General features: G+C 40.0%; 3 protein-coding genes, 2 long non-coding RNA genes and 1 pseudogene across 13 annotated transcripts in view; 4 read left to right on the forward strand and 2 right to left on the reverse strand.

The window, feature by feature from the left end:
- The window catches only part of LOC133710404 (uncharacterized), a 6,855-nt gene extending 1,471 nt beyond the window's left edge, over positions 1–5,384 (forward strand). For 4 of the 9 annotated variants that reach the window (XR_009846626.1, XR_009846625.1, XR_009846621.1 and 1 more), the window contains exons 5-13: positions 45–96; positions 214–337; positions 3,162–3,241; positions 3,465–3,557; positions 3,718–3,759; positions 3,940–3,987; positions 4,102–4,285; positions 4,709–4,920; positions 5,037–5,384. This is a non-coding gene — a long non-coding RNA (uncharacterized LOC133710404). Of the gene's footprint in view, positions 1–44; positions 135–213; positions 385–3,161; positions 3,242–3,464; positions 3,558–3,717; positions 3,760–3,939; positions 3,988–4,101; positions 4,286–4,708; positions 4,921–5,036 lie in introns of all 9 variants that reach the window. The other 5 variants (XR_009846624.1, XR_009846622.1, XR_009846627.1 and 2 more) reach the window with 5 other exon arrangements.
- A 26,055-nt stretch (positions 5,385–31,439) lies between these two features.
- LOC133708643 (uncharacterized) lies at positions 31,440–32,480 on the forward strand. Its single transcript, XR_009845934.1, has 3 exons — positions 31,440–31,887; positions 31,997–32,108; positions 32,191–32,480. It is a non-coding gene; the product is annotated as an uncharacterized LOC133708643 (long non-coding RNA).
- A 6,527-nt stretch (positions 32,481–39,007) lies between these two features.
- On the forward strand, positions 39,008–40,551 carry LOC133708056 (jacalin-related lectin 3-like). The gene is made up of 3 exons (XM_062133503.1): positions 39,008–39,142; positions 39,369–39,587; positions 39,673–40,551. The coding sequence occupies exons 1-3, from the start codon at positions 39,140–39,142 to the stop codon at positions 39,859–39,861; spliced, it is 411 nt and encodes a 136-aa protein (XP_061989487.1). The 5' UTR covers positions 39,008–39,139; the 3' UTR covers positions 39,862–40,551.
- A 4,931-nt stretch (positions 40,552–45,482) lies between these two features.
- LOC133710500 (ABC transporter C family member 8-like) lies at positions 45,483–49,756 on the reverse strand (annotated as a pseudogene).
- Positions 49,757–55,910: 6,154 nt separating this feature from the next.
- LOC133712503 (jacalin-related lectin 3-like) lies at positions 55,911–57,524 on the forward strand. The gene is made up of 4 exons (XM_062138613.1): positions 55,911–56,007; positions 56,238–56,465; positions 56,572–56,611; positions 56,838–57,524. Exons 1-4 carry the CDS (start codon positions 55,987–55,989, stop codon positions 57,341–57,343), a joined length of 795 nt encoding a protein of 264 aa, XP_061994597.1. The 5' UTR covers positions 55,911–55,986; the 3' UTR covers positions 57,344–57,524.
- A 13,819-nt stretch (positions 57,525–71,343) lies between these two features.
- Positions 71,344–72,089, reverse strand: part of LOC133713027 (late embryogenesis abundant protein D-34-like) — a 1,345-nt gene continuing 599 nt past the window's right edge. The window contains exon 2 of the mRNA XM_062139150.1: positions 71,344–71,908. Coding sequence (XP_061995134.1) covers positions 71,447–71,908 — 462 coding nt within the window. The 3' untranslated portion in view covers positions 71,344–71,446. The remainder of the gene's footprint in view (positions 71,909–72,089) is intronic.

Raw genomic sequence — 72,089 nt, forward strand, 5'->3', positions numbered from 1 at the left:
TATTCTCTTCTTGATGTATTTGTACTGTTTGTCTTTAATTTCAGGTACAAAATTATGGAGTCCAAGTTTCGTCACCATTACGAAGTCATTCAGGAGGTGACAATTTTTCTTTCTTTTCATTGATAAAAGAAAGTGTGAGTACCATATATAGTCATCAACATTAGATGCTTTTTTAGGCTGTGGTTCCTAAAATTTTGTATGCATTGTTGTCAGGATTTACCATGCCACCTTTATTTTGACCTGGAGTTCAATAAGAAAGACAATGGAAACAGAAAGGTGGATTCGGCTGTAGTGCTGCCAGTTTTTCTGCCAGCAAGGTGGATTCGGCTCTTTTTAGGTAGGGGGTTCATGATAGGAGTGAACAGTTGCCATAAAGGCGACAAAGTAAGCTACTGGTGTCGTATTGAAATCAAATAATTAAATTCTGAAGCTACTCTCAACTCAGACACAGGTTATATCTACCTTTGTAATACCCCGGAAAATCCAAATTAAATTCCGTGGATTTTTAGAAATGATTTCACGATAGTAGGAGCGAGTACGAAGCTTGGAGAAGTGTGGAATTAGTTCGAACGATTTTATTTTCGAAAACGAACGTTTTTAGGGGGTCAACAAAGTTGACTTTTTATACGTTCAAAATTTGGGAATACTTCCTTCATGAAAGTTGTAGAGCTCGTCGATACGAGTTCGTGGACATGTGGAACGCAATATTCGGAGTTCGTATGAATAAGTTATGAACTTTTGAAATTTGGGAATTTTCTATAAATATCGAAAAAAAATCAGAAATTTCATTTAAGGACGAAACAATTTCTTTTTGCGGAACAGTCCCCCATTTTCTCCGTTCTCTCTCCTCTCCCACGCGGCCGACCCGACTGACCCGACCCGGACCCATCTTCGTCCTCCGGCGTCTTCCGGCCACGACCCGGCCCTCCTTGTGATCGCCGCAAGCCGCCCAGTCGCCTGGTGCCGCTGCCTTGCACCGCCGTTGCCCCCAGAGCTGGATCGAAGCGACCCCAGGCGGAGTAACCGACCCGACCGGATCTCAGCCGTGCCGGCGTTGCACGGGCCGATCCTCCCCATTTTCGTGATCTCCTCTTCCCCCTGATCATCCCCATATAGGCCTTGCTTGACGATTTGGAGTGTGGAGTGAAAGATCACGAGTTGAAGATTTCGACGTCCCTGATTCAATCTGGAATCTGATCAGACGCACGAGATTAATCCAACTTCAACGCTTGATCTAGGACGATCTAGGCCGAACCAGGCTTAGCTCCAGGTATGAAAGTCGACCACCCTTTCATTTTGAACCAGTTTGTAGTTGGTCACTTTGCCATCTGAGGTGGTTGACCTGCGTTGACCGCCGCGTTGACCGCCCACTGACCACCGCTTGTGGCGGCGCATCAGACCATATTTCGAGTTTTCATTATCTAGGCGATGATCTATGCATCCATACGAGCGTTTTGATATATAACATGGTCATGTTAGAAAAAGTTGATAAATAGTGGATTTACGTTTTGACGTTACTATTTAACGTTTTTACGTTTATCTTCGGTTTACGATCTGTGAAGATCTGACCATCGGTTTTGCTTCAATTTTGGATATGTTGATCGTATGACTGTCCCGGTGACCTTGTGAGGTCACGGGCGAAGATCCGACCGTTGGATCTTCGTATAATTGAGAAATAGTGATTCGGAAGGCGATTCGTGAGAATCTGACCGTCGGATTTTCATATAATTTTGTGGAGATGTTAGTAAAAGCGATTCAGGAAGATCTGACCGTTGGATCTTCGTGATAATTTTGGAGGATGATCCTAAAGGCGATCCGTGAGGATCCGACCGTTGGATCATCATTAAATTCAGATCCGACCGTTGGATCATCGTTTAATTTGAATCTGAGCGTTGGATCGTCGTTTATTTACATATTTGAGTTGTTGGCTAAGTCAAGATCATTATTGGACTAGGTGATTGACGGTTTGAGTTGGTGGACGATTGTGGATCGTATTTTGAGCTGAATTGAAGACGCAGCGGGATTATCGAGGTGAGTAAACCTCACGTGGTTCATATTACGAACCCAATACAATTAATTGCTTATTTTGTTGCAATCATATGAACTATTGTTGGTATTACTAGACATTCCTGTGTGAATGTCTGTATATATATTATTACGTGAAATAATATGTATTGTTGGAGTTGTGTTGAGTTTATTGTTGAGAAACAATATATTGTGAGAGGTATTGAGTTTATTGTTGAGAAACAATATATTGTGAGAGGTGTTGAGTTTTATTGTTGAGGAACAATAAATTGTTGTGATCTGTGGAGATCACTAGGTCACGAGGTGACCATGGCATCTATTAGTGAATCACGCTCTCGTACCGGGCTGGTGGTTATTAATAGTATTAAATCGTAATCACGTCTGTGGCCGGACGAGTGGTTACGTTCAGTTAGAGCTCTAGTCTGTCTGCCAAATGTGGAGTGACCTTATGAGTGAAATTGAGAGTAACTCATAAGTGTCAATATATATATGGTAACCTTATGAGGGAAATTGAGAGTAACTCATAAGGGTCTATATATATATATGAGTCTGTCTACCAAATGTTGGGAAATCTTATGAGCGAATTTGAGAGTAACTCATAAGTGTCTATATATATATATGAGAGTGAGGGATCTTATGAGCTAAATTGAGAGTAACTCATAAGTGTCTACATATATATATGAGAGTGAGTGATCTTATGAGCTAAATTGAGAGTAACTCATAAGTGTCTATATATATATATGAGAGTGAGAAAGTAACGTGGGTTTGTGGTAGTCTTGAAATCTAATAAATCAACAGTTCTTTCTTGTTTACTCATACTGGCTGTAAAAAGCTTACCGGGTTTTGTGTTGTTGCAACTCCCGGTACACTATTCAAATTGTGTAGCGGGTAATCCTACAGGACAGGAGAACCAGGACGGTGATCGTGCGGTTAGAACAATTGTTAGAGTTTTACAACAATTGTAAGTTGTGAGGTGTGTTATGCTCATTTGAGCTTTATAATATATTGTGAGAGTGAATTGTAATAATGAACTCGAAGTTTCGAGATTTGGTTTTTTTGTAATTGTAATTATTCAGGTTTCGGATTTTGAATTCATCATTCAAAATCCGGGGCGTGACAACCTTTTCTCTGATTAGGTTGAAGAGATACTTGGAAATGAGGCGTGTTGATGGAGGGCTGACCTTGGACAAGCTTATATGCTTTGCTTGCATTTCCGGTAATAAGCTAAGCTACCTAATTCATTTGTTTATCAATTGCACTTGCTTTCAATGTATTTTTCTAATACAGAGAGACATGAAACAAATATTCAAAATGATATGAATCAAAACTACTAATCCTGGATGACAAATGAATCAATAACTCTGGCAACATAGGTACTAATTGTGTCTTCCTTTGAAATTTGAAATTCATTTATTGTATGTTTCTTCATACATATACAGACATGTTGGAGGTTTGGAACAATTCAGCTAAGAGTAATGGGTGACTTTCTGTAATTGAGGCTTGCATGAGCAAAGCTTTCTGCTCTAAAAAAGGTCTTTCACATTAACTAAACCTTCAAACTTTCCATCATTCATTCTCTATCATGTTTCCTTTCGTGACTTTCCTCTTTGAACTATTCTATTTCCATGACTAATAAAAGTTAATCTCTAATATAATAATGCTATTTTTACTAATTCTTGAAATATTTTGCAGGACTGCACACAGGACTCCATCCACTCCAAACAAAAAAGCTTAGTTAAGCAATTGTTCATCTTTGTTTACACTCTATCCTCATTTCCTCAAAGTCTAAGTCTGTATCTGATATAAGTTGTTTCCCTCAATAATATAACTTGCTAATTTGATTACAAAATTAAAAAGGCTACTCTAAATGTGTTTTCTGTTTATTCATCATTCTATGATACTCCGGTTTTGCAGCGTCTCATATTTGATCTTAATGAAGCTTGGAAAAGGGATATATACGTGGTAAAGTCCAATCACTGGTTGCATGTTTCTGTTCTTCTTTTGGTTTTCATTTTTTGTCTGTACTGTGTTATCTGTTGGCTGATCAGATTGTTGGTTTGATATGCTGCTGATTAGGTATCAAGTGGTCAACAAACCAAGAGAGGCCAACACCTTATGAAAAGAATATCTAAAAGCATCAAAAGAGCATTTTACCTACAACCGGTTTTTATAAAATTCTTCAATGTAGACCCTCTTTGAGTCTCTGTAGCTGGAGACCCAAATGCAAGACACACCTAAAGAATAGTTTATTTATTGCTTGGTAAGTTTTCTTTGCGAGCTATTTTATCACTATGATTGATAAAAATGTACTCTACTATTTTCAGCACTGTCACTGTCTTTATATTGATTCTTTATCATTTCCTATTTTCAGCATGACATTGTTTACTCTAAAATTACTTTTGATTAAAAGTAAATTGTACCAACTTTATATGAAGTTGGTACAATTTACTTTTAAACTTATTTTTTCTCCCAACATTTGCTTTCTGCATTCATTACAGTTATCCTTTCTCCTTACTATTTCTTTATAACTTCATCTAGCTTTAGCCACTGAAAATCTGATCCATTGTAAATATTAGCACTTAATTGATTCAGTGGCATCTGTTTTTGATTAATGTTGACACTATTTTTTCAAGTTTGTTAGACTACTCAACATTTGATGACCATGGTTTCTACTGTTTGTTAGAGTAAAAAAGTGAGAGTGCATTGGTCTAAGCAGAACAGTTCTGTTGCAATCAGAAAAACTTTTGGAAAGTTTGATGATGTACTTGAATCTGGTTGTCATTGTTTGCCTTTGTTGTTGAGGTAGTGCAGTAGCAGCTCATGTCTTTCTACAACTACAGCAATTCAATGTTCAGTGATACACAGACTTGGAAGCTTAAGAGATTGTGCTCCAAGGTTAGCATAATCACTAACTACACAAATGAAATCAGCACATTCCCCAAACAATGCTGACTTTCTGAAATCAGCAATAGCCCTTGATTCTTAATATTTTTATCAAATGCACATTGCAGGGGCCAAACCATAATCTGCATCAATGTTCAATCAGATTGGTCGAACTTCAGAATAACAACGGCACAAGACCACTAATTTTCAAGCAAGCCAACATCCATCAAATAGTTCTCATTATTGTCTTTCATCTATTGCTTTTATTAAACAATACATACAACTTTTGATTTGAAGTTATTGATTCCGGTCGGAAATTCGTGTAACATGTTTTAATCTGTAAATTTCAACAAAAATATTCTGCTTTGTAATGTTATCACAGTAACATATAACAGTATTTCCCGCAGCTAAGCGCGGGCACTCTTCCTAGTGTATGAAACAGATGGCAGTAATCTATGACAATGTGGTATTTTGGATATGTTTTGGACATGAAATTTCATATTTGCAATATGAATTGAGCAAAGCCAATTAGGTCAAATTTCTATCATCTGATATTCACTCAGACAACACATACTTAACGCAGCAAATAAGTCATGTTGTCTGAACATGCATTGAAACAACAGATATAACAAAACCCATGTTGTCTGAACTTCCACTCACACAACAGATACAACAAAACCCATGTTGTCTGAACTTCACTCACACGACAGATACAACAAAACTCATCTTGTCTGAACTTCCATTCACACAACAGATATAACAAAATCAATGTCGTTTGAGATTCATTTCACTCATCAGATATAACAATAAACTGTTGAATGAGATTCATAACATGCAACTCAAAACAATAAAATATGTCGTCTGAGTATTGAGTTAGATGACATATTCCATTTTCGCACTGTTATGGTTAATGCATCTGGTACAACTGAGAAAAATGAGGCATTGTCGTCTGAGATTCATTTTAGACAACAGAGGTATCCCAACAGTGTCGTCTGAGATTCATTTCAGACAACAGAGGTATCCCAACAGTGTCGTCTGAGATTCATTTCAGACAACATCGTTCTTTTAAAAGTGTTGAGGTAATATAATGTTTCTCAACATAAAATAAATGAACTGTTGTCTGAATGTCTAATAGACAATAGTTTATCCAAATTAAAATAGTATGGTAATTTTCAGACGACAGTTATGAGCTTATATGTGTCGTCTGAATGTAACACAGACAATAGTTTTGAACTGTCGTCTGAGCGAAGTCAATCAGACCACAGGCTACTAGACGACAGCACATTTTTTACTCAGACGACAGTTCAGGAACTGTCGTCTGATTAACTTTGTGGTGTAGTGTTAAGTAAACTTTAAATGCATGTGCTTGATGAATTCTGTGTTATATGCAAGTCCAAATAAAAGCTTACATTCTCCCACTTGGACTTTCATATTGGTTCATCAACTGCAATGACAAGAACCTCTTTTGTGATCACTGATATTGTACATTTCTACAATCTAATTTCAAGGTTAATATGATCACAACCACTGTAGCAGAATTAAAGAAAAACTTGCATCTAAATTAGCAATGCCAGTTTTCCATAATCACTAGAAACAGAGTTGTAATCAGATAAACTACCAACAACATAATACAATCATGTGGAATACTGCATTGTGAATGAAAGTACCTGAATTTCCACATAAGGTCCTCCTTTATTCTGCACTTGCAGAATCATCCTTTATACTTCGTGAGAAGTATGCTATTTCTCATAGAGAGAACCAAGATCTTCTGCAACTGTCAAAAGATATCAAACAGCCAAATAGATCTAATATCATGGATGCATTAATCAAACATCCGAAAACTAGTACATGTACATACTTATCAAACAATCATATGCTGCAGAAATCAACATAAGAATCTGAGACGTCATTAATTCATGTATACTGACTTTAATAAATCTGGAAATATTGTCTACTATAGCATTCAAGAGGTTACAAATAGAAACCAAAAGAAAAATACAAAACTGAGCTTCTCTCATGCTCCCACTGATTCAAGCCATGTCAAATGACTGAATCAATCCCATATTCATAACATGTTCCTTAAAAACCCCAATTGCTAATGGTTTTGTAAAAGGGTCTGCTAACATGTTATCTCCACTAATATGATCAACTACAATTTCATCATGCTTCACTTTCTCTCGAACCAGAAGATGCTTAGGATCTACAAACTTAGTTTTTGAGGTTCTCTTATTGTTCTTTGAAAAGAACACTGCTGCACTATTATCACAGTAAATCTGCAAGGGTCTGTGAATGGAATCCACTACTCTAATGGCTTTGATAAAGTTTCTAAGCCACACAGCATGTATAGTGGCTTCATATAATGCAATGAGCTCAGCATGCATCGTAGATGTAGTTACACAAGTCTGTTTTACAGATTTCCAAGAAATTGCGCCACCTGCAAGCATAAACACAAAACCAGATGTGGACTTTTTCTGAGTTTTGGACTTATTTTTCCCTATATAGTCAGCATCTGAATATCCTATCACTTCCAGTCCTTGATTTTCAATTCTTTTATACACTAAAAGATGGTCTCTAGTGCCCTGCAGCCTGCAGGTATCTTAAGACTTTCTTTCCAGCCACCCAATGTGCATGACCTGGGTTTGTTTGAAATCTACCCAACATTCCAACAGAATAAGCAATATCAGGCCTAGTACAGACCTGATCATACATCAGGCTCCCAACAAGTGAGGCATAGGGTTTATCTTTCATGGATTCTTGTTCTAAATTATTCCTGGGACACTGATCTTTATGCAGCAAATCACCCTTAGTCATAGGAGCATCCCCCGGAGCACACTTATCCATTTTAAATCTTTTAAGAACTTTGTCTATGTAATTTTTCTGAGACAAACCTAAAAGACCCTTCTTTCTATCTCTGCAGATTTCGATACCAAGTACATAAGAGGCTTCACCTAAATCCTTCATCTCAAAGTTTCTAGATAAAAAGTCTTTTGTTTGATGTAAAAGAGATAAGTCACTGCTGGCAAAAAGAATGTCATCGACATATAGAACCAATAAAATAAACTTGCTCCCACTAATTTTTAGGTATACACACTCATCTAGTGGATTTTCGACAAAACCATGTGACACCATTACTGAATCAAACTTGAGATACCATTGTCTAGATGCTTGCTTTAAACCATAGATAGATTTCTTAAGTTTACACACTAAGTGCTCACTGCCTTCACCAATAAAACCCTCAGGCTTCCTCATATAAATATCTTCATACAATTCACCATTCAAGAAAGCAGTTTTAACATCCATCTGATGTAGTTCCATATTAAAATGTGCAACTAAGGCCATAATTATTCTAAAAGAGTCTTTAGTTGAAACAGGTGAGAAGGTCTCATTATAATCTATTCCCTCTCTATGCGTAAACCCCTTAGCTACAAGTCTAGCTTTATGTCTTTCTATGCTCCCATCCGAATTTTTCTTTGTTTTATATACCCACTTGCAGCCTATTGTTTTGATACTAGGAGGAGGCTCAACTAATTCCCATACTTTATTCTCATACATTGACTGTAACTCTGCTTCCGTTGCTTCCTGCCACTTCTTGGCATGCACACTTTCAACAGCTTGCTTAAAACTTAGTGGATCATCTTCCTCTCCTATGTCAAAATCTATTTCTTGAAGGTAAAAGACATAATCACTCGAGATTACTGGTCTCCTAACTCTCTGCGATTGTCTCAAGGGTTGAATTGGCATTTGTGGCTGAATAGGTGGTTGAGGATGCTCTGGAGGTTGCTGATTTGGTGGAGGATTCGGTGGAATTATTGGTTCTGGTATCTGAACTTGAGGTGGATTTTCAGCATGTTCAGGGATCTCTTCAAAGTTATCAATTCTTGTTATATTAGGGAAAGGTGCAGGCAACACAAAATTTTGCTGATTGTTTTTTGATAAGGTTCTAGCAACAGCTTCCTCTTCTTCCAAAAGAAAATCACTCATATCTTCTCTCTGTGTAGCTTCAGTGTCTTCAATAAATCTTGCATTCCTCGTTTCTATTATTCTGAGATGGTAGTTAGGACAATAAAATCTAGGGCTAAATACTAGTTAGTACCCTATGGTTTAGGTCCAAAATCAATTCAGTCCCTGGACTTCTAATTTCATCAAAAACACCCCTGCACTTTCAATTTTGATCTAATAGGTCCAATTCGTTAATATTCTGTTATGGATTCAAGTTATAGTTGGATTATTTGTTGAAAAACTATTTATTTTTAATAGTATGACTCACTCCTAAATTGACTATGCAGACCATCTCGACACCACATCATAAAACATAGGCCATATATGAGCCACATTAACAAGTTAAATAACTCAATTGTCGGAAAACTAACAAATTGGACCTATTAGATCAAAATTGAAAGTGTAGGGGTGTTTTTGATGAAATTGAAAGTTCAGGGACTGAATTGATTTTGGACCTAAACCACAGGGTAGTAATTTTTATTTAGCCCTAAAATCTAAAACCTTTTGATTTGTCTGGATATCCTATAAAGTAGCCACTGACAGTTCTAGAATCTAGCTTTTTCAATTGAGGATCATACGGTTTTGCTTGAGCTTTACACCCCCAGACATGCAAATTCATTAAACTAGGCTTTCTCCCTGTCCATAACTCAAAAGGAGTTTTATCTATAGCTTTACTAGGGACTCTATTCAAAATATAATTTGCTGTTTTTAAATCATCTCCCCATAAAAATCTCGGCAACCCTGTAGTGCACATCATACTCCTCACCATGTTTACTAGTGTTCTATTTCTTCTCTCTGCTACCCCATTTTGCTGTGGTGTCCCTGGTGTTGTATATTGAGCTACGATGCCACACTCTTCTAAATAAAGTGCAAAAGGTCCCTTATGTTGTCCTGTTTCATCGTATTTTCCATAGTAATCACCTCCTCTATCAGATCTCACTATCTTCATTTCTTTTCCAACTGATTCTCAACCTCATTCTTAAAAATTTTAAATACTTCAAGTGCTTGACTCTTTTCGGAAATTAGGTAGACATAACAAAACGTAGAAAAATCATCTATAATGGTTATAAAATACTGGTTTCGACATATGGTTTGGGGGGAGTAGGGCCCTGAGATGTCTGTGTGTATTATTTCTAACAAATTCTGACTTCTAGTTGAACCCTTCTTACTGCTATTTGTTAGTTTTCCCTTAATGCAGTCTACACACACATTTAAATCTGCAAAATTTAGATCAGGCAAAATGTTTTCTTTGACTAACTTCTGAATTCTTTCTTTAGATATGTGACCAAGTCTTTTATGCCAAAGGTTTGAAGATTTTTCATTCACAAAATTCCTTTTAACTCCTGAGTTTTCAACAAGAAAAGTTTCAGAGACATAAGAACAAGTCAATTGCCATAAACCATGCACAATAAAAGCTTTACCAACAGGAGCATTGTTATAAAACAAAATCCACTCAATTTTATTAACGAAATAGCTGAAATCAGCTTCAACAAGTTGTGAACAAGAAATCAAATACCTTCTCATGGAAGGTACATAAAAAACATTGTTTAATTCTAAAACAAAATCAGGTCCTAATCTAAGTCTGACATCTCCTATGGCTTCTACTGCGACTCTCATCCCATTGCCTACGAACAGGTTCTTTTCAGCCCTACTTGGTGCCCTCCTTCATATGAATCCCTGCAAAGAATTAGCTATGTGAATAGGGGACCCTGAATCTAGCCACCAAGAATCTAATGGAACATTAACTAAGTTAGACTCAAAACAAGCAAAAACAGATTTTATTACCTTTTTTAGACAACCATCCCTTATACTTGTGATAGTTCCTTTTCAGATGCCCTACTTTATCACAAAAATAGCACTTGAAGACTGTTGGATTCTTATTTACTTTTAGTGAGTGAGATCCTCCAGCGGAAGTAGAGCCCTTATGGAATTTCTTTGATGAATTAGAAGACTTCTTTTGGTGAACAGTTTTGGTTTCCTCTTTATTCACTAGGTTTACAGTAGCCATACATTTTCCCTTTTCTTTCTTGATCCTACTCTCTTCTTGCGCACAAATCAAAATCAACTCATTTATACTTCATTTTTCCCTCTGAGTGTTGTAAGTTGTGATAAGCTGACTATACTGAGGAGGCAGAGACATCAGGATCAGCTGTAGGGGACTCTAATGCTTTCAGTTTGTTGGCTACATCTATCATCTTCAAGCAGTGCTCCCTAACACTACTAACTCCATCAAATTTCAAGGTCATTAGAGAATTCAAATGGTTTGTTGTTTCGGCTTTATTACTCTCTTTATATTTCTCCTCTATAGCCTCAAGATATTCTGTAGCTGTATTACACACTGGAATCCCTCCCCTTGTTGTTTCTGTCATAGCTTTCTGCATAATTTTTAAGCTCAATCTATTATCTCTGTCCCATTTTCTGCTTTGTCTTTTTCAGCTCTAGTACTGGTGGTCACAATAACTGGTCTAGGTTCTCTGAGAGCTAAGTCTAAATCCCACACACCTAGATAAATTTCTAGGTCATTCTTCCACTTCTTAAAATTATTTCCAGTCAAGGTCTCAATGGTGAGATTCATGGTAGCAGGGTTGATGGCTGAAAATAGAAATAAACTAGCATAAGTACCTATTTTAGCCTAACAATTATGCATGTTTCTTTAGATTTTACATACATACGTCAATAACACAGAAGCATGGAAAACAATCATACAAGCAATCAATCTTTATAACAACCCCATTCTGCAATTTTTGTTAGCTGCACAACACATTTGAGCAAGAAGTACAACCAACCCTTATGTTCTTTATCACACCACCAGAGGTCTTAAAACACCAATTTTTCACAAATAACTTCCTAGCTTTGGCCTTAAGAAATTATTCTTTCCTTATGTGTTTTAAAGTTTCTGCAATGTGCCAGTTATGTACAACATCTATTAAGAATTTTAGAACCTTCTTTGGAAGAACATGTAATAGCTTTGTACATCCCTGCAACCTTGATCCTTATATCTGTAGTTTTTGAGAAATCTTAAAAAAACTAACTGCTTTGGCTGAAAATTTTATCAAAACTTCTCAATTGGATCAAGAATGTTTCATTGTTTTGTTCATACAAGCATAAAATTGATTTTGAAAAACTGTATTGCAGCGGAAAACTTGATTTTAGAAAGATGTTTTGACAAATTTTTTGGCTCGATCATATGAATAAAAAACATATGTATCTGCTCCTTTAAGGGATAAGAACTTCAATTGTTGGAAAAAAAAAGTTTTCATAGGATTCTACGGTTCCTGCAATCCTAAGCTTCTATACGTGATTATATTTAAAGCTGTTGTAGAGAATTGGAATGATTGTATTGTATTGTATTCATCTCACCATGAGGTTTATATAGGGTTACATCATGTATACAAAAGGCAATACATAATAGCTATACTAATCAATCGCACATTACAAGTATGTCAATCGCATACATTACGAGTCTGTCAATCGCATACATTAAGCAATACCTATTGCATGAATATTCATTATCATTTACAACACTCCCCCTTGGATATTCCATGTCAATAGTGTTGCCTCTGCTATGCGCTTCTAAGTTGCCTCGTCAAAAACCTTGCCAAGTAATAAAAACCCTGTGGGAAAAAACAACCTTGGTCGAAAGAGAAAAAGAGCACAACGCGCGTGAATGTGGAGTAGTCTACATCCTTCAACACTCCCCCTTGTGCCGCTCAAACTCGGCGATGACGCTTTGATCGTTGCCTCACTAAAAACCTTGCCAGGTAACAAAAACCCTGTGGGACAAAAATAACCCTGGTCGAAGGGAAAAAAGAGCACAACACGTCCTTCACTCTTCGAGATCGAACATGTAGACATCATACCTCCCCCTGATGTCAAGGTCTCCCCCTGATTTCTACAATTATGGGAGTTCGGATAACTTTCTTAATCCGATGCTCTTCACATGTTTCTCGAAGGTGGATTTAGGTAACGACTTGGTAAACAAGTCCGCTACATTATCCTCTGAACGGATTTGATTCACTTCAATATTTAGAAGTGTTTGTTGTTGCTGATTGTAAAAGAACTTAGGCGATATATGCTTGGTGTTGTCGCCCTTGATGAAACCTAACTTCATTTGCTCAATACAAGCTCCATTATCTTCATAAATGCATGTAGGTTCATCTGTGGTAGACTTCAAACCACAAGTTCCTCGAATGTGTCTAACTACAGACCTTAGTCATATGCATTCTCGCACGGCTTCATGTAGAGCGATAATCTCTGCAAGATTTGAGGAAGTAGCAACAAGGGTCTGCTTTGTAGACCTCCAAGATATCGCAATGCTTCCCATGGTAAAGACATAACCCGTTTGGGAGCGACCTTTGTGAGGGTAAGAGAGATACCCTGCATCAGCAAAACCCATCAAGACATCGTTGTCATTTTGATGGAGGGGAGGAGGAGCACGGAAGGTGGCGTTTTGCCTTGTGGAGTCCGATCCCACACTTTCATTATTTCTTTTCTCTCTGTAGGGATAGAACAAGCCCATATCAATCGTACCTCTCAAGTATCGAAAGATTGTCTTTATGCCAATCCAATGGCGGCGTGTTGGCGCAGAACTGTGTCGAGCTAACAAGTTTACTGCGAATGAGATGTCCGGTCTTGTGCATTGAGCTAAGTACAATAATGAGCCTATTGCACTTAGACAGGGCACTTCAGCCTCTAATAAGTCTTCGTCCTCATCCCTGTGATGAAACGGATCTTTTTCAGGCTCAAGACTACGACCAATCATGGGAGTACTCACAGGCTTTACTTTATCTTCATTAAAGCGCCTTAGTAATTTTTGAGTATATGCTGACTGATGGATCATAATCCCATCGCTATGGTGCTCGAGTTCTAGTTCGAGACAAAACCGTGTTTTCCCAAGATCTTTCATCTCAAATTCGGATTTCAAGTACTTAGCAGTTTCCTTTAACTCATCTAGAGTTCCAATTAGGTTCATGTCATCGACATAAACTGCTACAATTGCAAATCCGAAACTTGTCCTTTTTATAAACACGCATAGGCATATTTCATTGTTCTCATATCCTTTCCCAATCAAGTAGTCACTTAGACGGTTATACCACATCCGTCCAGATTGTTTCAATCCATATAGTGAGCGTCTCAATCTTATTGAAAACGCGCTCCGTGGTTTAGAGCCACTTGACTTGGGTAATTGAAGTCCATCTGGAACCTTCATATATATCTCGAAATCTAGATCCCCATATAGATATGCTGTAACCACATCCATAAGCTGCATGTCAAGTTTTTCGAAAACTACCAAACTGACAAGGTAGCGGAACGTTATAACGTCCATTACTGAAGAACATGTCTCCTCGTAGTCGATTCCAGGGCGTTGTGAGAAACATTGCTCCACAAGGCGGGTTTTGTATCTAACAACCTCATTTTTCTCATTACGCTTTCTAACAAAGACCCAATTATGGCCAACATGCTTTATACTTGGGGGTGTCAGCGTTATAGGCCCAAATACCTGTCTCTTTGTTAGTGAATCAAATTCAACCTGGATCGCATCTTTTCATTTAGGCCAGTCTGCTCTTCGTTGACATTCTTCAAAGGAACGAGGTTCGATATCAACGTGTTCTATAATTCCTTGAGCAATAGAATATGCGAACACATCATCAAGGATAATAGAATCTCGATTCAACGTCTTATGTACACTAGTGTAATTCATGGAGATCTCCCTATTCCCTGGAATTGGTTCTAACATTGGAGCGTCCCCAATGATGTCTCTTGGACATAACCATAATCCGGAATATCTTCATGAGACGGGCTATTTATGTCGATGATTAATGGATCTTTCTGTGTCAAACTCGCTTTCTTTCTCGGGCGAGAATCCATCAAACCTTTGGGCCTCCCACGTTTCCTTGCTGGGAGCCCGGCCTGAGCCACATTACCATCACTATTAGTGGTGGCGGCGCCATGCCCAATACCCCTAGGGGTGGCGCTATGTCCATGATTTTTAGGGACATCAATCATTGCAGGCACGTTTGCCGCAGGTATATGTGATTTTGTCACTTTAGCGATATCAGAAAACGCATCAGGCATAGAGTCTGCTACGTTCTGAAGATCGAGAATTCTCCGCACTTCAATTTCGGACTGTGCGGTTCGGGGATCAAGATGAGACAAAGTGGGGACAGACCACGACAATTCCTGTCGTTCCTATTGAACATTATTGTTCCTATCTCCCCCTAACGACTGGAAGACTGTCTCATCAAAGTGACAATCCGCAAATCTAGCGGTAAATAGATCGCCTGTCAAGGGTTCTAAGTAGCGGATAATGGTTAGAGAGTCATATCCAACATAAATGCCTAATCGTCTTTGAGGACCCATTTTGGTGCGATGTGGCGGTGCAATTGGCACATAAATTGCACACCCAAATATGCGTAAGTGTGAGACATCAGGTTCATATCCAGTAACCATCTGGGACGAAGAAAAGGGTTGAGTGACAGTAGGCCTCAGACGAATGAGCACAGCTGCATGCAATATTGCATAGCCCCAAGCAGAAACAGGGAGATTGGTGCGCATAACCAATGCTCTAGCGACCATTTGAAGTCGTTTAATGACAGCTTTTGTGAGACCATTTTGGGTGTGAACATGAGGAACAGGGTGTTCAACCTCAATCCCAATGGACATGCAATAGTCATCAAATGTTTTTGATGTAAACTCTCCAGCATTGTCAAGACGAATTGACTTAATGGGATGATCAGGGTGGTGAGCCCTTAATTTAATGATTTGTGCTAGGAGTTTAGCAAATGCAGCATTTCTTGTGGACAATAGCATGACATGTGACCATCGTGTCGATGCATCAACCAACACCATAAAATATCTAAATAGTCCGCAAGTTGGTTGAATAGGCCCACAAATATCACCTTGGATTCTTTGTAAGAATGGAATATTTTCCTTAGTGTCCTTTGCATAGGATGGTCTCGATCCTAATTTTTCTAAAGAGCAGGCTTTGCAAAACGAAAGAGGGGCTTTAGAAGCAACCAGGGAAGTATCCGGTTGAGCCACGAAGTCACAATTGACTTTAGAAGTAGAAAAAGGAACCAAGGAGGTATTGGTGGCGTCAATACCACTTTTGGGCCGCAGGGGGTAGGCGACACTAGCCCTTCCTTGGACCGAATTTCGGTTCTGACTTCTTTTCGTTTTGAAAAATGGATGTCCGTGTGAAGTCTTTAACATACGGATCATCATATCACGACCTGGGTGTCCCAAACAGTCATGCCAAAGCCTATATGTGTAAGAATCCCATAAGTCATCTCTCATGATATGGTTGGATTCAATAATTCGAATAGTGGTTGCATACAACCCACTAGAGCGACACATAAGTTTCTCTAATACTCGTTTATGTCCGTAGTCATTAGAGGTGATGCAAAGGAACTCTTGTCCATTCTCACAATGTGTTTCCACATGAAAACCATTGGCTCTTATATCTTTAAAACTCAATAGGGTCCTTCCAGCCCTAGGAGCATATAGAGCTTCGGTGACAATTATACTTGTGCCATTTGGCAACATAAATTGAGCTGGTCCTCGACCATGAATCAATTATGATGGTCCAGCCAACGTAGTCACAGAAGATCGACTAGGCGTCATCCATAGAAATAGTTGCCTATGTCGCAATATAGTATGTGTGGTGCCACTATCAACAAGGCATTCCAACTCTCCAGGAAACATACTGAAAAATAATAAAGTTCGGAATTAAAACATGTCCATGACATCGAATAATAATACTATACTTTATTAATAAAGATAGCCAATGATTACATCAAAGGTCCCAAAAAGTCTAATCCAAAATAAAATCAAACTAAGACACATTGTAGTCACTTTATCCGTTTGGTAACTCCAATCAAATATGACCAGGAAAGTAGAGAGAGATGTTGGTGGAGCGAGGCTCTCTTAAGTACCATTAATCTCAATGACTTTCCTAGACATCATATTTCATTGGGTGCACCACATAAGAAAGAGTTTAATACAATTGTCATTTATTGACTAAGGCATATTGCCATTACAAAAATTCTTGGAAAATAAGAGGACTAATCTAATCAAAGTCTGCGGCATCCTTGTGCACTTCATCGTCAGCTTTGAAGTCCTCTATGGTGAGATGGACGTCTCCACCATTTTATTCTGCTTCTGCAAGGTACACTTCTTGCTCCCTCAGGTCCCTGTATACCCTGTATCTTGCAGCTAGTTGCTCGCTTGCCTTGCATTGCTTGAACCAATGCTCACTTGATCCACATCGATGACACACATCATTGTGGTTGCCTCCCTTTAATTGAGGTGCACGTTGTGGGCGTTCCCTAGGAGGGTTGGTGCCACCACCACGACCCATGATGCCACCACCACGGGCCATGGCACCACCACCACGGCCAGGGTTGCCACGACCCCCTCTCCCACGTGTGGCATTGCCACCACGTGTATCCACACCAAACTTGCGGTTTTCTTCCTGGTTAGGGCGGTTATATGGACGCATACGTCCCTCATATCCCTTATTCTTAGGGTTCCGCTCCTTGCGCCCTCTTTTGGGTGCATTATAATTCGCCTCATGAACGCTCTTAGTTCCAATGGGTCTTGAATTATAATTCTTCACGAGTATGTTATCATATTTCTCAGCTACAGATATGAGATTGATAAGCTGATGAAACCTCGTGATCCGTCCAGCATTGACTTCAGTGCGGTATTGCTTTGATACCACAATGAATGAAACGGGGAAGGTGGAGAGAGTTTTCTCAATTAGCTCCTGCTCTGTGACGGGTTGTCCACAAAACCTCAACATGGACTGTAGGCGAAGAGCTTCTGAATTATATTCAGCAACAGACTTGAAATCAGCAAAGCGCAGATTGTTCCATTGAACCTTCAAGTCAGGGAGGAGGGAATCTTGGACATTGCCAAAACGCTCTTCTAGCGCTACCCATAGCTCTGTTGCATCCTTGATCGACATATACTCCAATCTGAGTGCCTTGTCCATATGGCGTCGCATCAAGATAACTGCTTGAGCATGCTTTGTAGGTGTTTGCACGAACACACGATCCGGGTTAGGTGTCTGAATTATGGGTAATATTCCCTTTAAAGTGAGGTGGTTCTCAACATCGGTTACCCAACTGTGGTAATCCGAGCCTGTTGAGTCAAGCATGGGAAAGTCGAGTCTAGGTTCATTCGACATCCTGAAAATAAGAAGAGAAGATATATTAGTTTTGGAGCTAAACTTCCACGAAAACTAAAATAATAAGATTTCCGAGCTATGCTACCAAGAAAACAAATTCCAAGAATATCTTTTGGATTAGACCAAACAATAATGTTTTAATATGGTCACAATTTGATGCTTACGGACGCTCTTAGTCCGAGCATTATGAACACTCTTAGTTCGTTAAGCGTGAATCCCCATAATTCCGCTTTATTAAATACTCAAAATCATGTTCATATATTCCAAAATTATGTAAAAATTAAAAGGAATTTAAAATACAAGAAAGCAGCAACCTTAATTACAAAACTTACGTGTTGAAATTCGGAGCAGATTCTCTTCTGAACAGCTTTCACTTTGATTGTTGTGCCGGTCTCAAAATAACTCTGATAAGGGTGAAATTCGGAGGTCAGATGGAAGAGACAGAGACGAACAACTCTGATGAAAAAAGGATTTTGATCTGAGGTTCCGAACTAGATGTTTCGAAGCCTGCAAGCAGACGGACGTGCACAGGAAAGGAGAAGGATGCAGTCGGTGTGCGTTGGTGCTGCAGGGGCAGCAGGGATGCATGCGCAGGGGCGCGTAGGTACTGCAGGGGCAGGTGTGCAGGTGAGGCTAGCGTGGGCTAGGAGCTGCGGCAGTGAGGCTCGAAGGTGGCAATGGCAGGTTTTGAAGAATTTTCTGGTTTGGTTTTTTTTCTTGTGGTTAGGGCTTGTGCTGATAACGTGTTGTAGAATTGGAATGATTGTATTGTATTGTATTCATCTCACCATGAGGTTTATATAGGGTTACATCATGTATACAAAAGGCAATACATAATAGCTATACTAATCAATCGCACATTACAAGTATGTCAATCTCATACATTACGAGTCTGTCAATCGCATACATTAATCAATACCTATTGCATGAATAGTCATTATCATTTACAACAAAAGCAGCAATTAAGAAACAACCCATCAATCCAATCACAACAACGAATCATAATAACCAACAACAGAAACACAATCGCATAAATTTGCAGAAATTATCAAATTGAAATCTAGAGTTTAGTTTGCGTACCTTAAGCACAGCAACCTGCAATCAAGGTTATCGCATTCATTAACCAAGCAAGGAACAATCGGGTTTTGAATTGAAAAACTTTCAGAGGAAAGGAATTCCTTAGCCCCTCTTTCTTTTGTTGTCAACGGTCGTGTTAACGTTAGTGACCGAGGGGGTCTCTAGTTAGCTTAAGTGAGAGAGAGAGAGAGAGAGAGAGAGAGAAAGTGACACAAGCGAAGTATAGTGGTTCACCTCCCGCCTTAGCGGGAGACTACGTCCACTTGAAAGCTTAACTAGTGTGTGTCGAGCCTTGCGGCCTAACAAGATTACAAAGTGTGTTGTAATGGAATCTAAGTGGGAGGAGACATTCCTTTTATAGGTGAAGGAAGCCATCTCCTTTACATGGTTTTCGATGTGGGACAAGCAAAGACAACTATTTCTAGTCTAGAAAGGCATATTGCGGAGGCAACTTGGCAAGGCCAGAAAGGTGGCTTCCCAGCGACAGATTTGCGACTTCCGGATACCGTAGCGTAGCTTGAACATAGGGCTACAAGATGCAAGTAGCGGTTGGGCCTCCCCATGGCTTGTGAGTGTCCCAAATAGGGTGTTACTTATGCTTGGTGAGATAGCAAACTAGTCTTGCTAGTAGAGGTATCTACAGGTCGAGAAAAAGCTATCTTTTGCCGTTGTTCTTGATTAAGGCTGAGATTTCGGGTTTAAGGTTGATGGTGGGCTTCCGGATTTATTTATTTATTATTATTATTTAAAAAAAAAAAATTTCTTTACAGGCCCAACACAAAAATTCTTTCCTCCCTTTTTTTTGTTTGTTTCTTGACAAAAACTTTAGGCATGCTTAAAAATTACTTTTGTTGGTTCCTAGGCAAACATGCTAGGGCTCTGATACCAAATGTTAAATAATCCTTTAGACATAGCATATCACCATAAGAACACAAACATAGATATATCAAACAGAGGCCAATGATTTCAGAATACTTACTTGATGAAGAAGATGCCATTGTGTCGATGCTGATAACTTGATCTTCTGCCTTTCTCCAATACTCTCTATAATGGGGATAGTATATTGCTTGTGTGTATTGTGAAGGCAGGGACCATGTTATTTATAAGAGACAATGCTTAAGGATCCTTACCCATTGAGGAATCCTAATTGCATATGGTTAGTCTCTAATTTGCAAACATTACCAGATATCATGCTCATGTGAATATTACTTCACATCTTAATTAGATTTCCACATATTACAATATTTATTCACTTTTCTAATTGTAATATGATCCGGATAGCAGTCAATGTACAAACTTTAATTCTTAAGTAAACTTTAAATGCATGTGCGTGATGAATTCTGTGTTATATGCAAGTCCAAATAAAAGCTTACACCCTCCTCCTCCTCCTCTCTGTAAAACCCTAGCTAGATCTCTGTGCACTACCGGAGCCTCCAAGCATGAAAGCTAAGCTTTGCGTGCACTGCAACGCCAATATGCAAAACAGTAGATCTCTCGCACACCACCTCCAAAAGCTCTTGTTGTTTTTTCTGGGTCTCGGCGGCACATGAAGAAGGAGAGAGAGAGCTTGTGCAGATTCAACCATGGTGGCTGTGAAGAAAACCAAGAAGACCCATGAGTCTATCAACAACAGGCTCGCTCTCGTCATGAAGAGTGGCAAATACACTTTGGGCTACAAGACCGTCATCAACACTCTTCGTAGCTTGAAAGGTTGTATCTTTGATTCTTTGACCCAAATTTTCAATGTTTCTCATTTCTGCGATTTGGGTTTCAAATCTTCGATGTGGGATTTGATTTTGATGTGAGTTATTTTCAAGGAAGTTGATTATAATCTCGAACAATTACCCTCCTCTGAGAAAATCGGAGATTGAGTACGATTCTTGATAATAAAGACTCTTTAGTTGTGCTGGTGATTCGAAATCTGTCAATGCCTCTACTTCTAGGTGGATATCCTCCACATTTTCTTTTTGGTGATAAAAATTGAATGTCATTAAAACGAAAGAAATTGTTACAACTATAATCAACAATACAATTCAGAGACATTAGTGGTTGCTTATAACAAATGTCAGACCAGAGACATAACATAACTTCATAAGTCTAAAATGACACAAATGGAGTTACAAATTTTTCAGAATACCTCAACGCAAGAAATATTATCATTCCAACCCTGGGGACCTTGAATCCGACTAAATGCTTGATTAGTGGCTGGAGAAACGTTGGCATACCAACCGGGTAATGACCTTAAACTTATGAAGAAAGTACATTTGCTTGGATCAACTCCGCCTACTGAGTAGTGAATACAAGTAATAGTTTTGGTTGTCAACCATTATCACTCATCAATGGTGTGTGTAGTAAAGCAACAACACAACCACACTGACAGTTTTACTTAATAAAAAACAGTAAACAAACACCAAAAATAAAAAATAAAAAAAGAACAAAAGAAGCATATGCTAGGCCCAATACCAACATCAAGTCCACAACCAAAGCACAGCTGCAAACTAGGCCCTCTCCAATCCTAACTGCAATCACAACCCGCAGAGCCTTCTCCACCTTCACCTTGCCACCAACCAGAACAGTCTCCTTCATCGAGATTCGCACTCTAGATCTACGCTCAAAGCTAAAATCCACGGCCTCCCTTACTCGTAATATGCAGACCCTTGGGACAACTGACCAACGGACACACTAAAGACACTAGTCCAACAGCCGATCGAGTATCCTCAATGCGAATAGCAAGGAGTCCAAACTCCTCGAACCAAAAACAAACAATGCTGGGTTTGGGGTCAGAAGTTTATAACCAAGCTCATATAGAGAAATGACAACAAAGTTTACGACCAGATATCATTCAAAATTTTAGATAACCAAGTTGACGAAAACAAGGGTGACTGGAATGGTAATTTAAGTAGGGACTCTACTTGTTTTGTAATTTGTTTTGTTTTTGAAAGTTTCGGTTTTCTCCCCTCTTTTGCTTGGCTCGTTTGTCTCGCCATCAAAAAAGATTTAAGAAAAATTTATTGATTTTGCCAAGATTTTTCTCTTTTTTTGACAAACAGGATCAAAGGATTTCACTCATACCCCAATGGTGACTCGAACCCATGACCTCGATCTTAGGTAGTGGGTGCCAAGATTAGTTCCAAGCGTATTCTTTTCGATATTACCTACTTTGGGGCACTAGTGACACATTGTGATGACCAAAGATTGTATGTGGCATCAATTTTAAATTTTATGTACAAAGTATATTTATAAACTAACTACTGTCGAGAATATGAATCTCACATGAAAAAATAGGAACCTTGCCTATGTGTTAATAAAGATTAGGGCCACTCCATCTATTGTCATTTGGTTTTGATTGTGAAGCCCAAATTTTTTATCGGTATTAGTTGTACATACCACCTATATCACATACCGCCAAGCATAAGCAACGACCTCTTAGGTGGGCCCCGCGGCATGGTTAGTCCCGCCTACGACATGCATCCGGTAGTCCGACACCCGAGTTACCTCGCTATGGTGGAGGTCGGCCGGTACCTCGTAGGGAGGCCACCCTGCCATGCTCTCCAAGAGGCTTCAAGAGAAGCAATATATGTATTATTGTCCCACATCGAGGATATGTAAATAGAGTGGGACTTCCCTTAGCTATAAAGGGAAGTCCTCCCCTTCTTAGAAGGGATGGATCCATGATCCCCACACTTGTAGAAGGTCACTTGACCTCACTCATAGTAAAATATCTAAGTGGACGTAGCCTTGCCCCAAGTGCAAGGTGAACCACTATACATCCGGTGTCATCTCTCTCTCTCTCCCCATCATGCTTCTTAGTTACCGTATTCTTCAGTAGAAACATTGGCGCTAGAAGGAGGATCCCTAAGTTTGGGTAACGAGCCTCCGACCTTGAGCAAGAGTCATGGATGGGTACAACGAGTCATGTACCGGTACCAAAGGTCATCGGGTACATGGGTACATGCCGGACACCCCTCGCCCTCCCTAAGCCTCTGGTACTTTCACAAGTCAGCAGTACCTCCATCCCTAAGCCTCCGGTACTTTCACAAGTCAGCGGTACCTCCATCCCTAAGCCTCCGGTACTTTCACAAGTCAACAGTACCTCCATCCCTAAGCCTCCGGTACTTTCACAAGCCAGCGGGTATGCACACACCCCGCACCCTCAACTCTTCTTTAGGCCTCAAACGAGTAGCCGTGTAGCTGCTTGCACGAGCAGCTCTCACACATGCATGCAACCTTGCAGCAACTTGAGCAACCTCAGGTACATGTCTATAATTGATCTACTCGGTCACTATGTGCACAACTGCAATCACTACATACATGCTGCCATGCAAGTTATCATAGAAAAAAAATATATCATGCTGCCATACAACACCCCGCTACCAATTAAAGAATCAAGGTCTAGCCATATAGTCCCGTACGTCAACCCACCCGCTCTGGTCTGCCTCATGGTACCCCCTGCCATCACCGGTACCAGCTGCCCTTATCGGTACCCGCTGTCATCACCGGTACCCCCTGCCATCACCGGTACCACCTGCCATCACCGGTACCTGCTGCCTCACCGGTACCCACTGTCATCACCGGTACTCGCCGGTCTCCTTCACTTCGGGCAACAGACACAAAAAAAACAAGGGGGAGAAGAGAGCTTCTCTCCCCAGCACTTCATCTCCCCAGTTGCCCATGCATCTGCAGCGGTACCTTGCTTATTGCAAACTCAGCGGTATCTCTCACCGAGTACCGATTCCAAAAAAAAAAAGGGGGGCCGCATGAACATTTGCTCAGTACACCCAAAGCTTAGAGGCTCACAGCTGTGGTGCCTTGAGGGAGGCAACGTTGCCTTCATATTCGGTCTCGGTGCCTCTTCCAGTCTCTGAGAAACCTCCGTCCAGATGCACGAACTCGGGTACCCCACCGGGAACTTCACCTTGACGATCCTCGAACAGCCTCCTGCCTCATGCACACCGGTAAGAACTTAGCAGCTTGCTCACTGGCAGTATCAGAGGCTTCAAGCCACCGATACCCCTATTGATATCTTTGTTTCCGGGAATTCAACGTGCTTCCGGCACCCACAAATCTTCTCTGGGCACCCATACGTGCTTGAGAAATCTCCATGGCCGGGACTTTCGCTCAACTCGCTCGACAGGCAAGACCCCGATCCTATCTGGACCCCGGCCAGCATAGTCAGTTCCCGAACTCAATTGCAATTCCGGTACCGCTAGCAACACAGCTACCGCTGTCTCCGATACCCCCCGCCCTCACCGGTACTACCAGCTGCCCTTATCGGTACCCTTTGCTCTCGGTGCTCTGTCTTGGTCTCGCTGACCCGTCTTTAGCATATGAAACTCATGAAGCCGGTATTCAATTTGGCCAAGTACCATTCACAAAAAAAGAAACGAACTTCTCTGGGCACCCAGGAATCCCAGATCATCTTCACCGACAACTCTCCTAGCCAGCTACTTCGCTCCCCGGAAGCTCATCCTGGTTACCTCACCGGTAATCTCTTCATCATGTCTCGGTGACAAGCCCGGAACCCGGCAGCCTGCACCCCCCGGTAACCCAACCCGGAACTTGCTTCCGGAACCCGCTGACCCTCTCCAACCCTTAGTCTCCGGGAATGTATCAGCCACTCGTCCGGGGTTCAAAAAAAAAAACAAAAAAAAAAACTTGAGGTCTAGCAACTGAGCTTGGCGTTCCTCCGCCTGGACAGAATATCTTGGTCTCGGCACCGCATAAACTTCAAGCTTGCACTCCCGGGCAAAGCAAAGCACCCATCAGCAGCAACACAGCAACTTACAGATGAGCTTGATTAATCGAACTGGATATATTATCCACACTACAACTGTGACACCACTTTTCAAAACATGGAAACCTCATACTCGGACAACTCCGTCATTGTTTACAATGTTTATATCATTTTCGACCGGTTCCAAGTAAGTTCTCACTTATGCTCTTCCACTTTAAATTAATGCAATGCTTTACATGCTTCAATAGCAGTTACTATAATCAAAGCATGTCTACAAAGTGCATTAATTTTCAATATCATATCTATTGTGCCTATTTATTTAATGTCAAACGTTAATTTAATTGCAATCCAATTAAATTGCTACATATACACATATGACACTAAATAAATGCAACATGCATCACATAAATCCTCGCCCCGAGCGCGGTACCCCCAAGGGGTAAGTCAAGGTCATATCATTACATCAAATCCTCTCCAATCGGCGAGGTACCCCAACGGGGTTACAAGGCCAATGCCATCATTCTTCCCGGGGCCACGCCACCAGGTACCGGAGGCGAAAGCTACCGGATACCCCAACGGGGTTACAATGCTCAATCTCTGATTCTACCCTGGGCCACGCCACCGGGTAAAGGAGGCCTACAAGCCCTCATTCAACCCCATTGGGTTAAGGAGGCTCAAGCCCTCATGCTACCCCATCGGGTACGAGAGGCATCAAGCCCTCATTCAACCCCATTGGGTTAAGGAGGCTCAAGCCTTCATGCTACCCCATCGGGTACGAGAGGCATCAAGTCCTCATGCTACCCCATCGGGTACGAGAGGCATCAAGTCCTCATCCTACCCTTCTGGGTATCAGAGGCCCATGTCCTCAATCTACCCTTCCGGGTATCAGAGGCCCAAGTCCTCATTCTACCCTTCCGGGTATCAGAGGCCCAAGTCCTCAGTCCTCATCCTACCCTTCCGGGTATCAGAGGCTCAAGCCCTCATGCTACCCCATCGGGTACGAGAGGCATCAAGCCCTCATGCTACCCTATCGGGTACGAGAGGCATCAAGCCCTCATGCTACCCCATCGGGTACGAGAGGCATCAAGTCCTCGATCTACCCTTCCGGGTATCAGAGGCCCAAGTCCTCAGTCCTCGATCTAACCTTCCGGGTATCAGAGGCCCATGTCCTCAATCTACCCTTCCGGGTATCAAAGACCCAAGTCCTCGATCTACCCTTCCGGGTATCAGAGGCCCATGTCCTCAATCTACGCTTCCGGGTATCAGAGGCCCAAGTCCTCATTCTACCCTTCCGGGTATCAGAGGCTCAAGTCCTCGATCTACCCTTCCGAGTATCAGAGGCCCATGTCCTCAATCTACCCTTCCGGGTATCAGAGGCCCAAGTCCTCATCCTACCCTTCCGGGTATCAGAGGCCCATGTCCTCAATCTACCCTTCCGGGTATCAGAGGCCCAAGTCCTCATCCTACCCTTCCGGGTATCAGAGGCCCAAGTCCTCAGTCCTCATCCTACCCTTCCGGGTATCAGAGGCCCAAGTCCTCATTCTACCCTTCCGGGTATCAGAGGCTCAAGTCCTCATTCTACCCTTCCGGGTATCAGAGGCCCGAGTCCTCATTCTACCCTTCCGGGTATCAGAGGCTCAAGTCCTCATTCTACCCTTCCGGGTATCAGAGGCCCATGTCCTTATTCTACCCTTCCGGGTATCAGAGGCTCAAGTCCTCAGTCCTCATCCTACCCTTCCGGGTATCAGAGGCCCAAGTCCTCATTCTACCCTTCCGGGTATCAGAGGCCCAAGTCCTCATTCTACCCTTCCGGGTATCAGAGGCTCAAGTCCTCAGTCCTCATCCTACCCTTCCTGGTATCAGAGGCCCATGTCCTCAATCTACCCTTCCGGGTATCAGAGGCCCAAGTCCTCATCCTACCCTTCCGAGTATCAGAGGCCTAAGTCCTCAGTCCTCATCCTACCCTTCCGGGTATCAGAGACCCAAATCCTCATTCTACCATTCTGAGTATCAGAAACTCGAGTCCTCATTTACCCTTCCGGGTATCATAAACCCAAATCCTCATTCTACCCTATCGGGTACCATAGGCTCAAGCCCTCAGAAAACCCCACTTGGTACCGGAGGCGGGGTAAGCGAAGGTCCAATCCTTTGCTTTTTGAATCATCTCACCTCCCGAGCGTTCTGTACACTTGGGGGACTTATTCATACCACTTATCACAAGTGGAGGTAGTACCCGACCGGGACTATCATTGAGCTTCACACTCATACTTTCGTGTTATGGTCTATTAATGGAAATATTGAAAATTTTCACCTATTGTTGATCGCAACAATTAAATTTCTTTTACATCCCATTAATAGGACCATAGGACAAAACTCACACCCGCTCAACATGAGGGAGCTCATCTCTTACGTTCCCGTTACACATGAGCCAACCAATCAGGTTATGGTTCATACGTTCGGGTTAAGTAAGTTAGAGTTCCTTCCTCTAACCTATACTTGGGGGACTATCATGGTCACGCCGTAGTCTCGTTAGTATTGTCAATGGTTACTTCGATACCGGAGCTTCATTCTTAGCCTTACCAGCTTCGTCTACCGTAGCCTAAATCCAAAATCCTGTTTTACTACGTGACTTGGGGGACTCGGCGAGTAACAACACTCCCGATCCTAACACATATGTATCACGTGAATACAACATTACATATCATTATGTGTCATCGTGTTCATCACACATCTATGCATCATATGCACTTCGTTATACTATCATAACACATACATTTTCGACTTATACGTCGTATGTCAAATATTACATAATATGTGCATACACACGTTGTGTAACATGCATCTCACATAAACATTCATGCACCTCGATGCATTTGACTCAAATGTCACTTCGATTGCCCTAGCGCAATCAATATGCTTTGTGTGCACTCATCTTATTTGCAGGTACTAGCTTGATGAGGGCCCCGGGGCACCAACATACCCGTAGAGTCCCTTCTTACTTACGGAGTTGGGGGACTAGTATGGGTATAGCGTTCAACAAGGTCATCACTCATACTTGGCGGCATCATATTTAAACTCCCCAACCAAGAAGCGCCTTTTACTCGGGGACTTGGGGGACTTGTACATACCACCTATATCACATACCGCCAAGCATAAGCAACGACCTCTTAGGTAGGCCCCGCGGCATGGTTAGTCCCGCCTACGACATGCATCCGGTAGTCCGACACCCGAGCTACCTCGCTATGGTGGAGGTCGGCCGGTACCTCGTAGGGAGGCCACCCTCCCATGCTCTCCAAGAGGCTTCAAGAGAAGCAATATATGTATTATTGTCCCACATCGAGGATATGTAAATAGAGTGGGACTTCCCTTAGCTATAAAGGGAAGTCATCCCCTTCTTAGAAGGGATGGATCCATGATCCCCACACTTGTATCACTACAAAGGTCACTTGACCTCACTCATAGTAAAATATCTAAGTGGACGTAGCCTTGCCCCAAGTGCAAGGTGAACCACTATACATCCGGTGTCATCTCTCTCTCTCTCCCCATCATGCTTCTTAGTTACCGTATTCTTCAGTAGAAACATTAGTGAAGGTGATACCATGTGTGCATGCCTCATGGGCTCCACGTACTTCACCCAATAAAAGTTGTCAACGTGTATAGCTTGAAATTACATCACACATGCATGAGCACGTTGAGAATATGAATCCCATATGGGAAAATGGAAACCTTACCTATGAATTTATAAGGATTTGGGTCACTCTAATCATTGCCAATTTATTTTGATTATGAAGCCTAAATTACTCATTAATGACTGTATTTAGACGATGAATAATTTGTAACTCTCATCATCCTAGTGTTTGGGACGATGTTTTTTGAAAACTTATTGTTTGAGGCGCCATTTAGCAACACTGGTTAATTAGTTTTTTTAGGTGATCAAGTAATACGACATCTTTAATAACCTTAAGTGCCTCTCGTATAAAGGTCAAGAAAATGAGCGGCACATTTCTTCCCCCCTCATGTTCAACTCGATCATAGATCTCTACATTGTTTCTTTATCAATGTGACATATGTGGGTAATGAACTATACATTTGTTGCACTAGTTTTCGTTATATCATCAATGGACATAATTCTTCGATCGACCCAACCACTTAGGATGCATTGTCCACTAAATAAGGCATGATCGATACGATCACCTTATGATCCCATATGGTTAGCGGACAGTTAATCATCAATCATTATCAATTAAACCATTATTATATGCATTATTCCTACCCAAGAAATCCTAATTAATTAATCTAATTAACTTATATTATTGTGAAACCTGCATAACACCATATGCAAATATAGACTCCCTACGCTCTCTGCTAGGGTTTGAGGAGCGGCACCTCTTATGGGGTTGTCGTGGCCTGAATCTACTACATTCTTGGAGATCTCTTTAGGTTTCGGCCTATGTATGGTTTCCCTCGTCGTTTTCGGGAGCAATGGATTAATGTGGTGTGAGAATTTTGAGGGTTCGAAGTTGTCTTTTGACAGTGACTACTCCGATTTGGGTCGGGTGGCAAGGGTTAGGTTGGATTGGGCGGCGGTTGATGGTTGTAGAATTGGTTGGGGTTTGTGGGATCTAGTGGATCGGATTCCTTGTAACCATAATGGTTTCGGCGGTTTGACAAGAACTGATCCTCTCTTGGTTGGTTTGCTTGCCTCTGGTTATGAATCTGCAGGTATTTGCAAGCGGTCTGGCAGCAAGGGATTATGCAGGTGGCGGGTTTCAAGGTGGGGCTGGTCGTGGGCTTCGAGGTTCAGTGATCGGCGCCGACTGTGCAAACGGATCGGGGTTTGGGGCCCGGCTTTTTGGGGCTACGACGGCGGTGACTTGGAGGGCGGCGCTGGCTACAACAGTAGGGTAGTTTCTGTTCCTGAAAGCCACGGGGCCGAGTGTGATGGCGCTAGTCCCCTGTTCGTCGGCAGTAGGATCCGGATCTGGGATCCGGGTGGAAGTTGGGTGTGGTCTACAACCCACTATTTTTGGTGGGCTTATTATGATTCGCTAGAATGGATTGGGGCTCCTGTGCTTTACTGGTATTGGATCTAGGACCCAATTCTATGGTATTTGTTCGTGAAAGATTGTCTGCCAACATGACCATGTTCTGACACCCTTGGCCGGCTTCGATCTTTAGGTGGGAGAGTGCCTTCATTCCGGCGCCAAGTTGATTTTTGTCAAATTGTGCATTGGAGTTCGATGGGTAGTCAAACCACCGACTACTCAATTCACTACACGGCTGCAATCCGTAGTGTAAAATCAGCGATGCGCTTCGTCGCTGCTGCTCTTGCATTTTTAATTCTTTGTATTTCAGATGCAATTTTTGCATCTTTTCCTTTCGCATCATTTATTTTCTTTCTTATGCCTTTTGGCATGGTATCATTATAATATTTTAATTTCAATAAATGGCTGACCTCATTTTACTAAAAAAAAACTTATATTATTGTGGATAGATTCGATTCTTTCCTTATATATGTATATTATATGGTTATACATTTATAGATAAGAGAACCTTCTTAAACTTAAAATTTGAGGATCTTTATAAACATGTAGTTTAATAATCTAACCACTCATTCTCAAGTTACATGCACACATATAAATCATACAAAAGATTAGCCAAATCAAAAAATATTTAACTGTTTGATTAGCACTATGTTTCTTCTAATTTATCTAATAGGCTACATTTGTTTACATATTTTCAATGACCAATTGATTATGGATTTGGTTGATTTTTTGTAGACATAATTCTTACATAGGAATCTAAAAGATCAACAGTTGAAAATCGTTGAACTAAGTCGTATACTAGTGAAAAATAGTAAAAATCCTCAAACATTAAGTTTATAAAGGTCCTCTCTAGAATAGGTCCACTCACACACACACAATTCTTACATATAAATCTAAAATATCAACAGTTCAAAATCGTTGAATTAGGTCGTATACTAGTGAAAAATAATAAAAATCTTCAAATATTACATTTATAATAGTCTTCTCTAGAATAGTCCCACACACACACACACAAAATTTCATATGCATGCGGTGAATAAAAAAGCACTCAGCTCTCCAAGTGTACATCATAAATTAGTGATTTATAGTGATCCCTGGAATTATTCTGGTGAGACTGAGAAATACTTGACTAAGCTAGCTAGCTAATTGATAGTGAATAATAAGACTCTTTTGTGCAGAATACCGGTTAAATGATCATAATAACAGGGAATATGAACAATATCGATCAATCACTCCTTTTCCTTTTGGACCGGATCCATTCGCACAGTTCCATATATGCTGGAATCCAGAATATTAATTTTAGCCTCTTCTGCAGTTTCAAGCTACGTTCCTGTTAATTTACTAATCTCTTAATCGATATGAATCTATATAATGTGTGTCTGTGGCGCACGCTCTTCACCTGATCAATCTTTTAATTTAGGCTGAATATGCAGATATATAAATGGATTCCTCTGAAAGTATCTCCTTCCTAACCAGTGTGCAATATTCAAGTTCATTCACAGCCTCACGCTCTCACCTTCACTCTCTTCTGACTTCTTCCTCCCATTTTGCCTCAATTCCAACATGGCAATATCCAGGAGGAGACTTTGTCGACTAAACAATGTAATTAAACATAGTTTTCCATAAATCATATATCCATCTCGATATTTATATATGCTATATGGATTTTATTTTTGGTCTTTATAGATTGTACGTTGTAATATTTTTGCTGGAACTTCCTTAATTAGATACAGACAAAATTCAAGGTTGGGCCATTTGGATCAGAAACTGGAGGGGAAATTTTTGATGATGGTATTTACTCAACAGTGAGGCAGTTGGTGATAAATTATAGATCGTCCAATGTTGATTCCATCAGGATTGAATATGATGACAATGGGAGCTCATTTTGGTCGGACCAACATGGTTCCAGCCTGCTTTCTAGCAAAACAGACACGGTTTGTCTAATCTACACCCATTGTCGTTTATTAATCTTTTTTGATCTAGGCTTTCAATAATGCTACCAATTAATTCGTTAATTAGTTATATTTATACGTCTTAATACAGATCAAGCTTGATTATCCGGACGAATTTTTGACTTCAGTTCATGGACATTATGATAAGCTGTGGTACTTGCCGACCAATGTTTGCTCCCTTACTTTCAAGAGCAACAAGAAGAGTTATGGACCATATGGAAAGGAAGTAGGAAGATTGTTTTCAATTCAAGTGCCTGGGAGTAAGATTGTTGGCTTTCATGGCAGGTCTTCCACTTATATGGAAATTCGGGCAATAGGTGCTCACCTAAAGCCTCTTGATCATCACGAGAATGAAAAGTACCTCCAGTCAAAACCTCTCGAGCTTAAAGACTCTTCAGTGGTGGTACAAAATGTGTCGACGCCTCTACTTCTAGATGGATATCCTTCTCAGACTATGCTGATCAAGGAAGATTACGACAAAGTTAACAAACCGATATCATGCGTAATTTCCAATAACCAAGTTCAGGGAAACGAGGGCAACCACTGTGGAACTTACGCTGTTGGAAATACATATAATTTTCATATCAAGGTACTTAATCTTGAATTTATCAAAAAAAAAAAAGGTACTTAATCTTCAATGTCTTAGTTTTACTGTTGTCCTTGCTTGAATGTTTGTCCACCGCTACTTACTGTACGTGATTTATACTGACTAATTGTTACCAAGCAAGTACTAACCGTATTAATGAGTGATTAGGAAGCATATATTCAATAAATTATTCACTTTCCCTCAAGATTTTTCAACTGCGAATTCTCGGTTATCTCGATGGCCATGCATAAAGTTCTTTCTAGCTACACTTGTTCTACATAGATTCTAGTTGGCTCGAATTCCTAACCAGTGTTCTAAAATCCCTCTGGGTGGCAGCCTAGGCAGTTAGGCAGTGGTTAAACACCTCGATTAAGAAAATACATTAATCATGCGCGCAATCAATTAATTAGTGTCAGGGAATTAGGGTAAGATCATGTCATTGAGGCATTGAGCTATCTAGGTGATCGAGTATAAAAGATAAGACTCGATATTTGGTGGAGAAAACCGTGAGCTAGTAGATTATATATGCATACACAGTCACTTTTCCGGCATACTCATAGACAACTGTAAGCTAGAGGTTATAAATGTGTTACTTCGGACTAATCTTGACATCACCTTATTGCTATCTCCCTTTTTTTTTTTTTTCCCTTCTAAATTAGGAGTCAATTGTACGTGTTTGTTACTTCACTTTAATTTTGTGGATTATTAGTCATCGCGGTAACCAAATACTATATATCTATATTGCTTTACGTAGCCTTGTTCTCTAGGATTTCTTGGTTGAGGGTAGATAACGATCATATGAATCCGATCGGTATCAAAGAATTAAGGCAAGACTAGAGCATCACCCACCGTAAATCATATGTGACTTGTCATATTGCAAGAAATATGTTGTTTAATGAAAAAAGAGTTGCCACAGTATGGTATAAGCCATAAGCCATATTTCAAAATAGCGGGGCGAATAATTATGCCTAAGAGACAAAAAAACGTGCAACGGCTATTCTCCAAGAAGGTTTTGAAGAGGCCATTACTTAATATTGTAATTCTCATAATTTTATAATTTATTATATTTTATGAAAACAAAATTCATTATTATGTATTAAAATAATCGTGTCTAAATATATTCAATATATTTGAAAGATCTCGTTGTGACCTACATAATGGTAATCTAAAATGAGACGGAATCTCTTCCGCTCTCTCTCAAACCCTAGCCGTCATGGCTGGGGGTTCTATCATCGGCGCTTGCCGTCAACACCAAGCAGAGCCTCTCTCTCTGCCTCTCATTGCCTTCTCGAAACTATCCAACTTCAATCGACAAGCTTTCAATCGATCCTCCTCGCACCAAAGTATGCCGGCAACTGGTGTGGGAGATCTTGGGGAAATCTAATTGTTTCTCGATGTCAAGTTGCAGAGAGGTGTTCTTCAATTGATTGGGGCCGAGTCAGGCCTTCCAGAGCACGGCTTAAGGCTGTCGAAAATTGGAGATTCTGGCCGATTATGATCGACAATCTGATTTTGTTGATGGCGAAACAAAAGGATCAATTAGGTATGAGGAGGAATTCCTGGGCCCAAAACAGAGGAAATTTGGCGGCAGTCCGATCTGTGGGTATTGCGACGGTTGTGGCAATGGTAGGGACACGGGAGGTTGACGGCGAGCTCGGCTTGAAGTGGATCAAATGTGTTTTGACAGGGCATGGCAGGTTGGAGAGGAACATGGCAGGGCTCGCTATTGCGACGCTTGGACTGGAGACAATGAACGGCGGGGAGATGGAGAGGCGAGGACGCTTCTGGAAGGGGAAGTCGACCGTCAATCGCCGGAACCACGATTGGGAGACTGTGATCGGGAACAGTGCAGCAATTGGTGCACCCAATTTGGGTTGGATGCCCGGATCAATTTTGTGGCCCAATTTATGTTGGAGGCCTAATTCTGTTTGGGTGCCTAAACTCTCTTGGGTGTCCAAACAAAGTTGGGTGGACCAATTCAATCATGTTTTGGGACTTCAAGTTTTAGGCTATGCGTCTATGGGGTTTTGAATTTGGGATCCATGAGGAGAGATCCACCCACACATCCTAGTCCTAGCTTGGATCGCAAGGAGGAAATTTGATTTTTTGTTGAAATATGTCTATTTACTATGCTCTAGATTTTTCATAGTTATAGGCTTGCTTCTGAATAAGTGAGTACTGGTTGTCTAATGGGTGATGCTAGCATACCACGTCCTAAACTTGCCCTAGAATTGGCAAGGGAATGTATGTATCCGTGTCATTCTGGCTTGAGATGAATGAATGATTACTTGGTTCAAAAAAAAAAAATCTACATAATGGTATAATTTTTAGTATTAACAAATTTATTGACATAAATTTCACGAGAAAAAAACTTGTAACTAAAAATGATAAAGGACATAGATGAAATAAAAGTTTAAGTTGAATGGAGAGGGGCAAAAAATGAACAAAAGGAGTAAATAACAAAAAATTGAGTTCGTTTGGAAGTCAGTGAAATCCACCTCGGAGCTTGAGAGAAACAACGACGTCTTTGACAGACACCGTCTTCGTCTTCGTCTTCACGTCGGGAAAGTAAGCCTGGTTCTTGTCGTCCAAATGCTGGCAATTGACGAGAAGGTAGACACTGAAGGCAAAGACGACGACCACCAGTATAATGGCGACGATTACGAGCGCGAGGTTGAAATCCCCATTGTAAGGTCAGCTGCTCCCGATTCAAATCGAGCTATGGAGAGGTCTGGGAAAATTCGAATGGATCTCTGTAGGGTAAGAAGGTGAGAGAGATATCCCCAAACTTTCTGATCCTCAGTGGCATAGATGTAAAGTTTTTAATTGAACTAAGAGTTTTGGTGATTTTTCATAAAAATTTGGAACCAAGCCTGTTTCATTTCCCTTGGGCTTGGGCTTTGTGTTTTGATTTGTATAAAACCTACATAAGTTGGTTTTTATATTTTTCCAACTGTCGGTGCTATTATGTATTTTTCTCTGTTTTTTTTTGAGAATAAGAAAACCTTTATTGATAATAACCAAATTACACCATACGGGAATGACCGGTGGTGGACATGAACTCCCCACTCTCTTCCCTAAAACCTAAACCAGTTATGGGTCCGTCATCAAGAATGACTTCCATGAGCCGAAGGGGCCCAACCCCTAACCACCTATAACGCCCAACCACTCGGGCTACAAGAAATCCCGAGAATCTTGATACCACCTCATAGACAATCGCCAGAAAAACCAACGCCCTCTTCCACACCGTGTCCCAAAGATACCAGACCACGTGCAAGGATCGCTCGTTAGCACATTGACCATAAGATAACACCGAAATTAAACCAATTCGTCCCCAGGAATGACACCACATCCATGGCACCTCAAATTGACCCAACCCTAGCTCAACAGAGTAGGGACATGCGAATGACCAGAAAGACCTAACCAAAATCCTAATCAAAAACCTAACCAAAACAATTACTCTAATTAAAAACATGAAACAGCCCCACCTACCGTCTTCCTTCTCCTTAGGTGGCCCGCCGGCAAGCCACCTCCATAACACTGCCCCGTCAAACTCACATCGCCGGAAAGACACAGTCCGCACAGCAAGCCACGCCGACCTCAACTGTTGTTGGCCGAAACCAGAATTAAACCCAGATCCCGACGAGTCCACACCGAGATCCAGTGCGAAACTCTCCATGCCTTGCCGCCCGGCCTTGTCCGTCCGCTTGATCCGCCTATCAACCCATCTTTGAGAGATAGCCAGTGCCATACAATCCATGGCATACCGCCGCCACGATCTGGCCTCAGGCCACCTGCTCCAAGCCTGCGTCGAATCCCAGCCACCCATCCTGCACGCCTGCGCTGCCATCCGAGAAGAGAGAAACGTCGTATACGACCCGGAAGGATGAATCCGAAACCCGATACGGAGCCCCGAGCCCCCACGATCCCGTCCGGCAACACCCGCCACTCGTGGATGAGGCCGGAACCCACAGTCGACGCGGAGGCGCCGCCGGACAGGCAACAAGCTTTTCTTTGCGATTTCCAAAACCCTAAAAGGCTTCCCTGTAATCTCGGAGCAAAATTTGATCAGTATATTCTTTAATAGTCTTTTTTCTCTGTATTTTTCTCTTTTTAAATCTTTCATCAGTTCAGAATTAGTACCCGGTTGGTATGCCAAGGCTTCCTTATTATTTATTAATGGTGTTGGCACCTTATCGGACTAGAAGTCTCCTTAGTTAACATGATCATTTTTTTTTCAGCCTCATGGTGTTATAGAGAATTAGTAAATCGATTAGTGTGTCCATTTGGACTTAAGAAGTTATGTTCAGATTTTGTTGGTCTGATAGTGAGCTGTTAGTGACTCTTTATTGTATTATTTATACTACTTTAGGGCACCTATTTAATAATAATACAAAATTAATTAGGACACTTTTGCATGTGGAAAATAATATCGATTTAGTTCCTGAACACGTACAATATATTTGGGATCCAATTATGATTCTCATCCACAAAAGTAAGAATCCTAAAAAGTAAAGTAATAAACACGTTGCAAATATTTATAATATGTAACCTTTTATTCTTTGTATAATATTTATATCCTTTTATTCTTTGTGGAGGATTATCGATTTTAAAATTTGAGCAATCATAATATGTAAACCTGAGCAAGACTAGCTACACTATCAATAAATTGAAAATGTGTTTTGACTTCGGTTTGTCTCCAAACTATTTATCTTCACCAGTACGTTATGTAAAAGATAACGGATTCCTTGTTATGTATACATATATCTCTGCACTATTAATTTTTTTTTTTTTTTTTCATTTCATAGTTAGTGTGAACAAAAATTAATCGGCCAACTTTTCATCCAAGTAGCTGATACAGCACGCTAGCAATTAGTTTATTATTGTTATCTCAAAGATGCCACTATATACGTTCTATATACAATGATATATAGCAAGTGAAATTCCCTCGGCTAAGATTCTGGCCTGCTCTTCATTCGGCCACCAAACGAAAGTGACTGCTTTGCAATTCGATAAGAGTAGAATCATAATGAGGTGTGTGGACTACGATTACACCAGAGTAAGAATCATATCCTACTAAAATCTAATGCAGATAGAATCATAATAATGTGTTGACCAAGATTAGCCAGACTATAAGTAGACTGAAGATGTGTTCGACTTTAATTAGTTGGTCTCGAAGCTTGTATTACGGAAGAAGTGGATAACGATTGTTGCTAACAAGTAGCAAGAACCTAGGCACTGACTGCTAAATGACGAAGAATGAAGATATATAGATAGACAAACTAGGAGAAGTCGTTGGGGTACACGTTTTGCGTTTTCTTGTGATCAAAATTTGCCAAACACCACTAAGTGCTAGCGATCGATGCTGGGCGGTTTAATTTGGAAAGTTATGTGTAGCTCAGGCCTTGTAGTAGTCATAATATTGGTAGAGTCGTAGAGATAAACGTACTCTAAGGCCTCTCGTTAATTCATTTGAATTGAGAATGAGAAAATATTTTAATTTTCTTGTTAAGTACATGCACAATTGACAAATGAAGTCTGGTAAATGAAAAAAGAACACTTGAGTACTTAGTGTCTTAGTAATTTTCTTTTCTCTTTATTATTGTATAGTTGAGTGCTTTTTTTGTGGATTCTTGCTTATCTCGATAACGCTATATTTTTAGGAGTTGTACTCGAGTTTTTAACGTATATAAAAGGAGACAGTTTCTTTAAAAAAGAAAAGAGACAGTTAATCAAAATCCTTGTTAGTAGCTACTTGCTTAAGAATGTGTTGGCAGTACGCTAGCTATAGCTATCTAGTGTAAAGTAAACGATAAGACTCTTTTGTGGAGAATATCTAATGAATGGTTATAGGAATTTGAACAATCTCGTTCAGTATTTCTTCTTTTGAACTGGAACCTTTCGCACAATCCATATATGTTGGAAAACAGAATATTTAGCTTTTTCCAAACTAATTACTACAGTTCCAAGCTACTGGCAAAGTATTAATGTCTTAAATCTTAATGACTTAGAGTATCTTTAGCAATGCTAGCCATTTTTGAGCCAAATTTTAGCCAAAGTAGCTAAAAAATCATTTTAGCTAGCCACTTTAGAAATACGTCTACATCAATACTCTCTATTTTAGCTAGTTTTGAATTTATATTAATTTTTAAATGAATATTAAATAGTTTAAATGTATTTATAAATTACATAAAATAACTTCAAATGAATGTTTTAAATTATAGAGAGCCTCATCTCGCTCTCTATATTTAGGAGCGAGATAGCTAAAAGTTATAATAGAGAGTCACTTAGGAGTCTGGTGCAGCTACTAAAATATATAAAAAGTTAAACATGCTCTCCAAAATAGCTAAGGAGTCAAAATAGAGAGCCTGCTAAAGATGTTCTTAATCCATATTTATTTAGGCTCGGTCTTTCTCCTTTGAATTAGATCCATTCCAATGATTTTAATTTTTAACATTAATTGGAAAAGAATATTTAGATTCTTCCGTGCAAGACTACAGTTCTAAACTACCTAGCTATTTATCAAACCCTTCGCTCAAATGCTCAAGGCATATATATATAACTCTCTAATTTCGCCATTCAATTTCATTCGATCACATCCTTAAACTCACTCTCTCCTCACTTCCTCCCATCTCGTTTAATTCGAACATGGTAAGTGCCTATACATATTTACATTGATTCAAGTGCTCTGCAAGTGTCGATTTTGTCCTTGTTTCTTTTAGGTCTGTCTTATAGACTGTGTATGTAATTTATGATTTCTTTTCTCTCTGTCTATACAAAAATTCTTTTGTTCGTTCATTATACCTCAGTTCCAAGCTGTTACATATACGTACTAAATAAATTGTAGATTAATGTTAATATTCCACGCATGTTACAGAGTTTGAAGGATTCTGGTGAGAAAAAACTGTTGAAACTTGGGCCCTTTGGATCAGAAACCGGAGGGGAAAGTTTTGATGATGGAGCTCATTCAACAGTCAGGCAATTGGTAATATCTCATTCATCGAACATTGACTCCATACAGATTGAATATGATGACAACGGGAGCTCATTTTGGTCAGACAAGCATGGTCATGAAGGCGATACCTATATTGACACGGTTAGTCCAGTCGTAATCCCTCAGCTTATATAAACATATATGTAATTAATCACTGAATCATTAATTAACTATTTTTTGTCTGCAGATCAAACTTGATTATCCGTACGAATATTTGATTTCAGTTCATGGAAAATACGTTAAGTTTTGGCGGTTCCCAACCTATATTTGCTCCCTTACTTTTAGGAGCAACAAGAAATGTTACGGACCATATGGAGATGAACTGATGAAGGAAACCTGGGAAAGTATTTTTCAATCCAAGCACCTGGGAATATGATTGTCGGCTTTCATGGTAGGGCTTCCATTTTTATGGATATCCGTGCAATAGGAGCTTACCTTAAACCCCTTGATCATTATCAGAATGAAAAGTACAACCCCTCTAAAGTTCTCGAGGTCGTGCCCGCACTACGAAATCCGTCAAGGCCTCTACGTCAAGCTAGATATCCTTCTCAGACCAAGCTCAGAAACACACACGATGACGACGAAGAAGATAACAAACAATTATCATGCATAATTGCCGGTAACCAAGTTAAGGGAAACGAGGGCGACCGGAATGGAGGATTCGCTGTTGGAAATACATTTATTAATACCCACTACTATTATCCATTAAAGTTCAATAATGCCATGTAGAAATTGCATTTCAAGGTAGTTAACGTGACTCTATCAAACTCACCTTTTTTTTTTTTTTTTTGAATAGTCCATAGCGACTCATTATTACCATCTGTTGAGAGTATAAATCTCAATTGGTCACTCCATCCATTATGTTCTATGAAATGATATATGTCAACATTATAGCAGGTTATCCTATATGTGAATGTCTCACAGCCACACGAGTTTCATGTCATCCAATATAAATTGTTCATGCGTATGGCTTGAAAATTCGCTGCATGTGCGGAACCGTTTTGAGAGTATGAATTCCATAAAAAAAATGGAGACATTGCATATGAGTTTAAAAAGATTTGGGGCACTCAATCCATTACAAATTAGTTTTGGATGTAAAGTCCATATTACTTTATCACCATCCATTATGTTGTTTTGAAATGAATAGCAGGTAAAGATTTTGATATTGAGAAGGATATTGTATTCACTTAATAATTACAGAATAGGGTTACAAGCTTTTATACAAGGAGTATACGTCTCCTACTCCACAATTGTAGGACTAATTACACTACCAGAAAACTTGTCTTTTACGACGCGCAAATTACGGCGTGCATAAATTGTGCGCTGTAAAAGAGTGTCATTTACGGCGTGTTTTTTTGTGTGCCGTAAAAGACTTTCCTTTCTGGTCTTTTACGGCGTGCTTTGCATGTGCGCCGTAAATGTCATGTTATATTTACGACATGCTTTTTTGTGTGCCGTAAAAAACTTTTCATTTTAGTCTTTTACGGCATGCTTTTCATATATGCTGTAAATGAGGTGATTTTAAAGTCATTTACGGCCTATATTACTGTGCGCCGTAAATGACGAGCAAAAATTTCAGAATCCCGCTGACCTAAATTCTAATTTGCCACCAAACCTTTCAGATTCCAAAAAATAAAACCTAACCGCAAACCCAGATCTCTCTCTTCATCGATCTCCCATCTCGTTTCCTCTTCTTCTCTTCATCCTCACTCATTGATGAAAAGGCCGATGCCAATAATCTGGTCATCAGGTGAGTACTTCTCTCTCATCTCTCCCAAATTCAATTGGGGCTTGTTTCTGATTTTTTTATTTATGAATTCATTTAGATCTGAGGAAGAACGTGCAGCTGGTGTTGAAGAAGTGTGAGCCCATGACCACGATCGAGATTTCAACAATCGCATAGAACGCGACACCACGAAGCACTTGAACAAGAACAACTCGCTCGGACTCAAATGCAGCGAGGCCAAAAGCGCAGAGAAGACTCGGTTCTCGCCGGAATTGAAGAATCTCTTCACTCTGGAATCTCCGTCGTTCACTCTGGTTTTGGCGCGGAGGTATTCGGCGGCGAGGCGGGAGTGGAGAGACTTGATTCTATCCTGATTCTGGTCCAGCACAATTGCGTCCAGCCCTTTACCCAAGAATCCAGTAATTCTTCTGCTCATCTCAATTTTTTTTTTGGGGGTTTTTGATTATTTCAATCTGTTTCTTAAAACCCTAGATTGGATTGGTTCAATTTGAGTAAAGTTAATGGCTTTTTGTGAATTCCTTGTCTCAATTTTTTTGGGGGTTTTTGATTCTTTGAATCTGGTTTGTAAAACTCTAGATTGAATTGGTTTAATTTGAGTAAAGTTAGTTGCTTTTTGTGGATTTGTGGTGATGCAGAGGCTGGGCGTAAAGTTCAGTACATTGCGGTGTATGATATAACATACTCCATCGACTTAGGTTTGCAAAATTTCTGGCGGTTGTGGCCCAGGAGCTTGATTTAGTTCATTTTTTTGTGTATTTTTTGTTTGGTGAATTTTGGGGGTCGGATTGGTGTTTTATCTACACTTGCTTTGTTTTGGTAGTGCAAACAATTTCTTGCTGGTCTACTTGAGCACGGCAGACTTACACAGCAACAATTAATGGACAGAGCCAATCAGAAATCCAAATCAAATAGCAGTCAAGGTATTGCTTTAATGTTTGACCTATTTGATATCGGAAAATGATGAATTCAATAGTGTTCTTTTGTGGGAAGGAAAAGAGAATTTAATGGGATGTTGTGATTAAATGTACTTTTTTTTTTGTGCTCTCCATGCCTATACATGCTATTTTCTATTGGGGATAGTAAGTACTGTTTCTGGGTTTTCTTTCTGCAGTTCAGAATGCTGCTCAAGATAACTTTGTTAGACTTGTGACTGCTCGTTTTGTTGAACGTTGCCCGGCCCCTGAACCACTTCTTGAAGAAGCACCTGAACAAGAAGGTCCAAAGAAGCCACGCTCTAAATCTGCTAAGGTAATGCAACTAGATATTTTGTATCAAATATAATATATTATGTTTCGGGTAGGCCTCTTTGATGTGGGGTGTTTGATTATTAAAACTTTTGTTACATTTGTTGACAGAGATTGAGTTGTATCGGTGTTTGAATAGTGTGATTTTAAGCTCCTCTCAATTATTAATTAATCTTCACATGATTACTTATGTAGTGACATCAATTAACCTAATGACAAGTTGGCTAATTTGTTAATGCTTTTGTGTTTGGCTCGATACATATACCCCTTATGTCTATATCAGATAACTCTAACAGTCCCTTAATAATAAAAATACTCCAATCAAACAACAGATTTGGAAGAATCAAACAACAGACTTATCTAATAAAATTTTCTGTCAATTATGTTCCTGCACCAAAATCACTAGGGCACACATTTTTTGATGTTCAGTACTTGCCAGATCCCTTGTGGGGTGCAATGACAATTCTACTTGCTTTTCTCACAATGTCATTTCTGTTTCTGCAATAAAAGAAGTGCTACCTTGTTTATATGATATCAGGACCTGTCTATAGTCTCTAGACAATGTTCTTTATATCTTCTTCATTATCCCTTGACCTAACAGAACCTTGATGATGCTCTCATGCTCTTCCATGACTTCTGATTCAGGAATTATGACCACAATATTATTGGCACTTCTTCATATAAACAGAGGGCATGCCAATATTATTACTGAAATGGCGGAGGTATTCGGCGGTGGTGACGAGGCGTTGCAATTGAGAATTGGAGCTGAGCACGCCATTATTTACATCGATAGAGCCTCTGTAGGGATTTGAAGGAGATAGGCCTTGACCTTGGCTGCGATTTTTCATCTCCGCCTGTGCAGGTAACTGTAATATCTTTATCGATTTGAAATCGATTTGTGTAGTTGTGCTATTGTGAAGTTTGTGTTTGTTTTTTTCTTATATTTTTTTTACACAAGTTTGTATTTGTTTTATGCATAGACGATTTCCAATTAACATTCTCAACATTGGAAACCGCTTGCAAGAACTTCTTTATGGTTGTTAACTATTGGAGCTTGAATGATAATAATCCTTGTTCTTCACTGTGCTTAATATGTTGTACACACTACAAAACTAAAATTTTATGTTATGTCTCTCTATTGATGTAGTTGTATGAGCTCTTGGGCTGTCTGGGTTATAACTCATTCCGTTCAAGTGTTTGTCTTGTGTTTTCATGTTATGCAGAATATCTGTCTTGTACAAGTGCATTTGAAGAGAGACAAAGAGTTGGTTATTCAAATCACTAACAGTTTCAAATATAGACATGGTGTTTTGATTGAATTTTGATTACATGCCAAAAGTATTATGTTGGCCACACCTAAGATTGAAGCTGAATGACGAATACTTTGACAGAAATGATTTGAAAATCATATTTTCATTGATTCAGACTAGAACCAGAAGATCACAGTTCACTAGCCATCACCACCTAAATTCAGTGCAACAAAGTCCAGTTTTATTATATATCTTATTCTCTGATAAGTTGAATTCTTGTTTTTTCTTTTTGAAAATTGAATTATTGATCTTGATACTTGTTGGTGCATAACAACAGGTCAGTCCAGACCTCTATGGTGACAGCAACACGATGTCAATATACTTGTCTGGAAGGTAAAATCATATTAGTTGCTACTTCCAGTTAGGTTTTTATTTTTAGGACTGCAACTTGGTGAGGCACAAGAAGTTGTTATGGGTTATTTAGTACTATGGACTGAACCCTTGCTTTTAGGACAACTTGGTGAGGCACAAGGAAGTTATTATGGGTTTAGTTCAGTTCATATAGGGCTGTGAGTCTTGTGACAATGAGTTACAATCTTGTAGAGTAGGTGAAAGAAATGAATGTAAAGTAGTGTAGGAAATGGATTCTCCTTTACTTGTAAGCAAATTTTATATGATGTACAATGATTATATAAATGAAGTTTATTTTACTAACAAAAATATAGAATCAAGAAATAATAAATAAATTGTGAATTTTTTATTATTAATTTTTTTTTAATTTTTTCAAACATCATTTACGGCGTGCATGATATGTGTGCAGTAAATGTAACTCTCATTTACGGCATACATTTAACTCATTTACGACGCATATTATAACTCATTTACGGCGTGCATAGTAAGTGTGCCGTAAATGCACCTCTCTTTTACGGCCCACTTTTAGCTCATTTACGACGCACGCTGAGACTCATTTACAGCGCACATAATGTGTGCCGTAAATGATAGTTGTCTTTTACGGCATGTCCATTTACGGCCTGCATTTGTGGGCCGTAAAATGTCATTTACGGCGCACATTGTGGGCCGTAAAAGACCTTTTTTCTGGTAGTGTTATGGTAGTACAAATCTGCTAATTAACTTGTGTAATACAGAAGATCATGACAACTCAGATTCCAACTCATGGAGGATTTCTTTCCTCAATACTCCCCCTCAAGTTGGAGTGTATGTTAATTACACCCAACTTGTTCAAAAGTGCTGAAAATTGCTTCGAACCCAATGGCTTAGTGAATAAATCAGCTGGCTACTCTTGTGTTCGAACGTGCATGGTTTTAACAAGTCCTCTATGTACTTTTTCTCGTACAACATGGCAATCAATCTCAATATCACTACACCAAAAATGGTCTTTTACTGCCCACAATGTGTGCCGTAAAAGGGTATTTACGGCGCACAAAAGCAGGCTGTAAATGCCGGAGCCGTAAATGACGTACCACATTTACGGCACACTAAAATGCGCCGTTAAAGTGCATCCAAGAACGCCATCAAAGTGATATCGGAAATGTCACTCATGTTATTTACGGCACATGTTGCACGCCGTAAAAGACTTTCTATTTAAGGCGTATAATGTGTGCCGTAAAAGAGTGATTGAGTTCCTATTTAAGGCGCAGCTTGCACGCCGTAAATAAGGTTTTTTTTAATAAAAAAAAAAATTATATTTTTACCAATTTGACATTTGTATCACCATATCCATATGAGAAATTAGATGTAAGAGAAACATTTCAATCAGATTATCGGTATAAGTAATTTCATTTACAAAATGACAATTAAAAATGTACAAGTAGCAGTAGTCATTACATCAATCAAGTAGAGTATGTTATCACGAACTGTCCCACTTTGAAGTGATCGACAATTGCAAACCTGAGATAGTTGGGCTTCTACTTCCAAAGATGCAGCTCCCCTTTTAATCTCTTCATCCAGCTTCTTGGAATGTCCATACATAGAATAGTAACTGCAACATGCATTGAGAAGTGAGTGTTTCGTTCTTTCACAAGTGCAAAACAGAAGAAATGATAGACATTGCAGAAGCAAATCCAGAAAGACTAAAAGCCAATTAAAATGCATATCTACACAATACACATACTGATATAGATTTTTTTTTTTTTTAATCAATTCAAAGTTCTTGTTCTGCACAAATCAAATGGTTTAGTTTGGGCTTGCCTAGAGAATAAAGTAAGAAAACTATTAATGTGAGGTCTAGTCCTCCACTACGACCACAAAACCAACATGTATAACCTTCATCATCACCAGAAAGCAAATCAAAAGTATAAATCAAACATACCTCTCAATCCATTATGTGTACTGCACCAGCAATCCAAACAAATAAGCAAAGCCAAAACAGAGCACCAACTTACTGAAAGCCAAACTAAATCCTAAAAAACTTCATGTCTAATACAACTTATAAATTTTGGGACTTGCTTAAGCCTCTCAAGGTATATAGTGAAAATTTCTGCTTTAATTAAATAAATGATTTACTGTCACAATGCACATACATTTTAACAAATGCAACTACCCTACACAGATTTTGCAGACACACACAAACACATCGAATCACACAAGCCAACTTGATTTAGTAAATAAAAGTTTAGTACTTTAACTCTTCTTATTATATTACATACCAGCTAGCTGTTATTTCCCAAATAATGGTATTTTCTTCAATTCTGAGATAAAAAGCAACACTGAATTATAAGTATTGAAGATGGATTTTACCTAACAAAGCAGCAAACTTCAGAACACCAATGCCACAGAACACCAACCCTACTTGTCAGTCCAAAAAGTAAGAGAAATAACCTTTGATATTCCAATAGCAGAGTGAATTTTACTATAGACTAGTTTTGTTCCCAACACATGCAAAGGCCATAATATTGCAGCAACAATCCTTGCCCCCATCCAATCAACTAGTGAAGCACAATATCAAGGCTGCTTCTAGTTCCTTGTCAAATATGTCCCCTGTGAACCACATTGAAATCATCCAATGCAATAAGTTTGGGTGGGAAACCAGCTGTTTCTTGTGAAATAGACAAAATAGTTTGGCAAGAGGATACAAAGTACGCAAGCATTAACCGAGTGAATATCATAAAAAAACACAAGACTCAAAGTGAGAATTGTTCAACGCAGCACGAGCACATATCCAAATATTTTTATGGTTTTAGTTTTATGTGCTTAAGATCACCCGTGAGAATAGAAAATAGCTTGATTTAAACAACACAAAAATGCATAGTAATTCAACCTCATAAATTCTCTTAAACTCCATGTATGCCAAACTGATCCTTAGGAATGAAAGTGCAATAAGCTTACGAGCTTTAGAACTTGTAGAAATCTGTTTCTGGATCCCCCTGCAAGAGAAAATAAATAATTTAAACCAAAAAAAAAAAAGGAGAGAGAGAGAAGAGCTCGGAGTGGATAATAGTGCAACACTTAAAGATCTGGATAAACAAACCCAAGCAGGGTTCATCACTTATTGCTACTATTACAGTATAAAGTTTCAGAATTGAAAACCAGTCATACAAGTGAGAAACAGATCAATAATACAAAAAAATAAATGAAAAGTTAGGTATGTCGTTCAGAATCTAGATAAGCTAGATACTGTTACTTAATATTCCAAAGGACTTAACTAAATGCAATAGAAATCCTTTTCATCAATAAAAAGCACAGCTGCAGTAGCACCAAAAGGAAGAGGGAGGAAAAAAAAAAAAAAAAAGCATACCTGTAAAGTGTCTCGTACACTAAAGGAACTGAAACGACATAATATGGACCTTGAACTAATCGTACCTTACAGTAGGAAAATCTTACCTTGAACTTGATAAGTTCATCCAAAAAATTTTTGTTCCATACAAATCGATGATTCCGGATTGAGTAACTTGTCCGCTCTCCATTACCTGGAAATGAAATTATACATGGAAAATGTTCATTTGTCTTTTATTTTTCTAACAAAATATTCATGTGATTTCATAAATAATACAAGTCAAGTCTTCATTAATCTCTAACAAAAGCCAAAGCATACCAGAATTTTGTCAACTTCTGACAGAAATTCTACTTGATGAGTCACAAGAATCACAGTCTTCTTTGCTAGAGCATCCATGACACAATCCTGCATAAGCCATTCATATTATGTGACCTGTTTTACAATAAGACTATGCCTCAAAATATCGCTGACTACATCTTTCTTACATGAAACAGAATTGCTGCAGTGTGTGCATCTACTGCACTGAATGGGTCATCTAGGAGGTAGATATCAGCATCACTATAGACAGCTCGAGCCAGCTGAATCCTTTGCTTTTGCCCTCCACTCATGTTAATTCCCCTCTGGCCTATTTCAGTAAGATCACCATGATCAAAACTATTTATGTCCTTACCAAAGCACAAGCTTTTATGATCTTCTCATATTTGTTCTTGTCCATTGGCTTCCCATAGAGTATGTTATCACGAACTATCCCACTTTGTATCCAAGAAGTTTGAGAAACATAGGCTATGGTTCCAAATACATCGACCTGTAAGCATAAAACAAGTAAGCAAATGAAACCACAAACACAAACCTAGTGCATGGCAAATAAAATTTATCATCTGTTTTTAGACTTACAGCTCCTGAAATTTTGGGCATCTCTCCAAGTATAGCAAATAAAAGTGATGATTTTCCAGCTCCAACTGGTCCACAAACTGCAATTTTCTGCTCACATTTTGCTTCTAGGTTCACTTCTTTCAGAGTTTGAATTGCTGATTCAGGATACCAACTGAAAATGCCTTTTTGTATTCTCAAGCTCTCATCTGAATTTGGTGATGGGAGCTTCCTTATCTCATCATCTTTCAACTCATCATCAAGCAAAAAAGCATTTAGCCGATCAAATGAGACCTTGACTTGGATCATTACTGAAAGAGCCTCTGGTATCATTCTCACAGGTTCTCCCATGCTCCTTAGTGAAGCTAAAACTGTGAATATAGTACTTGCATTCAGAGGGACACTTTTGAAAAGGATACACCCTAGAAAAACAACAGAAGAGATAATGGTTGGTGACATCCAGTAGAGTAAAGTTCCATAAGCCTTCCTAAATTGTCCCTCAGACAACCATTTGAATTCTCTTTCTCGAAGGGAATTAACCGAGTTTTTGAATTTCTCTTCCCAGGATTGTAACTTAATGATCTTCATACTGTTTAGGATCTCAGAAGTGGCTCTAAGCCTCTCATCTTGTGCCATCATGAACTGGGATTGACACTTCTGAAGTGCCTTTGCAAAAGGCACATTTAGAAGACCACAAATGAGGAGACGAATTAAACCAAAAATTTAGACTGACACTTCAAATTTGACAATCAAAACAGCACAACAAGAATAAAAATCCATGATTCAACTTACAAAAAAATAATAATAAGGACGAGAGTGACACCAAATCTGACGGAGCTAGTGGATTAACCAAAAATGGAGATCAAATATGAGTCAGTTCCAACTTTGTAATGGGTCTATGGCAGAACGAAAACCCAGAAATAGATTCAGATTCTAAGAAAAAGTCACATACCCAAAAGCCTCTCTTTTGAAATTGGTGATATTGCTAAGTGCAGCTCGATAATTGAGCCCCATCTCCTTCACAAACTTAGCGGCCCCAATATTGGATCTTTACAAAAGATCTAATCATAATTGGATATGAAATTAAGAAGAATAAACGACAACGATGATAACTGAGCAAGATTAAGTCAAAACAAACCGACGAAAACAAGATTGAAGAAAAGAGTAACAGCAGAGATGGACCTGGAGGGAAAGGAGGAAGCTCCGGCTGAGAGATGTGTGAAGGAAGAAGGTAGAGAAAACGAAGAGCTTAACCCAGTCCTTGGCGGTCTCCTTGGCGATCTCGAATTGTCGATGACGAAGAGAAAACTGAGAGGCCAGTGAAGAAAGAGAGAGCGAAAGGAAGAGAGAGAAACTGAAATGAGATAGGGTCGTGGACTGGAAGTGAGGCAGTGAGAAACGAGGGCTCGAGGCTGTGTTATGAAATGAAAAAAATAAAAATGAAAAGTGTAGAGGGAAAAGATGGAGGGAAATAAAAACTTTAGTGAAAATTTTTGGCCTTTTACTTTTACGGCACACATCAATGCATGCCATAAAAGACTAAATGAACAATGACATTAACGGCATGCATTACATGCACGCCGTAAAAGACTATATTAGAAAGGGTATTAACGGCCTGCGTGAAAATGCGCCGTAAATGTGTGTTTATTACGGCACGCATTAGATGCACGCCGTAAAAGACCATATCATAAAGGGAAAAACTCACAAACAGTACCTGAGCTATCGGCCACTAATAACTTTCGTACCTCAAGTTCAAAAAATATCAGATTGGTACCTGGACTTTTAACCCCGACCCAAGATACGTACCTAAGAACAATAAAACCGTTAACGGGGTTAACTTTTCAAGAGTAGAGTGGTCATTTCACTGTTCATCTTCTCCAAAGCCCTCTCTTATCTCATAATTTTTCTTCTTCTTCTTCTTCTTCACACATAAGTAAAAATGAGAATAAATTCTATTATGGCAATGGGTTTTTGGTTTGTGTTGGTTTTTGGTGAATGTCTGGGTATATATTTGATTTCCGCTGAACCAATTCTCTTTCCCTCTCTCTCGCTCATCAATGTGACTTCCTCGAAACGATTCGTTTGCTCTGCAAGAATGACGTCAAGCTCTAGTTCTCCATGTGTGAGTGTGTGACCACCGCTGGGGCTCCAAGACTCAGATCAAGAAATGGGGTAATGGCACAATCACCTACCGAATCCTCTACAAGGCTTTGAGACGGTGGAAGAATCTGATAAGGTTCTGGGGCCAAGGCGGTCAGGCCATGTCTCCGCCTTTGATTTTCTTCGAGTGAGGCCCTTCGTTCCTCACTGGGTCCCAAGTATCTCCGGCCAAGGACGGCAGCTACGGCGTTGTAAAGGCGCCGTTCTTGTGTATCAGCCTCTCGCCGGAGGGCCAGGTTGTTAACTTTCTTGACCCAGAAAGGCAAGCCGAGATTACGGTGGTGGTGTTAAACTCCGGTCAGCCCAATTTCTTGGATAAGGATTTGGGGTCGGTGAATTTGACCTTGATGGGGAAGACCCATTTTGTGGTGGACGAAGATATGAGCTTTGCCGCTGACAGAAATGGAGGTAGACCAAGTTCGAGTGCAGTGAGTATTGAAGGTGGGATTGGTGAGGATTTGATTGAATATGAAAAGACAGTTGGGTTGTCAGTGTGTGTGTCCAATAGTGTTGATTCATTTTTGTGTTGTAGATACATAATACCGCATTTGCAACTTGGAATTGAAGCAGTCTTTGTTTTAGCAGTTTTGTGGGTCAAGTTTGAATCTTTGCTCATACATTATGCAAAACTATTGTTGATCATAGGTTGATTATGAGGTAGATTAGGACAATGATGCCCATTTCAGTGCAAGTTATATTACGAAGAAGAAGAATAGTGTCATCTTCTTTAGAGAAGAATAGGTATGAAGAAGAAGAAGAAAAATTATGAGATTGCAGAGAGATTTGGAGAAGATGAACAGTGAAATGACCACTCTACCCTTGAAAAGTTAACCCCGTTAACGGTTTTACTATTCTTAGGTATGTATCTTGGGTCGAGGTTAAAAGTCCAGGTACCAATCTGATATTTTTTGAACTTGAGGTACGAAAGTTATTAGTGGCCGATAGCTCAGGTACTGTTTGTGAGTTTTTCCCTATCATAAAGGGTATTAACGGCCTGCGTGAAAATGCGCCGTAAATGTGTGCCTATTACGGCACGCATTAATGCACGCCGTAAAATGTGCGCGGTAAAAGAGTCATTTTCTTGTAGTGTATGTTTTGTACGCTCATGAAAGACGGGATTTGATGCGATATGAATTGCCGCTTGATTATCGCAGAAAAGCTTGACTGCATGTGCATGTTTGACATTCAAATCCCTTAACAAATTCCGAATCCATGTAATCTCACAGCATGTTGTTGCCATGGACCTATACTCCGCTTCTGCACTGGAGCGTGATACGGTTCCTTGCTTCTTGGTTTTCCAATAAATGGGTGCATTACCTAAGAAAATGCAATAGCCCGTAGTCGATCTCCTTGTGTCTTTGCAACGTGCCCAGTCTGCATCACAATACGCCTTGATCTCCAACTGACCAATAGAAGGCAAGAGGATTCCTTGTCCGGGAGTTTGCTTGACATACCTTAACACCTTGTAAGCGGCCTCTAGGTGAGGTTGTCGCTGTCTATCCATAAACTGACTTAGGATATGCACTGCATACACAAGGTCGGGTCTAGTGATTGTTAAATATATGAGTCTCCCAACTAATAGACGATATTGAGCTGCATCCTTCAACTCCACTCCTTCACCTTGCGTTAACACCAAGTTTTGATCAACAGGAAATTTGGACGGTTTGGCACCTAGAAAGCCTGCATCCTTAAGAACTTCTAGTGCATACTTCCGTTGGCACAAGGCAATGCCTTGTTTTGATCTCGCCACCTCTATGCCAAGAAAGTACCTCAATTGATCCATGTCCTTGAGCTTAAACCGACTTGCAAGAAACTGCTTTGTCGCTATGATATCTTGCAGATTATTTTCTGCCACTATAACATCATCAACATAAACGAGCAAGGCTGTGAATCTACCTTCAATATTTTGGACAAAGAGTGAATAATCGGACCAAGATTGACTGAATCCTCCTGCTTTGAGTGCGGCAGAAAGCTTTAAAAACCACTATCTTGATGCTTGCTTGAGGCCATACAAGGATTTGTGTAATTTCACTAATTTGTAGACCCTATTCTCCCCCTTTCGTCCGAAACCAGGAGACAACTGCCTGTAGACCTCTTCATATAAGTCGCCATTGAGGAAGGCGTTACTGAGTGTCGGATGAAAAAGGTGACGAAGGTGTAGGAGATGAGTCCGTGTCACTTGTGGAATTAGGAGGAATGTCAGCAGCGGAAGTTAAGGAAGGAGAATTAAGAGGTGATTCTGAGAGATTTGAGGAGAGTTACGTGTCATTGGAGGAAGGTGAGTTGGATAAGGAAGGAAAGGTGGTGTCGTCATTTATTGAGAATGGGTTGGATGAGGAAGGAAAAATAGGAGGATGTGATGGAGAATTAATAGGAGACGAAGGTGGAGAAGATACACGTTGATAAGGAAATTCATTCTCAAAGAAGATTACATCACGGGACACCAATATTTTCTGATCCTTCAAGCTATAGACTTTATACCCTTTTCGACCATGAGGATAACCTAGAAAGATACACTCAATGGAGCGTGGATCAAATTTGCTAGGTCGGATAGGATGAGTAGACACAAAACAACGACAACTGAAAACACGAAGGTGCGAGTAGGTTGGTGATTTGGAAAACAATTTTTCGAAAGGTGTTTTTCCTTGCAAAAGTGGTGTTGGTGTTCGATTGATCAAATATGCAGTAGTGAGGATAGCATCACCCCAAAAAGTTTTTGGCAAGTGTGACTGGAAAAGAAGTGCACGAGCAACGTTCAACAAGTGCCTGTGTTTTCGCTCGGCTACACCATTTTGTTGTGGCGTGTTGATGCAACTAGTCTGATGTAAAATGCCTTTGGAAGAATAAAAATCGATGCACTTAAATTCTGGACCATTGTCACTTCGAACAGTTTTTATTCTTTTACCAAATTGATTTTCGACTAAGTTGATAAAGTGAATAAGTAGAGCTCGTGCTTCTGATTTGTGATGCATGAGATAGACCCAATTAAGTGCTCCTAGAGTAATCATCTACGATGGTTAGGAAGTATTTTGCTCCAGAGAGAGAAGGGACGTGATAACCGCCCCATATATCCACATGAATTAAATCAAAGCAAGAATGACTAGATGAAATACTCAAAGGAAAAGGTCTTCTGGTTTGTTTAGCTAAAGGGCAAATGGAACAATGACTTGCATCACAAGATTTATTTTGTAAAAAGGGAAACAACGAAGATACTCTACTGGATGGGTGTCCGAGTCTTTGATGCCATACATCAGGTGTCTTGGTCTCCACCATATTGCATGTTCCTTTCCTTGGCATGTTGAGGCAGTATAGTCCCTCACTTTCAGCTCCCGTCCCAATCATCCTCCCCGATCGAAGGTCCTGTATAAAACAAACTTGTTTAATGAATATGGTGATGTAAAAGGAGTCAAAAGCAAGTTTGCTGATAGCTATATGAGATTCAGATGAAATAATGGGACACAAAGCACATTGTGAAGGAAAAAATGAGGAGAAAATCGAACGGTCCCCTATGTGAGAAACCGGCAACGTAGTACCATCAGGCAACCTTACTGTTCGATTGGATACGGGTTGGAATGATGTAAGGAATGTAAGGCTACAAACTATGTGATCACTAGCCCCACCATCTAGTATCCATGTCTCAGATTTATTATCTGGAGAGAGGGCAAAAGCTTTACCTGACAAGTTCTCATAGTTAGGGACAGTACCAACGAAATTGGCACAAGGCTGCTTGGAAGTCAACATCTCTAGTAACTGTTCGGATCTAAAAACAACACCTCACTTGCATGCCCATGCCACTATGCGTTTGTTGTAGATGTGTTTTTGTTTTGTGCTCTCTCTCTCTCTCTCTCTCTCTCTCTCTCTCTCGTCTCTCTCGTGTCTTTATCAGCCGTTTCATTACTTGAAGAAGAAGGAGATTCAAATGCCTATTTAAGAAGTATGAATAGAAAATAACTTACTGCTGGTGGTAATAAAATTGTGAGGACGGGGATGGGGATGAGGATGGGGAGGGGGCTGACGTTGGTCAATTGTCTAACTTCATTGCATTAGGGTTTTCCTTCTAATGGGTCAAGTGACTCAAACATTGGCGGACTTGGGGTTTCGTGGGTCAGATGGTTTTTTAGGAGTAACGTGGTTTCAATACAACGTATCGCTTCTCATTACTGGGCTTGTTTCATAAAGGATATTATTTTTTCATATTCGATCTTTTCCTTGTCTCATGAACTTGAGAGCTCTCTCTTCAGATATGGTAGCGTGGTCTAGCCACAAAAAATTCAATAATTAGGGGCTAAAGGTGACCTATTGGTAAGTTATAATTTCAACATTTTAAAGGTCATGGGTTCGATTCTCAATATATGACATATATATGTAAGGGTGGGGTGGGCTAAGAGTTTTTTTTTTTTTTTTAAATTTGATTACACATGCACTAAAATCATATGCAGATATATATAAACGTGATCTACAAGAACGTATTGACCCGTTTCCTTTTCATTTTGGAACAAATGCTGGATGCTTAGTTTTTTCTTCAACACGTAAGCTTATTAGTTACTTGTTTTGTTCTCTTAAGTTTTCTCCATCATTTCATCATTCTAAAAATCCTACTCAAGAAGTAGAATAACAATTTTTCTACTTCAGCACCCTTATTCCATCCTTCCCAAAGAAGGAAACAATAGTGGCAATGCAACCTTTTGCGAACATGTTGAGGCTACATATATATATCGATTTATAAATTCCATTAAGTGCACTCCACTTCCTCTTCCTGAGGTGGTGATTTGACATCAGTTTCACATCTGAAATGTAATTTTGTTTGCCCTTCTCCACATGACAGTCATTGAGAAACCTGGGTTCAGATGCAGTGGCAGCAGTGCTAACATTTGCAGACCTCTTCTTCTCTCAGTATATGTGGTCTATTGAGTGCATATATATGTGGAAGAATCCAAGTTGAATTCACATTTTATGGTTAAGGGTATTTACAAAAAATTATGAAGGTGTATGAAGGTGTAATTAGCATATTGAGTATTTGAATGAGCAAGTTGGAGGTCTAATAAATAAGGAGATTCAAACATCTTTTAAACTACTTTAATTAGAATTTTACTTAAAAATAACTAACATTGCTAAAGATGTTCAGATTGCATTAAGTATAAAGCTAGCAACCTCACTAAGAGAGTAAATAATAAGAATCTATGCACTGAATATTAATTGATTGAATGGTTATAATAATAGGGAATTTGAACAATTTCATCCTTTTCTTTTGAATAGAATCAATTCGTGTGACCCATATCAATTGTGGAAATTGAACAAATACATTTTACCAGATTCTTCAACCTACTACAGTTCCAAGACTGGTCTATTCTTTAATCTTGATCCACATGCATCTGTCTATAGCATTTGTCTATATATCTATCCCGATCAAACCCTTTAATTAATTTAGGCTCATATATAAGTTGTTCTCCATAGTCAGTGCGCAATTCAAACCCAATACTGTACAAGGTCTCCTTCCATGTCGTCTAGTCCCAACCAGGTAACTGCATGCATACACATTTATATTGATTCCTGTGCACTATCGATGCTTTATTTAACTGTTTTTTTCTTCTTTTAGGACTAGAGTGTAGCAATTTTCATGTGTTTTGTTCTTTCTGCATGCAGCATGTATAGAATCTTTAATTTGTTCGAGTCCAGTTCATTATACCTCTATCCCTAGATATATACAACCCACTAATTATATATGTTAATGGTGTATGCATGCCACAGAGTTTTAAGCAGTCCGATGAAACAAAACCCTTAAAGCTTGGGCCGTTCGGATCTGAAAACGGAGGGGAAAGTTTTGATGATGGAGTTCACTCAACGGTCAGGCAGTTGGTGATATCTACAAACGATCAGGCTTCGAGAATTGTCTCCATCCAGATTGAATATGACGACAACGGGAGCTCTTTTTTATCAGACAAGCATGGTAAAGAAGACAATTACTATACTTATACGGTGTGTCCAGTCTACACCTCAACATATATACATATCTCCTTGAACGTTTCAATCACCAAATCATAGGTTAATTAACGTAATCAATTACGTCTCTTAATTACTGCAGATCAGGCTTGACTATCCGTACGAATTTTTGACTTCAGTTCATGGAAAATATGTTAAGCTTTGGCGCTTCTCTTAATTACTGCAAGTGGCTTAGTGGTTCTTGCCTAGTTGGGTGTGCTCCCCAACCTAGGTTCGAACCCCGAAGCTGTCAAAGTGGCGAGGCACTGTGCTGCAATGCACAGTTGGAGCATTTCACATGCGCCGAAGGGGTTTATCTTGGGCATAGGAAGCCTTTGGGTTCCCCTTGACAAAGTCAAAAAAAAAAAAATGGAAAATATGTTAAGCTTTGGCGCTTCCCAACCTATATCTGCTCCCTTACTTTTAGGAGCAACAGGAAAACTTACGGACCATATGGAGATGAAGGAAGCCTGGGAAAGTATTTTTCAATCCAAGCGCCTGGGAAAATGATTGTTGGCTTTCATGGTAGGACTTCCATGTTCATGAATCTCCGAGCACTAGGAGCTTACCTAAAGCCTGTCGATCATAATCTGAATGAAACATACAACCCCTCTAAACATCTCGATGATAAAGGATCTTCCATGGTGCCGGCATCACTAGATCCAGCAAATCCTCTACTTCCAGCTACATATCCTTTTCAAACCAAGCTCATAAAGAAACACGAAGATGAAGGTGATAAACATATATCATGCATAATTTCAGGTAATGAAGTTAGCGGAAACGAGGGCAACCGCAGTGGAGGGTTCGCAGTTGGAAACAAGTATATTAATACTTACTACTATTATTCAGAAAAGTTCAAGGCAACGTACAATTGAAAATGACTAATCTTTGTATTACGTTATACAACATGAATGGTTGGATTAAAAAATTATAAAGTTATTATGCGTTAATCGTAAGAGATGGTGAATATGCTTATTTGCCCAATGGGTGAACCTAAGAATTGTTTTTTTCAATGATCTTGATATTGAAAGCATACGAAATATATAAAATCTTATACACTTTTAATTTCTCCTTCATACTGCACCCCTCTCTCTCTCTCACATACTCGCTCTATGACTCCACATATCTTTCTCTCTCTCTCTACAGTTCTCTCCTCAGCATGATTCCTGCAGCATAATCTTTCACTCATCTGCCATACCTTTCGGTTAGCTGTCTATATGCAAGGAACTGCCGCCTTCATTTGTCAGTCTCTTTGTAAGGTGAAGATCCAAACTCCTCAAACTAGCATATCGATATCGAACTGGTTCTTGACCAAATTCACGTCGTTGGGAAAGCCAGAATTGTGTCTTCCTTGCTGCATTTGTCGCCAGCGGTTGGAACCCAAATGGTATTGGACCCGAATTGCAACGACCGATAGCATATCAGTTCAGTATGGTTCCAAATCTCAAAATTAACAAATGGGTGCAGCTAATGAAAAGAGGATATTTAGCTGAATGAATTATGTATTCAATCACGTAACAAAGATATATACAGATTACAAGAGAGAGAGTTCCTATTCTACAAGAAAGTTATCTCTACAATTAAGGAGAATCAATCACTACATTCAAGGAGAGAATAAGGCAGCAGATAACTATTCTAAACTACTTTCCTATTATACAAGATACACAATATTTACTTTCCTAACACTCCCCCTCAAGTTGGAGAGTGGATGTCGCGAACTCCCAACTTGCGAATTATAGGAATGAAGTCTTCTTTTCGCAATGCTTTAGTAAGAACATCAGCTAACTGATGTGAAGAACTCACAAACTTTGTAACCACAGAGCCATCTTGAATTTTATCTCTGATGTAATGACAATCCATTTCAATGTGTCTCGTCCTTTCATGAAAAACAGGATTAGCAGCAATATGCAGCGCTGCCTTATTATCACAGTATAGTAGAGCAGGTTTTGATTGTAATACACCCAAATCTTGGAGAAGAAATCCCAACCAAGTCAGTTCACAGCAAGCCCCCGTCATTGCTCTATACTCTGCCTCTGCTGAAGAAAGAGAGACGGTCTTCTGCCGCTTTGATCTCCATGAAACCAAAGAGGGTCCAAGAAAGACACAATAACCTGTAGTAGACCTTCTAGTAATCGGGCAACCTGCCCAATCGGAATCACAATAAGCTCGCAACTTGAGATCACTTTCTGAAGAAAAAAATAAACCCTGACCAGGTGCATTCTTAAGATATCGCACAACACGAAGAGCACTTTCCATATGACATTTTCTAGGTTCATGCATGAACCTGCTCAAAACGTGAACTGGATAGGTAATATCAGGTCGCGAAACTGTAAGGTAGATTAACCTTCCAACCAGCCTCCTGTATCGAGATGGATCCTTGAGCAACTCACTTTTATCAGACAATTTCAACCCACGCTCCATGGGTGTATCAATTGGAGCTGCACCTAACAATCCGGCATCTTTAATGATCTCTAGAGCTTATTTCCGCTGGGAAATAAAGATCCCATGGGCAGAAGGTGATACTTCAATGCCAAGAAAATATTTCAAGTTCCCAAGGTCTTTAATACGAAATTGACTGTGCAGAAACTTTTTAAGTGCAGAAATACTAGCAGAGTCATTCCCAGTAATTAGAATATCATCAACATATATCAGAAGAACAGTAAAAGACTTGCCTTGTTTTCTTGTGAATAAAGAATAGTCTGCTTTTGATTGAACATAGCCAACTGATTGCATAGCAACTGAAAACTTGGCGAACCACTGACGAGATGCTTGCTTTAGTCCGTACAAAGACTTGTGAAGGCGACAAACCAAGTGTTCCTCCGCCTGTCGCCGAAGACCCGGAGGAGGTATCATGTAGATTTCTTCTGGAAGATCCCCATGCAAGAAGGCATTGTTGACGTCTAACTGAGACAGGGGCCATCGGCGAGCAGCAGCCAAAGCAATTAAGCAGCGAACTGTTATGATCTTGGCAGTAGGAGAAAAAGTGTCCTGATAATCAACACCTTCCATCTGGGTAAAACCTTTGGCCACCAAACGAGCCTTATAACGCTCGATGGAACCATCAGAACGATGTTTGATCTTGTAAACCCATCGACAACCAATGGGCTTCTTGCCAGCGGGAAGACGTGTGAGAGTCCATGTGCCATTAGCATGGAGAGCCTCTAACTCGGAGCGCATAGCCTCTTGCCACTCAGGATGGGGAGCGGCGTCAGCATAGCAACTGGGCTCAAAAGCTTGACTAATCTGAGCAATGAAAGATTGATGCCCAGGTGTACATCGAGCATATGTGACATAATTAGATAAGGGATAGCGGGTACCTTTGGTTGGACCAGGAAACAAGGAGAACGACTGATCGGAAGTAGGCAGCGTTACCTGAGAGCAAACATAATCTCGAAGTTTTGGGGGCGGAGCGGTGGTGCGAGTGGAGCGACGGAGATGTGCCTCGGGTGGTGGAGGAAAGATGGGTGCGGTTGGAGCAATGGGTACTGACGGCGGTGATTCAATCGGAGGGGAGGAAGTGGAGGTTGGGCTGTGGTTGGATGGGGATGCGATTGGATCAGGCCGGAGATCGAGTGATGTGGAGCTGAGATTCGGAGAGGATGGGCGAAGGCTGAGATCGAGGGACGAGGTGGCCGGAGGCGAAGCAAGTGGGAATGGAGAAGAAGGATCGGATGTGATCGGAGAGGAAGAAGGAGGAGCGGCGTCAATGGGAGACGACGCAATGGGGTTGGTACGAGAGATGTGACGCGATGAGGTTGGACGCGTTGGTGACTGGGAAGAATAAGTCTGGTCAATATCGAGGACTGGAGAAGGAATTGGGCCAGTGGGCTGAGTTGGGTGGGATAAAGATAGTGGGCTGTTCGTAGACTCTGTGGGTGCATAAGGAAAGATGGTCTCATGGAACACAACGTCGCGACTTGTGAAAATTTTTCGAGTTGCAAGATCATACAGTTTGTATGCTTTCTGACCTACTGGGTAACCTATGAAAATGCAACGAATGGCACGAGGAGAAAATTTGTTGGTAACGTGGGTGTTGGTGGCAAAACTCAAACATCCAAAAATTCGAAGATGAGAAAAAGAAGGAGGTTTATTATAAAGACGTTCAAATGGAGTTTGAAAAGAGAGAATAGGTGTTGGAAGACGATTAATGATGTGTACAGCGGTGAGAACACATTCACCCCAAAAATGAGGTGGTAGATGAGCATGAAATTTGAGTGCCCGCGCGACTTGCAAAATATGACGGTGCTTGCGTTCCACTACGCCATTTTGTTAAGGCGTGTGGACGCAGGAATGTTGAAACACGACGCCATTGTCCTTGAAAAAGGTTTGGAGAGAAACAAATTCTCCACCATTGTCACTACGAAAAGTTTTTAATATGAGAGGAAAAATGAGTTGTGACAAAGGCAAAAAAATGTTTTAAAAGCGATTGTGTCTCATCTTTATGTCGCATGAGGAAAACCCAAGTAAATCTTGTATAATCATCCACAATAGTAAGGAAATAGTGAGCACTAGAAAGGGAAGGGTGTTTGTAACGACCCCAAATGTCACAATGAATAATATCAAAAGGTCTTACAGAGGAAATTGAACTAACACCAAAAGGAAGACGACTTTGCTTTGCCAAAGGACAGACATGACAAGCATTATTATGATTGACAGAGAAATTTAAAAAATGTTTGGCAATAAAATTTAAACGAGAGGAAGAGACATGGCCTAGACGGTGGTGCCAAAGATCTGTGGACGAGATAGTGAGGTTGCAGGAGGGTGGCTTGGTGAAGGTGGTATGTGAGTTGGGCAATCTTTTCTCCGTCGCCAATACCACCAAGTAATAAAGGCCATTATGCTGCTTACCCAAACCAATCGTCCTCCTCGAAGCCAGATCCTGCAAGATACACCAATAAGGAAAAAAAGTCACGGAGCAATTTAAGCCTTTTGTCAAGCGACTAACTGACATCAAATCAACCTTAAATGTAGGAACACAAAGCACATCTCGCAAATAATAAATAGAATTTAAAGGCAAGGATCCTTTAGCAGTTATGGGTGCTCTCTGTCCACTTGCTAATAATACCGGCGGTAAGGGATGATTTTTGTTTCCATGAATAAGCAGTTTTGAAGAGGAAACAATGTGATCCGTCGCGCCGCTGTCAATGATCCAACGACGTGAGGAAAATTTTGACAAACCTGGTTTAGTGGTCGCTGCATTAACTTGAGTACTAGCACCTTCATTCTCTTTGACACTCAAAAAGCTCAAAAGTTGTTGGAGTTGTGCTTCTGTAATCCCTGATACAACTGATTTCCCTTCATCTTTAATCATGCTTTCAGAAACTTGGTTTGTTGAAGAAGAATGGCCACGGCCTCCATCATTTTTGGAACGATTAGATCTGCCCTTTGGATGACCTGGTGGATACCCAATCAATTGGTAACAAGTGTCAACATAGTGTCCCATTTCTTTACAGTAAGTGCACTGAGGTCGACCCTTGGAAGAGCCAAAACGCCTCCTATCTTGATGAACATTGAAAGATTGATCAGATCGCTCAGCTTTTCCTTGTCTAGCAGAGTGATTAGGCCTGCTATTTCTAACAGCCATTGCAGCACTAGAATTTGTGGATGCTTGAGTAGCACTGAGAAGTCTCTGCTTTTCTTCTTGACAAACAGCTGAATAAGCTTGACGGACTGAAGGGAGAGGATTCATCAGGAGGATCTGTCCACGAGTGGCACTGTAGGATTCATTCAACCCCATTAGGAACTGCAACAATTTTTGCCGATCTTGTTGTGTTGCACAAGTACAAGAGGAAGCATCGGCATATGAGGCTAATTCATCCCACAAACTCTTCAACTTTGTGTAGTAGGCTGAGACAGAAAGTTGTTCTTGTCGGTGATAAGCAATCTCTCGCTGAATTTCAAAGATGCGAGGAGCATTGCTTTGAGAGAAACGCTCACGAAGGTCTTCCCAAACCTCATGAGCAGTAGTGTAGTAGATGACACTATCAGAGATTTCTGGATTAATGGAGTTGACGATCCACGAATGCTTTATGTCATTACATCGAGACCACGTAGCATAATCATTTGGATGAGTCTCTGCCGAAGGTGCCTTGATGGTACCATTGACGAAGCCGAGCTTGTTCTTGGCATTCAGGGCAATGGTCATTGCTCTTAGCCAAGTTGAATAATTGTCTCCATTCAATGGTTTGGAAATTAAAACCAAACCTGGATGATCTGAATGGTGGATGAAAAAGGGATTGGAAACATCAATGGTGGATGCATCCGAGGAAGAAGGTTTCTTATCATCAACCATGATGGCCAAACGTTAGAAAATTGCTACACGAGAAGGTAGGGTGTGGCAGCTATGGAGTCAGGATTTTTAGTCCTGCTCTGATACCATGAAAAGAGGATATTTGGCTGAATGAATTATGTATTCAATCACGTAACAAAGATATATACAGATTACAAGAGAGAGAGTTCCTATTCTACAAGAAAGTTATCTCTACAATTAAGGAGAATCAATCACTACATTCAAGGAGAGAATAAGGCAGCAGATAACTATTCTAAACTACTTTCCTATTATACAAGATACACAATATTTACTTTCCTAACAGCTAATGCCACTATACTATATCATATACTTAGTTCACCCTACTTTTACAAATTTAGTTCAATATTTCGATTATATTTCCTTACTAACCTTAGATAGAATGAAAAAAAAAAAAAAAAAAAATCAATATATGCACTCTGCAAGAGTACCATGAGCAGTGCAATGTACTGCTGCACCTCCCTTGTCCGGCGATCCTTGCCTCAATTGCCGCTACCACCACACCGCTCAACCTAGCCGCCATCATTCTTTTCCATAAGTCGCTAGTCGTATGAGAACACCAGTTCTCTTAGTATGAGGGAACCCCCGGCCCTCCAACCAATGGGAGCAACATATATAAGTAATCCATTACTTGACTCTACAAACCAGTCCCTTAGAAGATACAAGAAACTTAATTTTTTGACTTTGTCAAGCGGAACCCAAAGGCTTCATAGGCCCAAGATAAATCCCTTCGGCGCATGTGAAATGCTCCAACTTTGCATTGCAGCATAGTGCCTGGCCACTTTGACAGCTTTGGGGTTCAAACCTAGGTTGGGGAGCACACCCAACTTTGCAAGAACCACTAGGCCACTTGCAGTGGTTTACAAGAAACTTAATTAGTAGTGGCATAAATGTTGAGATTGTTAATCAAATGGTGGAGCGGTGGTGATATATATTAGTCTCTACAGAGTTTGCATCTCTTCCTTTATTATTATTTTTTTTTTTGTAGCATTGGAATTTTGGGCTGGGTGACAAAGTTTACATGTAGGGTGAACTTAGTATATAGTAGGGTGGGAATAGCAGCACCTTTAACAATAATGATTCATCCTTACTTAGTTGTCCACTTATAACCTTTAAGGATCCGAATCAGTTTATACATAAGTCTCAGTGTCTAAAAAGCCCTAAAGGGTGAAAATTTTAGCGACACGTACGTACAAACTTCTTTATACGTAGTTAGTAGTTTGGGGGTGACAACTAAACAGACTATGATGCTTCTTGCTAGTGGGTGTTGGATGCGGCTTTAGGTCTTAGTGCTAGGGTTGGTTTTGCGGTGGTAGCAGGACACAAGATACTAAACTCTAGAGTTTTGGACTATCATGGTCACTTGAGCCTGCTTAGATCAAGGCTTGCTTCATTATTATTTATGCCTCTGTTTGTGATTTTAGTTTGGTTTTATTTTAGTTTTCCTTTAATGCTCTGAAATAGGGGGGGACTCAGAATTTGATCTTGTCACGCCCCTGATTTTTAACATAAATAAAAATCGATATATAATCCCATAATTATACATACGTGATCGTTCAGTCATCAATATCAAAAACCTGGAAACTTTTTCCCTTAACTACCCACATATTGATGCCCTGAACCCATTATGTCAATATTGACCCGCTCCTCAGAGTCATATATATACATAAGCTTACGAATTAAATTGTCAACAACAAAGTAAAACGTAAATGCTCCTCAGAGCTTACTACAACGGAAGTCCAAATAACGGTAAAGTCACAAAATTGGCTTCCTACCGTTTAGCTGCAAGCCAACTTCAGCCACGATTATCCTGACCTGCAGGATTAACCCCTACACCGTTTGAATGGTGCACCGGGTTATCACACAACAAACCCGGTAAGCTTTTGCAAGCCCGTATGAGTAACTCAAAACAACTCACCCCAAAATCACGGGATGAACCCCGCACTTTTCAATTGAGAAACCAAACACGTTCGATCTCATAAAATAAGAAATAATGGAGAATAACTCACACTTTAATTTCCTTCAAAATCGAAATAAAAGAAAGCAACTTAAACCTTGGTTTCTTTCAAATCGAACATAGAAAACAACTCACCCTTTGATTTCTATCAATCGTACCAAAACGTACCATAGAAAAACAACTCATACTTGAATTCTATCAATCGTACCAAAACGTACCAAATCGTACCAAGTCGTTAATAAGGAAAACAACTTGCACCTTGTCCCCTTAAGAACCGTTAATAAGGAAGCAACTCACACTTTGTTCCCTAAAAACACGTAATGTCATGAGTTATCAATAACCAATTCCCGTTACCCCATGAATTACCTATATGGCAGACAGACTAGAGCTCTAACTGAAACGTAACCACTCGTCCGGCCAAAGACGTGATTACCTGATATTCTGCCCAAGGTCATAGACCTTCGTTCCTCGGGCCGCACAGTCCCTTGGAGCAAATCATTATGCAGTCGCGCTGGACTCAAAATCATTACACAAACCTCAACGCTTTTGAAAACAATCGAAATCAACATTTCCATAATCATTGTTTTCCGAAAAGCCACAAAACAATAAAAAGCATCATTTCATGCATATTGTTTTCATACACAAATCTCAACGTTTTTAAAAACAAATCGAATCAACAATTCCAAGTCATTTGTTTTCCAAAAGCCACAACCCAAAACAATAAAACGCATCATTCATGCCTATTGTTTTCCTCAATCCACAAACCACCAAAACACCTATATTTCACGTAAATATATATATACGTAGTCATCCGCTCTGGAATGCCTACTAATACCAACTATAGTTTGCAGTTACTAAATAACTCTCAAAATAAAGGTATTCCGTTCGCAAATGAACCTTGTGAGATTACTCACCTCGAAACTCCCGCTGCGTCTTCAACCACGAACAAAGCAACCAATTCACAAAACAACCGTCCAAAATACTTCTTCAAGTACCTAATCACATACGGTTTCCACTTAGTAACAATTCACAAACGATTTAAGTCCGAAACCTATTGTTTTGAACTAAAATCCCCAAAGTGGCGCTAATCGAGGCGAAACCACATCCAAGACCTCCCAAGGTCTCCGGAACACTTCCACGATTGATGTGTCCAAACCACAAGTCGATCGGATACTCAAATCCTCACGGATTGAATAAATTCACCGATATGAAACGATAAAAATCATAACAAATTCATTCGAACTCCAAAACCTCCATATTATATATCGAAACACTCGTATCAACGAGTAGAAGACAGATAATACCAGAAACAGTACCATACATGGCCGGAACACCGCCGGAACGCCTCCACAGACGGAGGCGCACCGCCGGCGGCCAAAACTCATTATTTCACAAAACTCCCAACATCAAAAAGCTTCATCTAAGCATGCTTGTAAAATCTCATAACTAGCTCGAAGTCAGAAAACAACCATAAGGGATCGAAAACTACCTCACAAGCCGTGAACAGTAATCCAAACTGAGTTGATCGAGTTTTCACGTGAATTCTTCCAAACATCCACCACAGATCGCACAAGGAGGCTGCTGCGAACTCCCCAGGCCAAGGTTGAAGCGCCGCCGACGTTGGAAGCCGGAAAACCAATCGGGTCCAAAAACACCCAACTGCACCGCCTTGCAGCGCCGCCGTGGAGGAGAATATATCGGAGCTAGAGGACACCAGAGGGACGACCAGACGGAGGAGACGATCCCATCTGGAAAGTTTCGTCGCCGGAGACAGCCGCAGTTCGCAGGAAAAGCCGGGTCGGGTCGGCCGGGTCCGGGTCGGGTCAGTCGGATTACTTCGATAGTGACGGTGTCAACCGAGAGAGAAAAATGGCTTCCGGAAAAGGAAAGTGGGAATTATGAAAATAATTTCTGATTTTCTCTATTTATACTAAAACGGAAACTTCTTCCGATAGCCATATCTTTCTCATAAGATTTCCGATTCCTGCGTTCCGCATGTCCACAAACTCATATCGACGCGCTCTACAAAAATTCAAACTTCACACGACCCCCTAAACTGTGAAATTCGAATAATTATACGGACGAAAACCATTCCACTTCACATACGACTTACGAATAAAGCACAACAACAAATATTCGTACAATAGGTCCATTATTAACTACTAAAATTAAATAACAGAAAATCCAGGTCATCACAGATCTAAGATGGGGCATTCACAAGTTAAAATAAAACTTAAATAAATTTATTAAAATTAAAAAAATTAACCATACTGCTTTATCGTAGAACCATAAAGAGTCAAGGCAATGGCATAATTTTTTTTGTTTGGTGTTGTAATTAGTCGAGATAAAATAGTAGTACAAACTTTGTTGTCAAAACTCAAAAGTACAATAGTAATGTCAAATAAATTAAAAAAATATAAAATAACCCCAAACTTTGAATGTGTAAATTGAACCAACGACTTAATTGGTATTACCTGTAAGACTAACCACTACACTAAATTTGCGGTATAAAATATTACAATTAAGTTTTTTTTTTTTTTTTTTTTTTTTTTGAGTAATGCCACAGGGGCGAAGTAATATATTCATCACAAGCCAGAATAGGCCGTTACATACCCTTCCGCTGTCATTTAAGGACATAGACAGATAAGAAATTAGTGGTAGTACCCACAAGTGGTACGTACATATAGTCCTACTCATTATACATTCAATACGTAGAACTAGCGGATATCCTCCTTCGGTACTACTCCAGAGACGCTAGAGAGACATTCGGTGCACATCAGTGCTTAGGTTCCTAAATACAAGGAATTTATTGTAAAAGACAAGCTAAAACATAGTAAAGACCAAGGGAAAACCCTAGCCCAAAATAGCAGGCCCAAAGCATCCAAAGGAATAGCCCAAACTCCAGAGCCCATCAAGCTGGTCTGGCCCCAGCCCATCACCCTCGACGACAGGTCGTACGCCACAAGGTCAGCCCTCCTGACGACACGTCACACTCCACAAGCCTAGCAATACAATTTGACCCCCTCAGCCACGACCCGGGCCGCTCCGATCTACGCCTCCACAAACCGCCACGCCTCACGTCACCATAGCTCACACCATAATCATGCCACTATAACTCGCGCCGACCTGAATCATGCCGTCCGGAATCCCAATAGTTTTGATCAGCACACCCACGCCGCTGGTTGAGATGCAGCCAAAAACAAGCCAAGTCGTTCGGAAACATCTGAAGCGCAACCATCCATGAACAACTTCGGACCAAATCGGATCAGATACCCGTCCGGCAGAAAACCCAAGACGACGGCAAGGCCGGAGCCAGCACCGGTCGGGGAGCCGCCGGACGAGATTGAATAGTGAAGCGGAAAAAGACCGGTCTTAGGGTTTTTGGGTCTTAGGGAGAAAAAAGTTTAGTTATGATATACAATTAAGTTATTTTAGTAAAACAAAAAGGTAGAAAAATATAAATGCAAACAAAAAAGGTGGTTGACAATTGAAGGGCTTTCACCAATTACACGTGTATTATACGGATATCATTTAAAGCAAATTACCAGAAATTACAATTGTAATTAATTATTTACCATCCGCAAAGCCCAGTGGCTGTATTCCCATGCGGATCCTTAAAGCCCATGCGGGCGTTTTCTTTCTTTTTTATTAGTTTTTCTGTTAGATAAGAATTGACATAAACACCCCTCTACTATTATTAACAATATCAGATCCAGATATGTCCTATGCTTCATTCAGAGAGAGAGAGAGTGATCAGACCAAAAAATGAGAGACAAAGTGAGGGATTGGTTAGGATTTCAGAATCTTATATAGAGTGAGATTAGTTATGCAATTATAACGATATTTGTAATTATTTGATCGGAATCGATTTCTTTTGCGTGCTCATTTCAACTAAAGAGATAGACCTCTCTCTATCTCTGAGAAATTTGGAAATCAAAGTCCTTCCAATTGCACATCTTGGGCTCTAGCATATGTGATTATTCTTGTGAGTTAAGGTTGCCGTTCATCAAGTATTCAGTCACCATCTCATAGAGGAATTGATACAAAGTTCATGGTAATTGTGTTCTAATTTAGTTTGTATATGATAAATATACATTGACACTAAACTCAATTCCTGACATGGTTATATACATGATGCATAGTGATTATAAATGATTATATCCATTCATGCATTATAAACTCAATCTTTATGGAGTATGATTTGCGGATTGTTTGTTACTAAAAGTCACTAATAATAGTGAATTTGTCTTTCATTGAGATACCCACTTCACTTTACGGTGGATTTCTCCCATGGAATGAAAATGAATCTAATCCATATTGTTAGTGATAGAGTTACAATTGTATTTTGAAAAAATATGTCTTAGCACGTCAATAACAATATTTATTTGCTAGTGATTGACGTCACTAACAATCTTTCTTGGGCAATGAAAAATGTTCCTATTGTGTTGTTGAAGATGCAACTATTCATTTTCCACTGAGTGTCAATAGATTTTTTTTTTGTTACTAAATATCAAAGCAATCTTCTAGCAGTAAAATACGTTCTTCATGTGTTAGTGATGATGCAAATGTCTGAATACTATTGACTGTCAGTGAAATATCTATTAGCTACTAAGATTCAGTAGCAATATTTATTTGCTATTGAGGGTTAGTATGATATCTATTTGTTACTGAGGGTGAATAACAATCTTCTTTAATTTTGCACTAACAAATATTCGTTTTTTTTAGGTGATGATGCAAATACCTTTATGCTATTGACTATCATTGAATTATCTATTTGCTATTAAGATTCAGTAGCAATATCTATTTGATACTAGATATTGCTACTGAGGGTCAGTAATGATACCCATTTGTTATTGAGAGTAAATAGCAATCTTTTTTTGCAACAAAAGATGTTCCGGTTATGTTAGTGATGATGCAAATATGTAAGTGGTATTGACTATCAGTGAAATATCTATTGCTACTAAGATTTAGTAGCGATATATATTTGCTACTGTGGGTCAGTAACGATATTTATTTGTTACTGAGGGTCAATAGGATTATATTTTTGCTACTTATCCAAGTAATTTGCTGTTATTTATAACGAGATTTCAGCCATTAGAATTGAGCGGAAAAATATGGAAACTCTTGATCTCTATAGGTTAATGGGGAAGAAAGCTGATCAGGAAATGAAGATCGAACTTACAGCTTCAGAATCTCATTTTTTGTAGTCATATGATATTAGTGTTTTCTTAGTCTAGTTGAGCCAAATATTCTGTAACCTATTATTTTTGTATTGAGAGAAATGAGTAGAAATATTGATAATCAATAGCTTTTCAAGAGTTCTTCTTAATAATTGCAAGCTGAAATTGGTCTAATGTTTCAAAATTGGTGGAGCATATATGACAACCAAATTTTGATAATGCGAACTCTGAGTTGGTTTGTAATTCAGTGGCAGTTTTGTGATTTTTTCTCACTTCAATGTTGAGCGGTAATTTTGTAATTTTCTTCAATAGACATTAGTGGGGCTTAGCTTTGCTCGAATTACAGAAGACCGCATGGTCTTTAGCTCGGCTTCCTTTGCGCCTGGGTATTGGAACGGGACAGTTTACCTTAGATTTACCAATCTCTCTATTATTTATCAACGTGTATGGTCTAAGACTATTAGTTTTAATGTGGTGAACTTTGTTTTTTGGTGGATTTACTATTAAAATACAAACATAGTACAAGGCTGGAATCATAGTACAAACATAACAGATAACACGAGATAGCTAGAATGACTTATCTACGACCCCAAATAGTAAAAGGCAGGAATCGTAATTACATTCATTGCCATAAGGTAACATTAATAATGTATATGCTTGAATTTTGAGGGGAGATGATGATCGGGCCCGACGGGCCGTATGGATCAGCTGAAGGGGAACCTTTTGAAGATGGTATTCACGGAACGGTGAGTGAGTAGGTGATTTGTTATGCAGCGAGAATTTCTTTCATCCAGATTCAATATGATAATGCCGATGGCAGCTCGTCTTGGTCAGACAAACACGGTTGCCATACCAACATCAAAAGTTTCGGACCTTTCAGAGACCAAAAAGGAGATCAAAAGGCTTTCGGGGACCAAAAAGGAGAATGACGCTATGGGAACGATTGGGTTATTTGGCAGGTCAGAAATCAGAATATCGAGCTGGTGTCCAAGCAATAGGATCTCACGTGAAAGTTCTTCAGAATGCTTACCAGCAGATACCCTCTCCGCCAACACCTTCTCTAGTACCGGCTAGATTTTCTTTTCAGATCAAGTTCAGGAAACAGGACGACTACAAAACTAACAAACAGACGTCCAAAACCAAATCAACGGAAATAATGGCGACGGCAACACTAGTGGTTCAATGAAATTGTTCTGCACATACACGTACATGTACGTAATCTCTGACTTGAAGCTTCATATCAGAACTGTGGAACTGTGGATAAGAAAGATATAGATACCGCGAAGCTGAAACATACTTGCATTGACATTCGGGGTAAGTACAATACAAAGAGCAAGCCAGCTTTTGGCTTCGCTTCATTCTACATTTTTTGGAAAACTTAAAACAACACTAGCTATTATAGATTATGTTATACTGGTCTACACAGTGCAGCATATGTGTAACAAAACAGTAACTTAATTTTCAGCCGCACGCAAAAGTTCATACATACTAAGCATGACCAAAACTATCAGACATTCTTGGACAGTACGAGCTACTACGTGTTCACATTCATCTTTTCGTTCAGCCTGGCAGCTGCAGTAACAGAAGCCGCAACTCCACCTGGACGTGTGGTCATGTCCGGGTTGTTCCTCAACTCGGCACTCACCACTCCTTCGGCATCCTGCCTAGTTGCCGCCTTGTCTGCGGGTAACTTGGCGGTCGCACCCGAGAGAACATCAGAAACCTTAATCTTGTCTTGCTCCCTTTCAGTCCCCGCATTATGAGCTGCGGCAGATTGAGCCGTGGCAGCCAGGCCCCCTGGAATTATCACATTGCTGCCTGTTGCTCTCACCTCTGCAGCCTGAATTGCCGCTGCATCGCTCTGATCCACTGGCCTATCCCCAGCTGTTTGGGCCGAGGCCTCCAGTGCCTCGCCTATAGTTATTGCATTCTGCTGCATGAAGCCTCCCGCAGCTACTTGTGTAACCGGTGTTGGCTCCACATACTGGCCAATAACCTAACCACACCGAAATAGAATTAATTGACCAAAATATATAGCATCAAGCCAGCAACTAAATATCGATAAATTCAAAAAATATAAGTCATGTCAAACTACCCATCTGAACAAATCAACAATTTTGAAGTTGTTTTTAGATTGCTTGATACCAATGCATAATCTCATATCATAACATTGCTAT

This window comes from Rosa rugosa, chromosome 5 (genome assembly GCF_958449725.1).
Source record: "Rosa rugosa chromosome 5, drRosRugo1.1, whole genome shotgun sequence".
Classification (NCBI taxonomy): domain Eukaryota; kingdom Viridiplantae; phylum Streptophyta; class Magnoliopsida; order Rosales; family Rosaceae; genus Rosa; species Rosa rugosa.

Excerpts from the sequence above, each read along its gene's own strand:
- LOC133708056 (XM_062133503.1), top strand. Across the intron at positions 39,588-39,672 it reads GCGATACCTATATTGACACG|ATCAAACTTGATTATCCGTA; the intron begins GTTAGTCCAGTC and ends TTTTGTCTGCAG.
- LOC133712503 (XM_062138613.1), top strand. The coding sequence starts at position 55,987 with ATGTCGTCTAGTCCCAACCAG. Across the intron at positions 56,466-56,571 it reads ACAATTACTATACTTATACG|ATCAGGCTTGACTATCCGTA; the intron begins GTGTGTCCAGTC and ends TAATTACTGCAG. Across the intron at positions 56,612-56,837 it reads CGAATTTTTGACTTCAGTTC|ATGGAAAATATGTTAAGCTT; the intron begins ATGGAAAATATG and ends AAAAAAAAAAAA.